We start from the raw sequence: 72,089 nt of genomic DNA, 5'->3' as shown, positions 1-72,089 counted from the left end.
CAGTGTTGTTTTTGAGACAAACATGTTTTTTGGAATTATGGCCAAAAAGTTCCACCTTGGTTTCCTCAGACCATAAGACGTTTTCCCACATGCTTTTGGGAGACTTCAGATGTGTTTTTGCAAAATGTAGCCTGGCTTAGGTGTTTTTCTTGGTAAGAAGAGACTTTCGTCTTGTCACTTGACATATGAAGAATACAGGAGATTGTTGTCACATGGACCACACAGCCAGGACTTGCCAGATATTCCTGCAGCTCCTTTAATGTTGCTGTAGGCCTCTTGGTCGCCTCCCAGACCAATTTTCTTCTCGTCTTTTCAGTTTTGGAGGGACGTCCAGTTCTTGGTGATGTCACTGTTGGGCCATATTTTCTCCACTTGATGATGACGGTCTTCACTGTGTTCCATGGTATATCTAATGCCTTGGAAATTCTTTTGTCCCCTTCTCCTGACTGATACCTTCTAACAATGAGATCCCTCTGATGCTTTGGAAGCTCTCTGTGGACCATGGCTTCTGCTGTGGGATGTGACTAAGAATAATTCAGGAAAGACCAACTAGAGCAGCTGAGCTTTATTTGGGGTTAATCAGAGGACCTTTACATGATGGCCGGTGTGTGCTGACTCCTATTTAACAGGATTCTGAATGTGATTGCTTAATTCTGAACACAGCTACATCCCCAGTTATAAGAGGGTGTGCACACTTATGCAACCAGATTATTATTATTATTTTTTTTGTTTTCTTCCCTCCACCTAAAAGATTCAATTTTTGAGTTGTACAGTTTATAGGTCACATTAAAGGAGGAAAAAGTTCTGAAATTATTTATCTTTGTCTAGTTTTTTTACAGCACAGAAACCTGACATTTTAAAAGGGGTGTGTAGACTTTTTATATCCACTGTATATATATTGGAACTACAAGGGGGCATTATGATACAGGGGGCACTGCAGGGGGCAGTAGAACTACAGGGGGAACTGCAGGAGGGGCTTTATAGATACTGGGGGCACCATGGTTATATTATTGCTACTGGGGGTACTGCAGGGGCATTATTATTGGGCACAATAGAGAGACATTGCTACTAATGGGGGCACTCGGGGTATTATCACTATTAGGAGGACTATTACTATTGGGGGACTATCTGTATGGCACTGTTATTTCTGACAGTGTAGTGTTTGTAGACTTGGGGGAGCACAGCATTGGGAGCAGCAGGATGACAGTGGCCTGTATAAATTTGGGGGCTGATCTGGTGTCTTCATAAATTTGCCTCAATAAATAAATGACCAAGTCTAATATTTGTGACTCATTTGTTTGATTTGGTTCTTTATCTACTGTTAGGACTTGTCTAACAGGTCAAATTTATGCAGAAATGTTGAAAATTCTGAAGGGGTCATAAACTTTAAAGCACCAGTGTATATGTGACCTTGTGATTGACTGCTAGCCACAAAGGGTTCTGCTTTCTGACAGAAAATAAAGACTAGTTATTGTTCAGCAGAAATTTATGTGACATTCCTGTCAGGGACAGCCCCCACACCCTGAAACGGACATACCAGTTTAATGCGCTGTGACACTGATGACAAGGACAATGTGGTGGGGCAGGGCGTGAACTTTAGGCCTCTTGCTACAGTAATAACTAAGCTCCATCCACAGTGAGTAAGCATGATCCTCTCCACTAAAGTCTATGAGGACTGAATTTGGTTGTTTGTGGTGGCTCACCTGATTATTGCATATGGAGTGGGTGCCCCAACCAATATAGACACACCCAGTCTATAGAATAAAGGATCAATATAAAGTATAGAGTGGTTGTGCATACCTCATTTGGAGGGGTTCATCTAACGTTTTTGTATAAAACAAATTCCTAGTGTAGAATAATAACATTTTTATTTTGAATATGCTAAAAACGGAAGTGTAACAGTGTCCAATGTGTGGGGAATTTCAGAGATATTCAACGGCGGGGACCAAGGTCAGGTGGACCATAAAGTATTGGGGTCTCCGTAATGGATATCTCGGATAGTCCTCAAGTGGCTGTATGGCCTCTCTGGTCCAGACATCACCACCTTACTATCAAGAATCCCACAATGCATATCTTCTATATCATCCTTCTTCGCCTTTCGCTTTCTAAAACGTAACATGGATAAAACAGAATTCATCATCTTTCCCCCATCTTGCTCAACCCCCCCAACAGACCTATCTATCATGATCAATAGCTGCACAGTCTCCCCGGTCAACCAAGTCCTCTGCCTTGGAGTGACCTTGGATTCTGCCCTCTCCTTCAGACCGCACATCCAAGCCCTTTCCACCACCTGCTGCCTCCAACTCAAAAACATCTCCCGCATCCGCGCTATCCTCAACTTTGAATCTGCGAAAATGCTTGTACATGCCCTCATTATCTCCCGCCTAGACTACTGCAACACTCTCCTCTGTGGCCTTCCATCTAGCACTCTCGCACCCCTCCAATCTATCCTCAACTCTGCTGCCTGACTAATCCACCTCTCACCCTGTTACTCCTCTGCCTCTCCCCTCTGCCAATCCCTTCACTGACTCCCCATTGCCCAGCGAATTCACTTCAAAGTACTAACAAATACATACAAGGCCGTCCATAACCTGTCCCCTCCCTACATCTCTGAGCTACTTTCCAGATACACCCCCACACGCACTCTCCGATCCTCACAAGACCTCCTTCTCTCCTCTCCTCTTATCGCCTCTTCCCACAATCGACTCCAGGATTTCTCCCATGCATCCCCCATACTCTGGAACTCGCTACCCCAACATATCAGACTCTCACCTACAGTGGAATCCTTCAAAAGAAACCTGAAAACCCACCTCTTCAGACAAGCCTACAACCAGTGACCCTGCTGCCTCTACACCGCCATGACCAGCTTCACCCGCACCTACTGCGTCCTTCTCCCATACCATGTAGATTGTAAGCCCTCATGGGCAGGGCCCTCTCTCCTTCTGTACCAGTTTGTAACTCGTCTTGTTTATGATTAGTGCACTTGTCTGTATTATATATGTGCATCGCTTATCATATGTACAGCGCTATGGAACGAATGGCGCTTTAATAATAAATAATAATAATAATAGCCCTCTGACAGTTCAAGAAAAATAAAATAAAAACATGTGTCAACACTCATCAGATAGATACAGACATTAGCCAGAATTCATCAATATAGTAATGATACAGCTGTCTATCTAAATCAGATGGAGTTCAATAGAAATCAATAATTCATCCACAATAGGACCAAAAAGAACAATAGGGAAAAATCAATAGTGAAAAATCTTTTCACTATTGTTCTTTTTGGTCCTATTGTGGATGAATTATTGATTTCTATTGAACTCCATCTGATTTAGATAGACAGCTGTATCATTACTATATTGATGAATTCTGGCTAATGTCTGTATCTATCTGATGAGTGTTGACACATGTTTTTATTTTATTTTTCTTGAACTGTCAGAGGGCTATACAGCCACTTGAGGACTATCCGAGATATCCATTACGGAGACCCCAATACTTTATGGTCCACCTGACATTGGTCCCCGCCGTTGAATATCTCTGAAATTCCCCACACATTGGACACTGTTACACTTCCGTTTTTAGCATATTCAAAATAAAACTGTTATTATTCTACACTAGGAATTTGTTTTATACAAAAACGTTAGATGAACCCCTCCAAATGAGGTATGCACAACCACTCTATACTTTATATTGATTCTCTATGAGGACTGAGCCAGGGACTCACATCGATTTGAAAATATGGGCTCTCCTCTGCCCTGTCCTCTCAACATCACTAATCTTCATCGCCAGCAAGTTCTAGGCTCTTCCTGGGCTGGACAAGTCCTCCATACCTCCCCTGAGGATGTCACCAAGGAGACTCTGATTTCATCAGACCATCACAGCACCACAAATGTGACAGCATTACAGGGCACCACGTCATCCAACCGACCTGCAAATATAAAAGCTTACATAAAGAGCAGCACAACATATGCATGTGTATATGCATGATACTAAGAATAAGCATGGAAAAGGACTATATCACTTACAGCAGCAGGAGACACATCAGTCCACAGACTGCAAATGAGGATATTCACCCTCTTACAAGTGGTGGGTCACAGGCTCAAGGGGACCAAACACCTGATTCCAGGACCAAGGGCATAACTAGAAAAGGCATTTTTGAATTGGCCCTACCCCTCTCTGGAGCAACCTCCCCACAACCCCCCCACCCACTTAGTAGTTATTCATTTTTTAATACTTCCACAAAGCAGTTATCCTTAGTTCATCCTTACAGTAGTGTTCCCCCTAAATGCCCCTGTAACGGCATACAAGGGAATGCTCCAAACTCCCGAACGGAACCTCACGAATAGCTGCTAGCAGACGAATAGAAAAAACACCCAAGCGGCTTACACTCCTAGCAATAAGTCTCTAACAGCATACAGTGAATCCCCCCAAGAACGAGACGAGGCTCCGTGTTGAGGGTAAAGCAGTGGTCACCCAGAGCTGTGTGTTTATTGTTCTTATATAACATTGTTACACACTAGTACCACCCACAGGGTTTTATAAAAACAACCAGTAACCCCGTACAATACAGTAAAACACTCCCACACAAAATCCTCCCCTCTGCCTGTGATACAATTACCTTACACAATGGGTTGATGTAATTTTCACAGGCAGGAGAATACATAGTTTTAAACAATGTCTTCTGTCCTGGAGGCAACCAAGGAGTAATTCAATTATCTTTCGGGACAAAGGGAAATCGCCAATACACACGTGGGGACAATAGGACAGACATTACTACTCAAATATACAATGTCCCAACCATTACAGTAAACATAGACATTTAACATATCCCCAGATGGCTTGGATCTGAGCGCTCAATATATCCAAACAGCGCTCAGATGCCACAAACACAGTCAAATCTCCATGGGGTTTAAGTTTAGCATGGGCTGATGAGAGGGCCCATAATCCTGGGGCAAGAGGCTGGCAACCAGGCTTCTCCACCACCCAGTGGCGAGGTTGGTTTCGCCACAGCCCCTCACAGTAAAACTCCTCCTAATATAAGTGAAGGCCCTCAGTGGTGTAAAACTCACCTAGCGGAGCACATCCCACTCTCCTCAACAGGCGCAATGCAGTGAGGTAACCACAGGCTGAGGGACGTTCCTCGGCCCGTGCTAATCATCGACAACAGAAATGTCATTGCATGACGCCTGCTGGAGAGGAATGAGGTCCGTGCCTTTATGGATGAAAGACATTGCCTAGGCCTCTCCAGGGCACACACTCCAAGCCTCTTAGTGGGATAAATCCATATTCAATGTTCAAGTCACCTGGTATGCATCCAGGGCAATGCGGTCCACTCTGTGAGGGGTCCTGGCTCGGGATCCCAGTAGAAAAAACAATGTAGAGAAATCCGCAGCACTCGATTTAATCAATGGTGTTTTATCAAGCTTGATAAAGGCCTTAGGGTCGAAACGTCGCTATGTATGCTGCCTAACTACTAAATAAAGCACCATTGATTCAATTGGATGAGTGCTGAGGATTTCTCTACATTGCTATCCCCAAAAAGAGGACATCACACCCTCAAAAGGGGGAAATCACACCCCGAAAAAGAGGACATCATACCCCCAAAGAGAGGAGGTATAAGAGGAGAGAACTATAACTCCCAGAATCTCCAGGGTGTTATGTACTACAAGAGGACATTACAGGAGGAGGTATAAACAAAGGGAACCAGGTCTTTATTATATGATAACGGAAAATGCAAATGTGATCGCACACTACATCCAGCACTCTGCCCTCCATGCTGGATGAGACATTGGTTTATATTTTGGCCAAAGCATAGTAAGCCACTCACCGCGTCAAGGCTGTCTCATGAGTGGTCCCTAACTCTTGTTCCTACCTGTTCATGGGCCATGACAGCCACATAAAATCCAGGGAATGCAGGTCAGCATGCAAGCCAAGTACACTTTGCTTGTAACCCCGTCCGGTGCCATTACAGCTTTCATCGGATCCAGGGATGCAAGTACCAACATGCATGCTGAACCCACCATATACTTCTCCTGGAGCCAAATGGCTAATGGTAGGTTCTATACAAGCAGACTCAGTTTTATACTGACCTGCATTCCCTGGATTTTATGTGGCTGTCATGGCCCATGAACAGGTAGGAACAAGAGTTAGGGACCACTCATGAGACAGCCTTGACGCGGTGAGTGGCTTACTATGCTTTGGCCAAAATATAAACCAATGTCTCATCCAGCATGGAGGGCAGAGTGCTGGATGTAGTGTGCGATCACATTTGCATTTTCCGTTTGTATATGTATTTCGCCATAGCGATCTGCACCTACATGCAGGTTGTGCTGACCCAACCCCTTATTTTTTTCTTTGTAGTATATATTGGAGGCGTGGCGATCTCCTTGGAGTCATTGCACACCTGACCAGTTAATCTGTCCTTGAGGCTGGTTTTAAAGTCAGTATAAAACTGAGTCTGCTTGTATAGAACCTACCATTAGCCATTTGGCTCCAGGAGAAGTATATGGTGGGTTCAGCATGCATGTTGGTACTTGCATCCCTGGATCCGATGAAAGCTGTAATGGCACCGGACGGGGTTACAAGCAAAGTGTACTTGGCTTGCATGCTGACCTGCATTCCCTGGATTTTATGTGGCTGTCATGGCCCATGAACAGGTAGGAACAAGAGTTAGGGACCACTCATGAGACAGCCTTGACGCGGTGAGTGGCTTTATTATATGATATCTGTAGACATTACAGGGAGGAGGTATAAGGGGGAAGGGTCTACAACTCCCACCATTCCCAGATCGCTATTATGCGATATCACATAATAACGGGTTGGACATGCCTACAGTTATAGTTCTCCTCTCATATATTTCCTCATGTAATGTCCTTTGATATCACATAATAGCCTAGACATGCTGGGAGTTGTAGTTCTCTTCTAATATCTCCTCCGATAGTGTCCTTTCCCGTGGGTTTCTTTTGAGGGTGTGATGTCCTCCTTTTGAAGGTGTGATGACCTCATTTTGGGGGGGTGACATTTTTCTTTAGAGAATGTGATGGCCTTCTTTTAGATGTATAATGTCCTCCTTTGGGGATGGGGGGATTATGTCCTCCTTGTGAGAATCTGATGTCCTTCTTTAGAGGGTCTGATGCCCTCCTTTTGGGGGAGCGATATCCTCCTTTTAAGGGTGTGATGACCCCTTTTTTTTAGAATGTGATGTCCTCTTTTGAGGGCATGATGTCCTTCTTTAGAGGGTGATATGTCTTCCTCTTCAGAATGTGATGTCCTCCTTTTGAGGGTGTGATGTCCTCCTATTTGGGGGTGTGCTATCCTCCTATTTGGGAGTGTAATGCACTCCTTTCAGGGTGGGTGATGTCCTCCATTTTAGGTCATCACACCCTCAAAAGGAGTACATCACATCCTCAAAAGGAGGGCATCATACCCACAAAAGGAGGCTATTACACCCCCAAACGGACACCACATCACCTAAAGGAGGACATTATACCCCCAAAAGAAGGACATCTCACCCCTAAAATGAGGACGTTATTCACTGTTAGGGCAAAACCCCCTACCTCTATGATTGTCAGGATTCCAATTGAAGTTTTATGAGCGCTCAGAGAGAGCTGACACAGACACGCTTGCTGAATCACTCTACTTTATTCCATAAAAAGCATACATTTTATAACAGTATAGCACACCACCAAAGGGGGTGGAGAGCGAAACTAATGATTTGATTGGTTATTCATAAAAGGTAATACTTCCACATCATCATAATAAAATTCTACTAAGTAAAAAGCTTCTGCTGAATCTTATCTCAAAGTTAGTACTCGTTAACAGCGCATTCCAAACTAACAAGGAGTATAACTCTCTCTTGTATGTCAGACTCTGATAAGGAAGCGAGGGGTCTCTTACCTTGGCCTTGCAGCTAGGAGCATTTTATTTATATACAGTCAGGTCCATAAATATTGGGACATGGACACAATTCTAACATTTTTGGCTCTATACACCACCACAATGGATTTGAAATGAAAAGAACAAGATGTGCTTTAACTGCAGACTCTCAGCTTTAATTTAAGGGCATTTACATCCAAATCAGGTGAACGGTGTAGGAATTACAACAGTTTGCATATGTGCTTCCCACTTGTTAAGGGACCAAAAGTAATGGGACAGGTGTGTGTTATTCCCTTTATTATCCCAATTACAATGAGCAGATAAAAGGTCTAGAGTTAATTTCAAGTCTACTATTTGCATTTGGAATCTGTTGCTGTCAACTCTCAAGATGAGATCCAAAGAGCTGTCACTATCAGTGAAGCAAGCCATCATTAGGCTGAAAAAACACAACAAATCCATCAGAGAGATAGCAAAAACATTAGGCGTGGCCAAAACAACTGTTTGGAACATTCTTAAAAAGAAGGAACGCACCGGTGAGCTCAGCAACACCAAAAGACCTGGAAGACCACGGAAAACAACTGTGGTGGATGACCGAAGAATTCTTTCCCTGGTGAAGAAAACACCCTTCACAACAGTTGGCCAGATCAAGAACACTCTCCAGGAGGTAGTGTATGTGTGTCAAAGTCAACAATCAAGAGAAGACTTCACCAGAGTGAATGCAGAGGGTTCACCACAAGATGTAAACCATTGGTGAGCCTCAAAAACAGGAAGGCCAGATTAGAGTTTGCCAAACGACATCTAAAAAAGCCTTCACAGTTCTGGAACAACATCCTATGTACAGATGAGACCAAGATCGACTTGTACCAGAGTGATGGGAAGAGAAGAGTATGGAGAAGGAAAGGAACTGCTCATGATCCTAAGCATACCACCTCATCAGTGAAGCATGGTGGTGGTAGTGTCATGGCGTGGGCATGTATGGGTGCACTGCCAACGGAACTGGTTCTCTTGTATTTATTGATGATGTGACTGCTGACAAAAGCAGCAGGATGAATTCTGAAGTGTTTCGGGCAATATTATCTGCTCATATTCAGCCAAATGCTTCAGAACTCATTGGACGGCGCTTTACAATGCAGATGGACAATGACCCAGAGCATACTGCAAAAGCAACCAAAGAGTTTTTTAAGGGAAAGAGGTGGAATGTTATGCAATGGCCAAGTCAATCACCTGACCTGAATCCGATTGAGCATGCATTTCACTTGCTGAAGACAAAACTGAAGGGAAAATGCCCCAAAAACAAGCAAGAACTGAAGACAGTTGCAGTAGAGGCCTGGCAGAGCATCACCAGGGATGAGACCCAGCGTCTGGGATGTCTATGCGTTCCAGACTTCAGGCTGTAATTGACTGCAGTTGGTTCCTAAATTTTTTTCCACATACAGTACAGACCAAAAGTTTGGACACACCTTCTCATTCAAAGAGTTTTCTTTATTTTCATGACTATGAAAACTGTAGATTCACACTGAAGGCATCAAAACTATGAATTAACACATGTGGAATTATATACATAACAAACAAGTGTGAAACAACTGAAAATATGTCATATTCTAGGTTCTTCAAAGTAGCCACCTTTTGCTTTGATTATTGCTTTGCACTCTCTTGGCATTCTCTTGATGAGCTTCAAGAGGTAGTCCTCTGAAATGGTTTTCACTTCACAGGTGTTCCCTGTCAGGTTTAATAAGTGGGTTTTCTTGCCTTATAAATGGGGTTGGGACCATCAGTTGCATTGAGGAGAAGTCAGGTGGATACACAGCTGATAGTCCTACTGAATAGACTGTTAGAATTGGTATTATGGCAAGAAAAAAGCAGCTAAGTAAAGAAAAACGAGTGGCCATCATTACTTTAAGAAATGAAGGTCAGTCAGTCAGCCGAAAAATTGGGAAAACTTTGAAAGGAAGGGCTATTTGACCATGAAGGAGAGTGATGGGGTGCTGCGCCAGATGACCTGGCCTCCACAGTCACCGGACCTGAACCCAATTGAGATGGTTTGGGGTGAGCTGGACCGCAGAGTGAAGGCAAAAGGGCCAACAAGTGCTAAGCATCTCTGGGAACTCCTTCAAGACTGTTGGAAGACCATTTCAGGGGACTACCTCTTGAAGCTCATCAAGAGAATGTCAAGAGTGTGCAAAGCAGTAATCAAAGCAAAAGGTGGCTACTTTGAAGAACCTAGAATATGACATATTTTCAGTTGTTTCACACTTGTTTGTTATGAATATAATTCCACATGTATTAATTCATAGTTTTGATGCCTTCATAGTCATTAAAATAAAGAAAACTCTTTGAATGAGAAGGTGTGTCCAAACTTTTGGTCTGTACTGTATGTACAAGATGGAGAACATGTTCATGCAAAATGGATTCTCATCCCTCACAACACCAAAAAGGAGGACATCACACGCCCAAAAGTACATCACATCCCCAAAAGGATAGTACACTTACCAAAATGAAGTAATACTGCTGCCGATTGCCCAATGAACGAACAAATGCTTGTTCATCGCGCAATGGTGATTTCTAAGCAGGCTTAAATCGTTGTTTGCCAGTGGCAGATTGTGCTATCTAATAGCGATCTGCTGCCAGCAAACCACTATACAATATGGGGATGAGTGATGACTAGAGTTGAGCAAACACCTGGATGTTCGGGTTCGAGAAGTTCGGCCGAACTTCCCGGAAATGTTCGGGTTCGGGATCCGAACTCGACCCGAACTTCACCCCGAACCCGAACCCCATTGAAGTCAATGGGGACCCGAACTTTTCGGCACTAAAAAGGCTGTAAAACAGCCCAGGAAAGGGCTAGAGGGCTGCAAAAGGCAGCAAAATGTAGGTAAATCCCCTGCAAACAAATGTGGATAGGGAAATGAATAAAAATAAAAATAAAATAAATAATAATTAACCAATATCAATTGGAGAGAGGTCCCATAGCAGAGAATCAGGCTTCATGTCATAGCAGAGAATCAGGCTTCATGTCACAAAACACTGGAACAGGCCACTGTCAGATATTTTTAGGCCCAGGCACTCAGACAGAGGAGAGAGGTTCCATAGCAGAGAATCAGGCTTCATGTCATAGCAGAGAATCAGGCTTCATGTCACCCAACACTGGTACAGGCCACGGTCAGATATTTTTAGGCCCGGCACTCAGACAGAGGAGAGAGGTTCCATAGCAGAGAATCAAGCTTCATGTCATAGCAGAGAATCAAGCTTCATGTCACCCAACACTGGAACAGGCCACTGTCAGATATTTTTAGGCCCTGGCACCCAGACAGAGGTCCCATAGCAGAGAATCAGGATTCATGTCATAGCAGAGAATCAGGCTTCATGTCACCTACCACTGGAACAGGCCATTGTCAGATATTTTTAGGCCCCGGCACCCAGACAGAGGAGAGAGGTCCCATAGCAGGGATTCAGGCTTCATGTCATAGCAGAGAATCAGGCTTCATGTCACCCACCACTGGAACAGACCATTGTCATTTATTTTTAGGCCCCGGCACCCAGACAGAGGAGAGAGGTCCCATAGCAGAGATTCAGGCTTCATGTCATAGCAGAGAATCATGCTTCATGTCACCCAACACTGGAACAGGCCACTGTCAGATATGTTTAGGCCCCGGCACCCAGACAGAGGAGAGAGGTCCCATAGCAGAGAATCAGGCTTCATGTCACCCAACACTGGAACAGGCCACTGTCAGATATGTTTAGGCCCCGACACCCAGACAGAGGAGAGAGGTCCCATAGCAGAGAATCAGGCTTCATGTCATAGCAGAGAATCATGCTTCATGTCACCCAACACTGGAACATGCCACTGTCAGATATTTTTAGGCCCCGGCACCCAGACAGAGGAGAGAGGTCCCATAGCAGAGATTCAGGCTTCATGTCATAGCAGAGAATTATGATTCATGTCACCCAACACTGGAACAGGCCACTGTCAGATATGTTTAGGCCCCGGCACCCAGATAGAGGAGAGAGGTCCCATAGCAGAGATTCAGGCTTCATGTCATAGCAGAGAATCAGGCTTCATGTCACCCACCACTGGAACAGGCCATTGTCAGATATTTTTAGGCCCCGACACCCAGACAGAGGAGAGAGGTCCCATAGAAGAGAATCAGGCTTCATGTCATAGCAGAGAATCATGCTTCATGTCACCCAACACTCGAACAGGCCACTGTCAGATATGTTTAGGCCCCGGCACCCAGACAGAGGAGAGAGGTCCCATAGCAGAGAATCAGGCTTCATGTCATAGCAGAGAATCAGGCTTCATGTCACCCAACACTGGAACAGGCCACTGTCAGATATTTTTAGGCCCCGGCACCCAGACAGAGGAGAGGTTCATTCAACTTTGGGTTGCCCCGCAATATAATGGTAAAATGAAAATAAAAAGAGGATTGAATGATTAAGTGCCCTGGAGTACAATAATATATGGTTAAGGGGAGGTAGTTATAAATGTCTAATCTGCACAAGGGATAGACAGGTCCTGTGGGATCCATGCCTGGTACATTTTTATGAACGTCTGCTTGTCCACATTGGCTGTAGACAGGCGGCTGCGTTTGTCTGCAACGATGCCCCCTGCCATGCTGAATACATGTTCAGACAAAACGCTGGCCGCCGGGCAGGCCAGCACCTCCAAGGCATAAAAGGCTAGCTCTGGCCACGTGGACAATTTGGAGACCCAGAAGTTGAATGGGGCCAAACCATCAGTCAGTACGTGGAGGGGTGTGCACACGTACTGTTCCACCATGTTAGTGAAATGTTGCCTCCTGCTAACACGTTCCGTATCAGGTGGTGGTGCAGTTAGCTGTGGCGTGTTGACAAAACTTTTCCACATCTCTGTCATGCTAACCCTGCCCTCAGAGGAGCTGGCCGTGACACAGCTACGTTGGCGACCTCTTGCTCCTCCTCTGCCTTCGCCTTGGGCTTCCACTGGTTCCCCTGTGACATTTGGGAATGCTCTCAGTAGCGCGTCTACCAACGTGCGCTTGTACTCGCGCATCTTCCTATCACGCTCCAGTGTAGGAAGTAAGGTGGGCACATTGTCTTTGTACCGGGGATCCAGCAGGGTGGCAACCCAGTAGTCCGCACACGTTAAAATGTGGGCAACTCTGCTGTCCTCTTCCTCCTGGGCCACCTCCTCTTCCATCATCGCCCTAAGTGTTTTCTCAAGGAGACATAGAAGTGGTATTGTAACGCTGATAACGGCGTCATCGCCACTGGCCATGTTGGTGGAGCACTCGAAACAGCGCAACAAGGCACACAGGTCTCGCATGGATGCCCAGTCATTGGTGGTGAAGTGGTGCTGTTCCGCAGTGCGACTGACCCGTGCGTGCTGCAGCTGAAACTCCACTATTGCCTGCTGCTGCTCGCACAGTCTGTCCAGCATGTGCAAGGTGGAGTTCCACCTGGTGGGCACGTCGCATATGAGGTGGTGAGCGAGAAGGCCGAAGTTACACTGTAGCGCAGACAGGCGAGCAGCGGCAGGATGTGAACGCCGGAAGCGCGCACAGACGGCCCGCACTTTATGCAGCAGCTCTGACATGTCGGGGTAGTTGTAAATGAACTTCTGCACCACCAAATTCAGCACATGCGCCAGGCAAGGGATGTGCGTCAAACCGGCTAGTCCCAGAGCTGCGACGAGATTTCGCCCATTATCGCACACCACCAGGCCGGCCTTGAGGCTCACCGGCAGCAACCACTCATCGTTCTGTTGTTCAATACCCCGCCACAACTCCTGTGCGGTGTGGGGCTTGTCCCCCAAACATATGAGTTTCAGAATGGCCTGCTGACGTTTACCCCTGGCTGTGCTGAAGTTGGTGGTGAAGGTGTGTGGCTGACTGGATGAGCAGGTGGAAGAAGAGGAGGAGGAAGCCGAGTAGGAGGAGGAGGCTACAGGAGGCAAAGAATGTTGCCCTGTGATCCTTGGCGGCGGAAGGACGTGCGCCAAACAGCTCTCCGCCTGGGGCCCAGCCGCCACTACATTTACCCAGTGTGCAGTTAGGGAGATATAGCGTCCCTGGCCGTGCTTACTGGTCCACGTATCTGTGGTTAGGTGGACCTTGCCACAGATGGCGTTCCGCAGTGCACACTTGATTTTATCGGATACTTGGTTGTGCAGGGAAGGCACGGCTCTCTTGGAGAAGTAGTGGCGGCTGGGAACAACATACTGTGGGACAGCAAGCGACATGAGCTGTTTGAAGCTGTCTGTGTCCACCAGCCTAAATGACAGCATTTCATAGGCCAGTAGTTTAGAAATGCGGAGGAAGAGGCCGAGGCAGCAGCAGAAGAGGTAGCAGGGGGAGCCTGAGTGAGTTCCTTGTTTTTAAGGTGTTTACTCCACTGCAGTTCATGCTTTGCATGCAGGTGCCTGGTCATGCAGGTTGTGCTAAGGTTCAGAACGTTAATGCCTCGCTTCAGGCTCTGATGGCACAGCGTGCAAACCACTCGGGTCTTGTCGTCAGCACATTGTTTGAAGAACTGCCACGCCAGGGAACTCCTTGAAGCTGCCTTTGGGGTGCTCGGTCCCAGATGGCGGTGGCCAGTAGCAGGCGGACTCTCTTGGCGGCGGGTGTTCTGCTTTTGCCCACTGCTCCCTCTTTTGCTATGCTGTTGGCTCGGTCTCACCACTGCCTCTTCCTCCGAACTCTGAAAGTCAGTGGCACGACCTTCATTCCATGTGGGGTCTAGGACCTCATCGTCCCCTGCATCGTCTTCCACCCAGTCTTCCTCCCTGACCTCCTGTTCAGTCTGCACACTGCAGAAAGACGCAGCAGTTGGCACCTGTGTTTCATCATCAGAGACGTGCTGAGGTGGTATTCCCATGTCCTTATCATCAGGAAACATAAGTGGTTGTGCGTCAGTGCATTCTATGTCTTTCACCGCTGGGGAAGGGCTAGGTGGATGCCCTTGGGAAACCCTGCCAGCAGAGTCTTCAAACAGCATAAGAGACTGCTGCATAAGTTGAGGCTCAGACAGTTTCCCTGATATGCATGGGGGTGATTTGACAGTCTGATGGGCTTGGTTTTCAGGCGCCATCTGTGCGCTTTCTGCAGAAGACTGGGTGGGAGATAATGTGAACGTGCTGGATCCAATGTCGGCCACCCAATTGACTATTGTCTGTAGCTGCTCAGGCCTTACCATCCTTAGAACGGCATTGGGCCCCACCAAATATCGCTGTAAATTCTGGCGTCTACTGGGACCTGAGGTAGTTGGTACACTAGGACGTGTGGCTGTGGCAGAACAGCCACGTCCTCTCCTAGCACCAGAGGGTCCACTAACACCACCACGACCATGTCCGCGTCCCTTACTAGATGTTTTCCTCATTGTTACCGTTCACCACAATAAGAAAAAAATTATTTGGCCCAATGTATTGAATTCAAATTCAGGCCATTTTTACAGGCACCTAACACTATCTGGCTATCTACTTAGGTACCGTATTACACTAATACAGGCACAGCAGTAACCACAGATTTAGCTGAATATAAATTGTAGGTCTAGTATTTAGGCCCTGGGTGACAGGTATACGTTTACGGACAGAATTAGACTTGGTGATGCACGGTAGCGTTTGAAGTTATTGAGAATGACCCTATCCGCACCTTCAATCTAATATACCCTTTTATGGATAGATTTAAACTTGGCCTGATACAGCAGAAACTACTGATTTAGGGAATTGCTAGGTTGGGAATTGTATTTCAACCCAGAACAAAAACTGTGCTTTGACGGACACTAAATAACTTGACCAGCCACAGCAGTAACTTATCTGTTTCCTTCTTATTTTTAGAGTTCTTAACCCCCCCATCCAATTCCTCCACTTTTTTCCTGATCTTATTCAAAGCCTCAGGGTTGTATCCCTTCTCCTCAAACCTCTTCTGAATCACCCTACTCTGCTCCCTGTAGTCCTCGACCTCAGTGCAATTGCGGCGAACACGTATAACTTGTCCCTTGGGAATGTTTTGTTTCCAAGGGGCATAATGGCAGCTCTGCATATCGATGTAACCGTTCACATCTGTTGGCTTGAAGTAAGTCTTTGTCTTCAGCTGACCTTCTTCTAAAAAAATTGTTAGATCCAAAAAGTTGATACTACTGGGGCTGATTTCACTTGTAAATCTTAAATTGTAAATGTTCTGATTTAAACTATTCATAAATCTTTCTAAGCCCCATCGTTCCCCTTCCCACAAAATCAGGCAGTCGTCGATAAAGCGCTTCCACAATATCAACGTGCCTCCTTCCTGGGCTTTTTTTAGAAGGGGATTAACTTTTCCCAGGCAGCCATGTACAAGTTAGTAAAACTTGGGGCGCATTTCACCCCCATCACCGTTCCGGTCAGCTGAAGATAAAAAGTGCCATCAAACCAAAAGTAGTTCTTACTAAGACAAAAATCCAGACAGTTCAAAATGAACTGAAAAAAACCCAGCAAGAAATTTTATCGAGAGGAGGGCAGACACATAAGATCAAAGGTGAAATGTCATGTGAGATGATGGGGGTTGTCTACATGCTGGAGTGCCCTTGTGGGCTCCAGTATGTGGGCAGAATCCTTTGCAAATTGAAGACCCGACTGCAGGAGCATATAGGGAATATAAGGAAGGGTAAAGAGGACCACAGTGTCCCACTGCACTTCAAGCTTGCGCATGGTAAAAATACGGGCTGGCTTGAGGTTTAGTGGTTTGGAAATGGTGGAGAGGAACTGGAGGGGAGGGGATCCTGTTGCCAACATCAACCGCAAGGAAGTTGGATGGATATATAGATTAGGGACTCTGAAACCAGCAGGGCTTAACGTGGAGTTCGATCTGAAGCCGTGTCTGGTGGATTGAAGAGAAAGTGCCAGGGGCTGTGTCGCTACCGCTGTGGATCCATGTAAGGTAGCAGCAGGGTTTTCTTCCGGTGCTACTTTATTGGGTGGAGCTGGAAGTTGGGGGTGGTGTATTGCCGCTGTCCTTGGATGCTCGTTGTTTATTGTGAATGAATCGAATATAGTGGGCTGTCATTGGCTCGGGAGAGTCATGTGTTTGGAGTGCCGATACGTGCCTTTTATATGAATGAAAATAGAGGGAGGGTAGTGCTTGTGTATTATATGCTCTGTTTAGTTGATGTAATATGTTATTTTATATTTGAACACCGTTAGCCTTAGTAGGCTTTGGGAACTATGTTTATTATCCTTATTGCTTGAACATCCAAAAGAACAAAGATAAATGTGTATTAATGGGCGGTCCCTGGGAGGGATCTTGGCTCAATATATACTGCACCTGTGAGGGAGGATACTATCGCCCCTGACGAAGCTGGACTGGCGAAACCCGGGTTGGGTGGACTCTTGATGAAAAGCAATTTGTTTCTATAACTGAGATTTTATGATCCTTTGTAAGTAGAATAAAACCTGCTGATTGCGATATTACCTGGTGGAACTTCACTATTTGTACTAATACTTCCTTCTAGGGTGCAGGTGTACGTGAGTGCACCAGCCTCTGGTAACCGATTGTTTGGCTACAAGGTGGAATAACCTGAGCATTGGAAAGAAGGGTCTGAGATTGGAACTCTACACTCAGAAGGCAGCGCGATCAACATTTTCTGGAAATTTTGACTGTGAAGCGATTTGTACCCACGTCGCTTGGTGGATCTGCAGCGCCGATAAGTAACCACAAAAATTGGAGACTGTTTTCTCTTTATATAGTACTTCATATACAAATGTGTTTATCTGTTCACATCTGGTGCTAAATTGATGCAGGTTATTTGGGATGTGGTGATCTGACTAGGGGTGGGACATTCTTTAGATGGGAACAAGAATAGGATTTAACAGAGATTTTCTTTTGTTCTTTGATCTCATTCGTACCAATTTTACTAAGTTAGGTTATAAAGGGGAGAAGATAGGTTGAGTGGCTTTCAGTGAAGGGCCTTATTCTAATAGTTTTCCCTCATCGGATTAGTGGTTGAGGGTCGTACCTTAGTGGGAATTGGGGGGGGGGGGGTGTAGGAAGGAGGAAACCACCCTATGTCAGAGATTGTTTTAGCCGCTGATGGGACAGTTTTTTTTTAAGTGTCAGGTCTTTGTTTAAACTCTATTTTAGTTTGGGATCTGAGGCCCGACAGGTTGGGGATGTGTGGGCAGGGTGGGGGATGGAAAATGTACAAAACAGATTTAGAATGGTGTGAATGGATGTGTGAATGTCTCCGTAGCGCCGCAGCAATCTACTTCAAGACATACAGTACAGACCAAAAGTTTGGACACACCTTCTCATTCAAAGAGTTTTCTTTATTTTCATGACTATGAAGGCATCAAAACTATGAATTAACACATGTGGAATAATATACATAACAAACAAGTGTGAAACAACTGAGAATATGTCATATTCTAGGTTCTTCAAAGTAGCCACCTTTTGCTTTGATTACTGCTTTGCACACTCTTGGCATTCTCTTGATGAGCTTCAAGATTTAGTCCCCTGAAATGGTCTTCCAACAGTCTTGAAGAAGTTCCCAGAGATCACTTGTTGGCCCTTTTGCCTTCACTCTGAGGTCCAGCTCACCCCAAACCATCTCGATTGGGTTCAGGTCCGGTGACTGTGGAGGCCAGGTCATCTGGCGCAGCACCCCATCACTCTCCTTCATGGTCAAATAGCCCTTACTTTCAAAGTTTTCCCAATTTTTCGGCTGACTGACTGACCTTCATTTCTTAAAGTAATGATGGCCACTCGTTTTTCTTTACTTAGCTGCTTTTTTCTTGCCATAATACAAATTCTAACAGTCTATTCAGTAGGACTATCAGCTGTGTATCCACCGGACTTCTCCTCAACGCAACTGATGGTCCCAACCCCATTTATAAGGCAAGAAATCCCACTTATTAAACCTGACAGGGCATACCTGTGAAGTGAAGACCATTTCAGGGGACTACCTCTTGAAGCTCATCAAGAGAATGCCAAGAGTGTGCAAAGCAGTAATCAAAGCAAAAGGTGGCTACTTTGAAGAACCTAGAATATGACATATTTTCAGTTGTTTCACCCTTGTTTGTTATGTATATAATTCCACATGTGTTAATTCATAGTTTTGATGCTTTCAGTGTGAATCTACAATTTTCATAGTCATGAAAATAAAGAAAACTCTTTGAATGAGAAGGTGTGTCCAAACTTTTGGTCTGTACTGTATATATTCTGGTTTTAATCTCATGGAATGCGAGCTTTTGTATTTAACTTATTTTAAACCCTATGACCCTGATCTGATTATTCTACATGAAACTCAGATCGCAAGGTACTGGGTGGGACAGACCTATCATGCGACGTACACGAGTAATGCAAGTAGAGTGTCCATCGTTGTCAGCAAGAGAACTCCATTACAGCTACAGATGGTTCTGACTGACCCCCACGGTAGATATGTGATTTTGCATTGTTTGATGCGGGGTAGTCCCCGGACTGTAGTGGGACTGTACATCCCACCCCCCTTTTGCAGGTCCCTAATAGGTGAGATCATGACTAAGGTGTCACAATTACCTCAATCTCCTTTTATTATATTGGGAGATTTTAAAGCAGTCCTGGATAATCAGCTAGATAGACTCAAACCGCCAGTTAGGCATAACCCATCTCTGAGCAACTGGGTAGCAGCACATAATTTATAGGAACTGTGGAGGTGGAGAAATCCTACCGTCAGGCAGTTATCATGTCACTCAGCTTCTAGTAATACTATGACACGTATTGACTTAGCATTTCGTAGTCCTGACCCCCTACTTATGGTGAGGGAAGCGAGCTATTTGCCGAGGGGGATTTCAGACCATGCAACGATGCAGGTGATCCTCTCCCAGCCATTAGAAGGACCAGCCAGAATATGGAGACTTAACCCTATGTGGCTACAGGTACTCCCGGTGGAGTCTAGTTGTAGAGAGGATTTAGAGGAGTATTGGAAGGTGAATTAGGGGTCATCTAATCCAATTACGGAATGGGAGGCATGCAAGGTGGTGATGAGGGGAGCCTGTATTTCAGCCATTGCCTCTCATAGAGCTGAATTGAGGATTACGAGAAATAGATTGGAGGCTGATTTGGTAGAAGCGGAAGAGGCATACATTGAGGATTCGAATGAGGACTGTCGGGAGAAATGGTTAACTCTTCAGAGGGACTATAGGCTTCATCTTACTGAATACACCCAAAAGTGACTCCTAGTATGATGACAGACTGTTTTTTCAGAGGGAGACAAATGTGGGAAAGCTCTTGCTTATTTAGCGAGGACTGAAGTCCCTCAAACGGTAGTGTCAAAGATTAGATTTGAATCGGGGATGGTGGTATCTAAGCCTGAAGAGCCCAATTTGTATCTTATTATAAAACGCTCTACACATCGAGCTATACTCCCACGACTGATAGGTTAAAGGCATATCTAGATCAGATTGAGGTTTCAAGACTGTCTGTGGGAGATAGGGAGATTCTAGACTCCCCAATATCCCCTGTTGAGATTCAGATAGCAATAGACTCTATGACTTCACACAAGGCCCGGGGCCCAGGTGGCTTCCCTGCAGAGTGGTATAAACTGCACGCTGAGGGTCTTAGTGCCCGGTTAAGCAAGTTGTTCAAATATGCCTTGGAGACTTCAGAGTTACCACCGTCCTTTTCTGAGGCTACAATTGTGGTCAGTCAAAAGGAGGGGAAGCCACCGGACCAATGTAGTTCATACAGACCCATTTCACTTATAAATTTACTGGCTACGGCTGACGGGGGTTATCCTATCTGTGGTGGGGACAGATCAATCTGGCTTTATGCCGGGGAAATCTACAGATATCAATCTTAGACGCCTTTATACTAATATACAGATCAAGCATGATAATATGAGCAATAGAGCTATAGCCTCATTAGATAATGAAAAGGCCTTCGACTCAGTAGAGTGAATCTTTCTATGGGAGGTCCTGGAGAGATTCAGGTTCCCAGGGAACTTCTTGCAGTGGTTGCGACTCCTATACCGGCAACCCACGGCCCGAGTCAGAGTTAACGGATACCTGTCAGAACCGTTCCCCCTACTTAGAGGTATAAGACAGGGATGTCCCCTATGCCCACTGATATTTGCATTGGTAATAGTACCTCTGTCATGTCTATTAAATAACTGTAACTGTATAGAAGGTTGGAACATCGCGGGGATAACTGAGAAGATATCCTTATACGCGGACGACATGTTGGTGTATCTGGGAGACACAGTTAGGTTGCTGGAGGCGCTTTTGGAGGTAGTAAATGAATATGGCAGTTTTTCTGGCCTGAGGGTTAATTGGGCCAAATCAGTGCTCTATTTGGTTGATGGAGAGGAGGTAACCTCGGTCCCCCCCATATCCAAACTATTGGTGGTTGATCAATTTAAATATCTAGGAATAATAGTGCATACAGATATACAGCAATTTATCCCACTCAACATCTTACCGACCGTGGAATACATTAACCAAAAACTGACGGCATGGGAGACTCTTCCTCTGTCCCTGGTACAGATGTAGCCTCGCTAGAATCGAGTGAGCGCATAGCGATATCGTGTTTCATTAGCTAAGGCTGCTTTCACATTTGCGTCAGGACGGATCTGGCACTAATACATTCCTATGGGGAAAAATGCCAGATCCGGCATTCAGGCAAGTCTTCAGTTTTTTTTCGCTGGAGATAAAACCGTAGCATGCTACGGTTGTCTCTTTTGCCTGATCAGTCAAAATGACTGAACTGAAGACATCCTGATGCATCCTGAACGGATTACTCTCCATTCAGAATGCATGGGGACATACCTGATCAGTTATTTTCCGGTATAGAGCCCCTGTGACGGAACTCTATGCCGGAAAAGAACAACGCAAGTGTGAAAGTACCCTAAGGAAGCGCGTAACAATAGTAGTGAGAAAAATTCTGAGTGCAATTGCGGTTTGTAAACAGCAGATGGCGCATGGAACTACAGTTTCATACAGTAGTATTTATACGTAATGAAGCTGTGATATGTGTGTGTAGTCATGATTCACAATCTGTGCAGAAAATAAAAAAATATTGTACAGTAGTAAGATCTTTGGGCAGTGTAATTGAGCTGTCAATGAGTTTCCATGCAGCAGGAGAGCCGCGTCTAATGCTCCAGTATAATATACAGTCACCAGTTTAAATTGTAGCACCAGAGGTCAGTGAAGTTTCCAAAAAGGAAGAATTCAATGTAGTTATGTGCAAAAATGAAAAGAAAAGCAGGGCACAGTATATGCTCTGCAATGCTTCTGTACTGCAGTGTATTATCTGCAAGTTTACACGGGTTAAAACGGGAAACGGCGTGTGCATTGGGGGCACGGCTTCACAAACTTACAAGCACAATTACTGCAATCTATGTATCTGTATCTATGTACATAGTATCTCATTTTCTACCATATAATCTATCTAGGTATATAATAGTATGTATATTGTATGTTATATGTATAAATAAATATACCGTTTTGCATGCTGCCCTTGTCCCGCACGTGTCATATCCTGGGTTTCAGTATAGCACTCAGTGTTGAAACATAATAATGATTAATCCGCACTTTCATCCCATGAGTACAGTATGTTGCTACATTTGCAGTAATCCATATACTGTATCTGTGCTAATCCATATATTTATCGCTAATATCAGCGCTTAGTCCATACAGTATGTGTCAATATGCAGATGGTTGTATGGGTACTGCAGAAAGATATAGGGTAACGCAACCACATGAAAGATACCAGGAATAAATAAAATTAATAAATAAAATAAAATAGTGTATTTCCTATAATAGTGGGAAATACACTATTTTATTTATTCATGGTATCTTTCATGTGGTCCGGACCTTAAAGAAAAATCTCCTCCGATTCGATCCAGGGCTGCTGCTTTGTCATCTTCAGGGCTGGAGCTATTGACCTTTGTGAGGTAGTGACGGGACTCATGGCTTCTAGGGGAGATTCATGGCAGGAGTTTCCATGTCTTCCCCGTCAGTCATCAGGTCTGAGGCAGCACCAGGTGCCACAATCAGTCTGGGATAAGAGCCCAGCCCAGACTGTCAGTCAGGGGAGATTCTTTGTGCAACAGAGTCCTGCTGAAGGCTGAGGGGCCACAGGGTTAGGTGATGGACTTTGGGGGACGCCTGTGGCACTAAGGTCACTAGGTCAGAGTCGGGAGGACTGCTGGATCCCAATCCCCCAAAGGGACTCGTACTTGTAAAGCCGGGAGGCTGGGGAACTGATGCAAGGTATGAACTTTAACCTGTAGTTAAGTCAGGGACTAGGTCATTGTTATGTTTAGTTAGAGCCCAGCCGGGCGAGTGTTTATTATTTTGTATAATTTTTTATGTGCCGCAGTAAAACACAGTGTTTGGACCTTAAACTTGGTGTCTGGCGAAGATATCTGTGAGAATGACCCCCGAAAGAGAGCTAATCCCCCACAAATGGTGTCGGATGCGGCAGGTGTCCTTGCTGAAAAGTAAAAAGCAACTCGGTTGCTAGGGGCAACGACAACTCAGGAGCCTGTTTATTCGTTGGAGCAGATGCTGCTGGCGTTAATCTGTGGTGCAAACTGTGCAGGATTTAATGGGCCAGAAGCCTGGTGAGAGAGAGTGACTTGTGAAAAAAAAAGTGCCTAAGTGGACTTGGTTGCTGAAATGTCTGTTACGTGACTTTCATGATGGAATATGCCAGACGGTGGCACCAAATGAAATGGCGAGAAAACCTGGCCAAGGAGCTGGGTTATGGCCCAAGTGAAATGGCGTGCTTTGATGTAGAGCGGGAGGCTTTGAGGGCGCAATTGCAGTGGGCCCGCGAGACAAATTCTCCAACGGTGAGTGAACCCTTTGCAAAAGTCCAAGGTGTCGGTGCTGCAGATAGAGTTCCGGAGACAAAGGTGTGTGCCGTTGCCAAGGGCAACCGTCGGGAAGACAAGATGGAGAACAATGCGGTTTTCCGGAGTTCCTATATTACCTGCGACTGTGCACAGAGTCCAAAAGGGTGCGACTGGAGTAACCGTCCAGGAAAAGTCGAGACTACAGGCAATGCTGTTTCCGGTGGCAATGGTTAGAGTAAGGAGACTGTCGGTGTTCGGGATACTAGGAACCAAGAGAAGGCTGGTGATCTTGGTAGAGATGTCCTGGGAATATTGTTGTCTCCCGAACCCTCGACGTCAGGTGGTAAGACTGTTCCTATTAATAGTTTTGTGGCAGTCCCAGTGACGGTGAGCCGGCCGCAGTGGAAACCGGCTGGGTCAGTGACTAAAAAATCACAGAGGCGAGAAACCATCTCGGAAGTGTATGACATTGGGAAAAAACGCAGGCTACTCCCTCGCAGGAACCTGCAGAGGAGGTTTCTTGGTCGCCCAAAGAGCCTGTGATCAAAGCTAGATTTGGGGTGGTGAAAGTCAGAGATCTCATGCTAGCCCGGGTAAGAGGTAGAATGATAGCCACCCGAGAGACTAATCGGGACAATTATGCGGATAAATACGGACTATCAGGTGGTTCTCACTGCGGGAGAGTCTCCGGTGAGAACTGGGACTTGTGAACCTGATGTTACAAATACGCTCATACATGAGGGAATGGTGGGCCGTAATTTTCCCTTATGCATGGAGGTTTTGAGTAATGGAGACACTTCTGCAGAGAGTGACAAAACTCCTGCAGAACCTGTACCTGTCCCTTTAAATGATAATGTGAAGGAGCTGCACATTGAGAACAAGGGTGCAGATAAGATGCAAAGTAAAAGTGTCAAGTTACTTGAACGGCATAATGATAATGTGGATTTTTGCAAAAGATGTGAACTTGATGTTAAGGTGCTCGTACATGAGGTGAAGTGGGGAAAAACTTCTGCAGCTAGTGGTGAAACTCCTGCTGAAGTGGTTTCCGGCCCTTTAAATGAAGTGAGCATTAGAAACAATGGTGCTGATAAAGTGCAAAATGAAAATGTGACATCTTGCGAAATAGGTAATGATAATGACATGCCTTTTCCGTTGCAGGATGTGGTCGAGGGAATAGCGCCGCCTGGAGGGAAAATTATAAAAAAGGCAGAAGGTTTGTTAAATGTTGAGAAATTACAGCTGGGTGAACCCAAGGGGGTGAACAGACAGGAAAGTGTGACAGTCCTAGAGGTGGATATGCAGTCTCTGCAATGTTCTTTGGTCAATAAGGTAATGTCCCAGGTAGGGATTAACTCATCAGTGCCCCTAGAGGTCAGCGTTAATAATGACACAAGCGGCATAGGTGACATATGTGCTGTGACCATTAGCAACTCCGGGAGGGAAGCTACCAGGTCGAAGTCTTGCGAAGTTGAGGTGGTTACTAGTAGCAACCAGATGACAGTTGTATCTGACATGACGAGAGTTAAGTGGGGAAAATTCAGCCTAGTGTCTGAGACCCATACCCAGGCCGTGGTAAATGACCTGACATGTCGGTACCGCTGCAAGCAGGAAGATGATTCCTCCCTCTCTATACCGTCCCTAGGTCTGATAAAGAGAAGACTAGCTGTCTTCACAGAGTCACCAAAGAAGGCTGCAGAGGGGTGAAGGGAGGAGACCCCGAAAGAAATGAGTGAGCTGAAGGGTCTACGGCCTGATATCAAGGTGAAGAGTAAAGGTGCCAAAGAAATACAGAAAACTGCGGTAGACACCGATAAAGTGCTTGAAAGGACTCTGAATGGAACCCCCACAGGGTCTCCAAAAAAGAATGGTGATACTCCTATATCTGCTGCCGCATAACCCAGCGAGGAGCAGTTGGACCAGGAGGCCCAAGAGCGGGGCCCTTCCAACAAACTGGTGGGAAAAACTAAGGAAAAACTCAAAAAGTTTGACCGGCCCCGGGCTGGAGAGAAATACATCTTGGCCCGATATGCCGAAGAACATGACCAAGCGAAGGCGGATGCTCGGGAAAAAGAGACCAAGGCCCTCTCCTTGGCTAGAGCCCTTGAAGACATGCAAAAGGAGTGAGATGAGTTTGAGAGGCTCAACAATCATCTCAGAGCAGAGATGGAGGATCTTATGAGCTCAAAGGATGACGTCGGGAAGAACGTCTATGAGTTGGAGAAGTCTAAGCAAGAGCCTGTTAGGAAGGTATCTGGAGATGGTGGCGCTGCGGTGTCAAACGAGGCAGAGAAGATGGAAGATCTTTCTGCTGAACCCGTTGATGGGGCTGATGTGGATGCAGAGGCCAAGAGACTCGTGGCAGTGGGTAACCAGGACCTGGTCCCGAAAGATGTCCTCTCCACCTGCCAAGCCGTCCAACTAGCCAGCAGCCTGCTGGGCAAGGAATGCGAGGAGATGGACGAACAGTATAGGAATCCTGTCTACTACTGTCGGTTGGCTCTCCTGAATTCCTATGGAAAGGAGAACCGTGTCCTAAGTGAGCCTCTGAAGAAAATGCTAGAAGTCTACGAGTGTGATGAAGTCCCTGTTGTCCCCAGTACCTCCTACCTCGAGGAGAAAGAGGAAAAGGATTTAGGAAGGCAAGTATATGATACTGGGTCCAAGAAAACCAAGGCTGAAGAGGTTAAGGCCGAGGAGTTGGAAGACGTGAAGTCCTTGGGTGCTATAGTGACCGAAGGAATGGCTACCAAAGTGGAAAGGACCACTAATGAAGCAGAGGTCTCTGAAACTGCCGCCAAAGCGGGAGAAACAACTGCTGGAAAGAAGGAAGATGTGAATCGGAGGCACGTAAAAGAAGTGAGCATGTATAAGCCTGCTCTTCTTAAGGAGCTCCGCACGGCAAAGGAGAAAGGGTCAGGACACAACCATGACTGGGACCTGTTTGGCCCAGAGTTGTAGCAGTCCAAGAAGGACGTGAGGAGCATGTGCAGAAGCTGGCTGATGAGATGCGCAAGAAAATCTCATTCGTTTTTTCGGCTCTGTAATAAACTCATGAGTGTGACAAACCAAGCGCTGTAGTCCTGGGTTTGGCAGAATAAGGGGAAGACTGTAGGCCAGGTTGATGTGCATTCACGAGCATCTGGATTTGATGCTAGTGTTCACCCCTACGGGCTTGAACAAAAGGGGGGGGGGTATGTGAGGTAGTGACGGGCCTCATGGCTGCTAGGGGAGATTCATGGCAGCAGTTTCCATGTCTTCCCCGTCAGTCATCAATTCTGAGGCAGCACCAGGTGCCACAATCAGTCTGGGATAAGAGCCCAGCCCAGACTGTCAGTCAGCGGAGATTCTTTGTGCAACAGAGTCCTGCTGGAGGCTCTGTAAGAGTGGTCTCAGCCGGGCTGGCTGAGGGGCCATGAGGCTAGGTGATAGCCTGGACTTTGTGGGACGCAGTGACGCCTGTGGTACTAGGGTCACTAGGTCAGAGTTGGGAGGACTGCTGGATCCCAATCCCCCAAAGGGACTCGTACTTGTACAGCCAGGAGGCTGGGGAACTGTTAGGCTGGGAAAGTCGGATCTGATGCAAGGTATGAACTGTAACTTGTAGTTAAGTCAGGGACTAGGTTATGTTATGTTTAGTTAGAGCCCAGCCATGCGAGTGTTTATTATTTTGTATAATTGTTTAGGTGCCGCAATAAAGCACAGTGTTTGTACCTTAAACTTGGTGTCTGGCGAACATATCTGTGAGAATGACCCAGAAAAGGAGCTAATCCCCCACACCTCATACAGTACTGTAGGCTTATCAGCTCAGCGCTACATATACAGTACATCAATGCTACCTTCTCGATCACCGTTTCAGAGGTAGAGCTGTGATGGAAGAAAATGGAGGAAATGGTTAATGTGCAGTATGACAGGAGGTCAGGGGGAAGCTCCAGAAGACCCAGGCAGATCTTTTTATAGCTGGAGGTGTGTTTTCATTGGTTCCACAAGTCACATGCCCTCCATTGGCCATTCACATTAATAAAACTAGGTTTCATTAAAAAAATACAGCATAGCCAACCAATGAGATAAATGTTCCCATGGTCATGAGAGCTAATCAGAGGGAAGTTCACAGGCAATTAAGGTTAATTGCCTTGTTAACAAGTATGGAACTTTGTTGTGACAACCTGTCATCATCACCAATGAACCTTAATTGCCTGTGAACTTCCCTCTGATTATGTAATAATTATGTAGTAAGTCAGTGATAATATCTGACACTGAAAAAGCTGGGTAATAACTCAGTGTAGATCGTGAGTTATTACCCAACTTTCCCAGTGTCAGATATCATCCTAGTGTAGATCGCGAATATTCTAATCGCGAATATTCTAATTGTGAATAATCTAATCATGAATTTTCAATGCAAAAGGCTACACTAATAAGCTTGTCATAAGACTAATATTCTAATATTCTTGTCAGAAGACTATAAAACCAATAGATGGCGCTATTGAGTTATGAACAGCGCCCTCTATTGGTTTCATAGTCTTCTGACAAGAATATTTGTCTGGTCATAAGACTGTGAAACCAATAGAGGGTACTGTTCATAACTAAATAGCGCCCTCTATTGGTTTCATAGTCTTTTGATAAGAATATTTGTCTTGTCATAAGACTGTGAAACCAATAGAGGGCGCTGTTCATAATTCAATAGCGCCCTCTATTGGTTTTATAGTCTTCCGGGGAAGAAGACAGGTCTACTGGCGAAACAGCGTTGGGTCAGGAGTTGGCCGAGAGATCGATACACCACTCAGGGTATGTCTATTTTTGTTCTTTCACCCAAACCTCATCTTTACTATCGCCTCCTTTGTACTTCGTTTGGGGCGTTGCTGCCATGAGGTTCTGTGGTATGCTCTTTTAGCTAGCATTCTTTTTCCCTGTTCTTTGGTGCACTGATCTCCCGGCCTCTCCTTGGGTCCTGCTCCTCATCTGTGTGTCCCGCCTTGTGCTGCCTTTTTTATTATGTATCTATGTACTGTCTATATATATTTATAATAAAGTTTTTGGGATTTTCATATACACGAAAGTCGGTTTCATTTTTTGGTGATTATTATGGCTCCTTGGGGGTCTGCTTTTTCGATATTTACTCTGTCCGGTTAATATTGGTTGACCATTGTCATAAGACTGTGAAACCAATAGAGGGCGCTGTTCATAACTCAATAGCACCATCTATTGGTTTTAATAGTCTTATGACAGCTGAAAAACAAGGCAGATTCTGCTCATTTGCATGTCTTTCCCATATACCCATGTTTATGCAAATGAGTTTTGTTCATGACAAAACTGTATAGAAAGGTTATTGAAAATTATGTTAGGATAATCTGAAAACTTTTTGTCGCCCTAATGATTTTGATCTAGGTGTGCAGGTCCACCCAAGCCATCCAACAGACGCAAAATAACTTTGAGGCTTACTGGTTCTCAGTTAGATGAAAGCTGGTTTGGAATGTCTCATAGTGCACAAGGCTGACATTATAAGGTATGCTGAATAAGCCTGTCATCTGTCTCATGGATAGATTAATGACTTGTACATACCTGGCTTTTGGCATACAGCCTTTGTGTGGTTGTCTATTGTATGTAGTATGTAATAGGAGTCTAAGACGCATCCAGCTATCCTCTTAATTCTGTTTCCAAACTATTTTGATGGGGTTTCCATCAATTTCTAGCCTTTTATTATGAACCAGATATTCTCTTCTCTCCTGAGCAGGGGGTGCCTGGTTGTCACCCATTGACTTCCATTATACTTGGGTGCTCGGCTGAGTACACGAAAAATACTTTGGTGCTCGCTCATCACTAACTGTGTCCACTGCGGACAGTTATATTACCTGCTCTACATCTTCTGTATAACGTTTGCACATCCTAAATAGCAGTGACATTCAGTTTCATTTATTTGCGCATACACTTACAAAACCTGCGCTACTGTACGTGTGACATACTTGTAAGCATATATAGCATTTAATATGTAGAAGGCGAGCAGTAAGGGACGGGGAAGTGGTCGTGATGCTCATGGTGCACGCAGAGGCTGTGGCCCTGGGCACGGTGAAACTGTGCCTGCTGCCAGAGCACAAGAAACACACTTATCCACAATACCTAGCTTCATGTCCCAGTTTTCAGGGCGGCGCAGGACAACGTTATTGAAGTCAGACCAGAGCGAGCAGGTGGTCGGTTGGATTGCAGCAGATAATGCTTCCAGTCGGTTAAGCACCACCCTGTCTTCCACAAAGTCCAGTCTCAGTAGCCAAGAGTCTGGTCAACAGAATCCTCACCCTGATCCTGCTTCCTCCCACCATGGAGAGTCTTGCCAAACAAGTGATCCCACACTTGGATATTCCGAGGAGCTCTTTTCATCGCCATTCCTTAATTTGGCCTCTCGCCAAGCCCGCTTGAAGAGGAACATGAGGAGATCATGTGCACCGATGCCCAAACTCTTGAGCATCCAGTCACAAGAAGATGACGGTGGGAATGGCAATTAGTGTCTCAAGAGGTTCATGATGAGGATGAGACATAGTTGTCAAAAAGTGAGGTTCTTTTTAGGTCAACAAGTCAGGAGGATGACCAGAGTGAGGAAGTGGAAGAGGAGGTGGTGGACGATGAAATCACTGACCCAACCTGGGAAGGTGGCAAGCCGAGCGAGGACAGCAGTACAGAGAGGGAGAGATCCGCAGCACCGCAACAGGCTGGAAGAGGCAGTGGGGTGGCAAAAGATAGAAGGCCCGCAACTGGTCCCCGGAGCACCCCCTTGCAGCAATCTCTCTTGACAAGGTGTAGGTGTTCCACAGTCTGGCGCTTTTTGGAGGAAAGTGCGGACGATAAAAAAATTGTCATTTGCAACCTGTGCCATGCCAAAATAAGCAGGGGTGTGAACACTAGCAACCTCACCACCACCAGAATCATCCGTCACATGGCATCAAAGCACACTAATGCGTGGGCCAAACGTCTGGGTCCACAATCAGTGTCTGCGGGTCACACCACTACTTCCTCTTCCCCTGTGTTGCGTGCTGGCCAATCCCCTGTCCAAGACGCAGGCCTGGATGCCTTCCACCCTGCACCTGGACCATCGCAAGCACCATCAGCTAGCACATCCACTTCTGTGTCCCAGCGCAGTGTACAGATGTCCATACCCCAGGCCTTAGAACGAAAGCGCAAATACCCAGCCACCCACCCACAGACCGTAGCACTAAATGCAGACATTTCCAAATTGCTGGCCCTGGAAATGTTGCCATTTAGGCATGTGGATACTGAGGCTATCCGCATCCTTATGGAGGCGGCAGTCCTTCGTTACTCAGTCCCCAAACGCCACTATATTTCCCAGTGTGCCGTCCCGGCCTTACACCAGCATGTGTCCCGTAACATCACCCGTGCCCTGACCAATGCAGTTATTGGGAAGGTCCAATTAAGGACTGTCACATGGACAAATGCTTGTGGCCAGCGACGCTACATTTCCCTGACGGCACACTGGGTGAACGTTGAGGAGGCCGGGAGCGAGTCGTACCCTGGGATGGCATAGGTGCAATGACGCCAAGGATTGCGGGCCCTACTTCCATCAGGATTTCCGCCACCACCTACAATAGTGGCTGCAGCCCCCCCTTCTGCTCCTCCACCTCCTCCTCCACTTCCGTCTCTGAATTCTCATCTAGCAGCACCAGTCAGCCATCAGTCAGTAGCTGGAAGCAGTGTAGCACTGCAGTGGGGAAACGTCAACAGGCTGTGCTGAAAATAATATGTTTAGGTGACAAAAAGCACACCACCGCAGAGCATTAGCAGGGTATAAGGGACCAGACTGAGCTGTGGCTCTCGCCACTCAACCTAGAACCAGGCATGGTTGTGTCTGATAATGGCCGTAACTTGGTGGCGGCTTTGGAGCTCGGCAACCTGACATACATCCCATGCCTAGCCCACGTGTTCAACTTAGTGGTTCAGCGGTTTCTCAAAACCTACCCCAATTTGTCTGAGCTACTGTGAAGGTGCGCCGCGTGTGTGCCCATTTCCAAAAGTCATCTGCAGCTGCCGCTGGTCTGGCAACGCTGCAGCAGCGCTTTCAATTGCCAGCTCACCGACTGTTGTGCGACGTGAGCACGCACTGGAAATCCACGTACCAAATGTTGGCCAGGCTTTGTGAGCAGCAGAGGGCAGTAGTGGAATACCAGCTGCAACATGGTCGTCACCTTTCCAGTCAGCTTCCGCTCTTCACAAGCGACGAGTAGGCATTGATGTCTGACCTCTGTGAGGTTTTACGCAACTTTGAGGAATAAACACAGATGATGAGCGGCCGCTATTATCAGCATAACCATCCCACTTCTGTGTCTACTAAAACACTCGATGCTCACAATAAAGGAGGACGCTTTGCATGTGGAAGAGGTGGAAATGGTAGAAGGCAGTACACAGGGTGATAGCCAGACCACCCTCCGTTCGTCTTCCCAGTGCGAATTGGATGATGAGGAGTTGGAGGAGCAGGTAGTACCCACAGCGGTTTAATTCCATCTGTTCAGCGTGGATGGTATAACAAAACAATAACAAAGACAGGTGCACTCTGCAGTCTCACTAAACCCTCAAACTGATTTTAAAATTGAGAGATTAGTCAACATGTCCTACGGTGTAGAACAGTTCTAAGCCCGGACACCACGCCAAGGTTTCTCAAGTAGCCCGGGACCTAACACTCTCCTACCTGAGCCGTATGGGCAACACCAGGAGCCAGTGGGCAAATTACAGGAGCATAAGGCCGACTCACAAACAGCTCACCATTTACGTCCAGCATGTAGCCATGCTTGCAATGGGAGGAGTGAGGAGTCTGCGAGTCCCACTCAAGACTGGCTGATATGTCCCAGGCCTCACAGGTGCACCTAAATGTGGCCTGTAGATGGAAAACAGGCACATTTAAATTGGAGTTTATACACCTCCAGCAATCTATATATACAAACTAAGAAGACAGGTTGGCATTAGCAGGAGGTGCTCAAACCCACATGCAGTTGTGCATATATATAGGGGAGCAAATCCTGCACTTGTGGCCCGTTGCTAATGGCAATCCCCAGCAAAATGCATACAATGGAGGATGCCCGCGGCGAACCACAAGTACCACAATAGACATCCTACACAAGGTAACAAGTGCGGATGTCATAATTAATATAACAATATAACAAAACAATAACAAAGACAGGTGCACTCTGCAGTCTCACTAAACCCTCAAACTGATTTTAAAATTGAGAGATTAGTCAACATGTCCTACGGTGTAGAACATGTCTAGGCCCGGACACCACGCCAAGGTTTCTCAAGTAGCCCGGGACCTAACACTCTCCTACCTGAGCCGTATGGGCAATACCAGGAGCCAGTGGGCAAATTACAGGAGCATAAGGCCGACTCACAAACAGCTCACCAGTTACCTCCAGCATGTAGCCATGCTTGCAATGGGAGGAGGGAGGAGTCTGCGAGTCCCACTCAAGACTGGCTGATATGTCCCAGGCCTCACAGGTGCACCTAAATGTGGCCTGTAGATGGAAAACAGGCACATTTAAATTGGAGTTTATACACCTCCAGGAATCTATATATACAAACTAAGAAGACAGGTTGGCATTAGCAGGAGGTGCTCAAACCCACATGCAGTTGTGCATATATATAGGGGAGCAAATCCTGCACTTGTGGCCCGTTGCTAATGACGATCCCCAGCAAAATGCATACAATGGAGGATGCCCGCGGCGAACCACAAGTACCACAATAGACCTCCTACACAAGGTAACAAGTGCGGATGTCATAATTAATATAACAATATAACAAAACAATAACAAAGACAGGTGCACTCTGCAGTCTCACTAAACCCTCAAACTGATTTTAAAATTGAGAGATTAGTCAACATGTCCTACGGTGTAGAACATGTCTAAGCCCGGACACCACGCCAAGGTTTCTCAAGTAGCCCGGGACCTAACACTCTCCTACCTGAGCCGTATGGGCAATACCAGGAGCCAGTGGGCAAATTACAGGAGCATAAGGCCGACTCACAAACAGCTCACCAGTTACCTCCAGCATGTAGCCATGCTTGCAATGGGAGGAGGGAGGAGTCTGCGAGTCCCACTCAAGACTGGCTGATATGTCCCAGGCCTCACAGGTGCACCTAAATGTGGCCTGTAGATGGAAAACAGGCACATTTAAATTGGAGTTTATACACCTCCAGGAATCTATATATACAAACTAAGAAGACAGGTTGGCATTAGCAGGAGGTGCTCAAACCCACATGCAGTTGTGCATATATATAGGGGAGCAAATCCTGCACTTGTGGCCCGTTGCTAATGACGATCCCCAGCAAAATGCATACAATGGAGGATGCCCGCGGCAAACCACAAGTACCACAATAGACATCCTACACAAGGTAACAAGTGCGGATGTCATAATTAATATAACAATATAACAAAACAATAACAAAGACAGGTGCACTCTGCAGTCTCACTAAACCCTCAAACTGATTTTAAAATTGAGAGATTAGTCAACATGTCCTACGGTGTAGAACATGTCTACCTCCTCTTCAGCCTTCTGTTCAGCGTAGATGGGCTGAAGAGGAGGAAGAGGATGAGGAGATTGAGAGTCATCCTCCTGATGAGGACAGCGAAGTCTTGTCTGTTGGGACTCTGGCACACACAGCTGACTTCATGTTAGGCTGCCTTTCCCACGCATTTTGGCCAACACCGATTACTGGTTGTTCACCCTTCTCGACCCCCTGCTACAAAGAGAACTTCTCATCTCTCATTCCTGTGGTGGAGAGGACTAGCAAAATGGTGCAATACCAGTAGGTCCTTGTGGAAAAATTGCTCCAAAAATTTCCAACTGACAACGCTGGCAGCAGAGTACGTAGTTCCTTGGGCAACCGAGGAGGGGAGAAGAGGGGAACATGCAGCAGTTCCAACAGAGGCAGGGCAACACTCTCCAAGGCCTGGGACAGTTTCATGACAACCCGCCAGCACCCTCACCCTGATGCGTGGCCTAGTGTCACAAGGAGAGAAAATTTTTGGAAGATGGTGAAGGAGTTATGTAGCAGACTGTGTCAGCGTCCTCAATGATCCCTCTGTGCCTTACAACTATTGGGTGTCCAAGCTGGACACGTGGCACGAACTGGCGCTCTATGTCTTGGAGGTGCTGGCCTGCCCTGCCACCAGCGTTTTGTCAGAGAGGGTATTTAGGTTGACTCTTAGAAAAATGAACAAGGCCTGGATTGCCCCTTAATTCTCTACTCCACCAGAGGAAAGCAGCTGAACATAAAGGCACTTTAAATGTGGCTTTTATGGTGTACTGAATACACTGTATTCCCATGCACCCCTTCCACCACAAAAAAGGGTATATCGTTCAATCTTCCTTTTCTCGTTCTCCTCCTCTTCCATCATATCAACATGCTTATTGGGCTGCCCTTGCTCCTAATGTTTTAGAGGGTCAGCTCAGCTGCAGGCCCTCAACCATAATTTTTTCGATGGTAAGCTCAGCAGCAGGCCCTCAACCATAATTTTTTCCATGGTCAGATCAGCAGCAGACCCTCACTCCTAATGTTTTAGAGGGTCACCAGCAGGCCCTTGCTCCTAATGTTTTTGAGGGTCAACAGCAGGCTATCAATTATAATTTTTCAAGGGTTTGTATGATGCTCTCCTTTATGTGTAATAAAGGGTGTATTGGAGTGCCGGTTCCTTGTAATTTTTGGCAGCCCTTTCACTTAGTGCATAGGCTTTATGAGTGTAGGAGTCCCACTACCTGAACAATTGAACCACAATGTGAATGAGGCCCTCCTTTATGTGATATACAGGTTGTTTTGGAGTGCCTCTTCCTTGTAATTTTTGGCAGCACTTTATATACAAGTAAATATACAGGAAAGAATGTTTCCTAACAATTTTTCCTCTAAAATCAATTTTCTCTTTGGTTTTGTGCGTATTATTGTCAGTCTGTAAAAGTGGCGTACTACTCGGACAACATCATTCCCAGCAGCGACCTGGGAGTCCAAAATGCATCCAAACATCCTCCCCATGCTGTTCCCGAACCATTTCAGTGGTTTTCCATCAATTTCTGACCTTTTCATGTGAACCAGACACCCTCCCCTCTTCAGAGCAGGGGGTGCCTGGTTTAATGCTCGGGTTCTCCCATTGACCACCATTGGGCTCGGGTGCTTGGTAGAGCACCTCAGCATCCTGAGGTTTTCTACTCGAGCACCCGAGTACTTTGGTGCTCGATCAACACTACTCCCTACCCCACTTCTAACTAACCCCCCGTGAACTTCCCCAGGCCTTACCCCTCTCACTAGACCGTCCCTGAGAAGACCTCCCAGTGGCCACTGTAGATTGTGGCGAAGATCCATCCTGGCTCACCGGCGTCGTAGGATCTGCAGGAACAGGACAGTTGCTTAGTGTCCTCGTGTAATCAGACCTCTCCTGTGTGTCCCAAGCTTCCTGGCTCCATTCGCCCGCCTCGATTGACCTGACTGCCGGAGACCCCCCTTCCCGCGATCCAGAAGGAGCAGAGCCCACAGCCATGTCCGTACTAGCGTCCGACCATCCATCCGCGCCCAGATAGCAGACCAGATCACCAGCGCCCAGATAGCAGACCTGTTGTGTATCTGCCTGCTTATTCCAGCCCTGTGCACTCCTCCCAGCAGCATTACCTCTGACAGCTGCTGGTTCCCCATCCAATCTCCCTGCACTAGTAGAGCTGATAATAGGCAGAGGGGGAGGAGCTTTGCCTGCCACACTAACTCCAGCTCCTGCCGGCAGCTGCCGACCCTCCCTACTGGAACTGGTGCCCCAGCCGCCTATGGAAGAACCGCTTCATAAGACTCCGTACCGCAATCCCGCTTCCGGGTAATCCCTGCTTTGAGGCTCGCCCCCTGCACTGGTTCTCGTGCAGAGCGGATGCCGCCGACTGAACTCCCCCTCCTTGCTAACCAGGAGAGCTGGGCCGGAGACACTCTCCCGCTGGTTCCCTACTCTGTTGCCTATTCCTCCAGCTGCGGCGAGAGCCTGACACTGCGCCTGCCACCCACTGAACCGGAGGATCCCTACTAGGGCTCCATATGCGACGCTGGACCCTGGGGGTTACCTCAGGACTCCAGCGCTCCGGGGGGACAGACCTCTGTGCATGATCCCGCACCGAAAAGTCCACCGGGGAACCTTCCGTTTCTTGTAGCGCCGCCTGTAGTGAGTGCTGCAGCCATTCCGCACCATGCTGCACAGCCGTCGCCCGCACTGCAGCCTTTAAGTTTTCCAGCCCGGACATGCTGCCAACTTCAAACCCTATTATTCAGCAAGTGGCTAAACTCCACCCACCCCTTACTTAAATACTGCACGCCAAAACTCTCCTGCCCCTCCCTCCCATTGACCAATCCCTGCCCTGCATCCCACTCAAGCTTATTTGACCCCTTAAGCCCCCCACTTCCTCCTAAGTCAAGCTGCATTCCGCTATGGCTGCACCCCGCTCCATCGCTCTTCGATGTGACACACCTTAGAAGATGCTGAGTCCTGCCTTAACACACTGGGGAAGATGTGAAGATACAAAGTCCTGCTTTTACACACTGAAGAAGATGTGTTGTCCTCCTGTGAAACACTGGGGAAACTGTGGAGTTCTGCTGTGATACACTGGGAAAGACTGTCAAGGACAGGACAGACGATTGGATCTGCTGTGGTTACTACGAGAAGGTGGACCGACTGTTACTACTGTTTGGGGGTACTGCTGTGACTACTGAGAAAGTGGGGGAGTGCCTGCTGTGACAACTTTGGGGGGATGAGGCTGCTGTGAGTCCTGGGGAGCTGGGGCCTCACTGTGAGAAGTGAAGAGTTTAGGGGAGAATTTTTATCTACTAGAGGAGGTGGGCTACATTCAGAATTTTGGTAGAGGGGCAATACATCAAGCGATGTCACATAAGGTAACCATTTCTCATCACGTTTAAATATGCTGTGATTTCTCATCCATCAGGTTGTGTGGAACTGGACCTATGCCATTAGGATCCAAACTATTGCAGTGGACTCCTAGACCTGACTTTTCCAGTCCTACTCATAGCAATGTTGTAGAATATTGTGGGGTGGGTCATAATGGTGGATGGTTCACACTGTTCTTTAATATCACATGTTGGATCAAACCTGTATTGAACTACATTGAATGCTGCAGCCACAGATCTAGGTGAAAGATCTAGGTCCAACCACCAGCTTGTAATTTTTTTATTTTTTTATTTTGGTTTTATTGTATTTTTTGTATGACATCAAGCAGTTATATGGGGGTGGGGGTTATATTTATTTTCTGTCATTGATTTGTAAAAGTTAATGGCACCATTTTCCCATTTTCCCTAATTGCTTTGACAACAATGCTATGACCACCCTTTTCACATCTTGGTTCCTCAGACTATATATAAGGGGGTTGAGCATTGGTGTTACTGCCGTGTAGAAGACAGAAGCCACCTTGTCTTGTATGGTAAAGACACTGGAAGAAGGACGAAAGTAGGTGAAAAATATGGTTCCATAGAAGATTGAGATGCATATGATGTGTGATGAGCAGGTACTGAAGGCTTTCTTTTTGCCATCTGCTGATTGTATGCGTGAAATTGAAAGGACAATTAAGAGGTACGACAATAGGATAGTCATCAATGGACCCATGCCCATGGCACTGACAATGTAGACAGTGACCTTGTCACAAGTAGATGTATCCGAGCAGGACAGTCTGAAGAGCAGAGGAGCATCACAGTAGAAATGGTTGATCAGGTTTGACCCACAGAATTGAAGAGAGAACGCACAGCTGGTCTGTACTGAAGATTGTAAGAAGCCAATGGAGAACGAAAGAAGAACAAGATATAGACATTTCTTCTTTGTCATTATGGTCATATAATGGAGAGGGTGGCAGATGGCAACATAGCGGTCATAGGACATGATGGAGAGGATAAGGGAGTCTATGGAGGCCAGAGAGGCATAGAAGAAGAACTGAAGAGCACAACCTTCAAAGGATATATTCTTCTTCAAGGATTTAAGGTCAGAAAGCATCTTAGGAGTTATGGTAGAAGAATAGAAGATGTCCACCAGAGAGAGGTAACTCAGGAAGTAGTACATTGGGATCTGGAGGGTTGATGTGGTCCTGACAATAGCTACCAAGCCTAAATTTGCCACTATGGTGACAAGGTAGATGACCATGAACAATGTGAAGAGAAAATTTTCCAGCCTCTTGTCCTTGGTCAGCCCGGAAAATACAAACTCGGCCACTTGTGTCTTGTTGGAGACATCTATGATGACATAAACATTATGATATAGAAAATAGAACTAGAGGCCAAAAAAAAAAAAACCTAGGATGCAAAAGTAACTTGTGAATATGTTTTTACAATTGTGTTATCAATGATTATTGTGCAGCTTGTGCCTAAGTATGCTCTAAAAAAAGGGGAATTTGTCAGATAAGGGTTGGGTCCTTCAATGAAAGGTCCTGATCACATGACATGATAAAAGGGGAGGGGTCTATCTTTGAATACCACAATCAAAAGGTCTAAAAGTGTATTCCCATCTTGAGATTAATAGCATATGAAAAGGACATGACATAAATGCTTGATAGATGAAGGTCCCACTTCTGGGACTCTATTCTATCTAATGAATGGGGTCCTGTCTTGAGGCTACTGTGATAGTAGAGGCAGCTGCTCGTGTCCCACTTCTATGGGAGTTCAGAAAATGGCTGAACGCACTTACTCAGAACTAAACAGAAAATGGTAGTGTATGTACCTCAAAATAATACCATTAAAAACTCTAGTTCACTCCATAAGAACAAGCTACCTGGGTGAAAAAATAAAATAAAAATCTATAGGCATCAGAATATGGCAGTGGCACAAAGTATTTTTAATATCTTTAAATAGTAAAACATATTAAAAATTATATAGATTTGGTATCTCTGTAATGGTTCAACAAACGCCCAATGTAAATACAATCCACAGTTTGTGATGATCACTCCAAACAACTATGATTTAGGGCCTGTGTAAGGTCCGAAAAGCATCAGAGTCATGATATGTAAATGTATAAACACCTACTGTAAGAACAGTGGTGAAATTGCATCTTGTTACCATTCTACAACGAAAACATTTTTTAAAAAGATTTTCTCGGTACATGTTATGGTAGATTCAACGGAGCCATTAAAAAATACAACTCGCCCTGCAGAAAACAAGCCCTTATAATGTGCCTGGGAGTGGAAAACTAAAAGGTTATAGCTCTTCAGAGGTGGGGATGAAAAAAGAAAAATGGCTATATAGTGTACCTACACTGGAGTTACACCTCCGGGAGTATTGCTATCTGTAGAGTACTTATACAGAGGTGGTGGTATCTCTGTTGCCTCCAGCGTTCTTCTCTCCTCCCATTCAGTCAGACTTCCTCTTCCAACTTGTTTTAGCACCAAATGCGTGAAGAACGACCCATCGACACCGGGAATTAGAGGGGCAGGGGCTGTGGAACTGTGTCTGACCCTACTGCTTTTTATGGAAAGAGAGTAGGAGACTGTCCCTGATGTGAAGAGGAGGAAGGAGTCAAGTGCCTTAACACTTAATGGGCAGATCAGCAGAGGGGCAGCTAAATATAAAGGAAAGTCTAGACGTGGTGGTGGCATACCCATTTAGTTGGTTTGTGCACCCCCACTTCAATTTGAGGGCCCAGACGCCGGTTGGCTCACCTACATTAGCTGCTCCCCTGCCTCCAACACTCTGACAGGTGTGATAGCCTTGCCTTCTGTACTTCTCTTGTGGGTGACCCTTCTGACACCCTTCACTGGAACTGCTTGTCACCCCCCCTGCTGACGCCCACTTTAGGACTGTACTAGGACCCCACATAAAAGTCAGGCAGACAACACATGTCAAACACATCGCTCCTGTTTCTTTTCATCTGGTGGGAGACAGCCCCTTATATCAGTTTTCCTAGCACCCACCACCTACTGGGGGCTACAGTACACTCTCTGCCTACTAAGAGGCCCAGCATCTACCTGCGGAAAACAGCCATACTTACATCATCGTTACTAAGCTTCTTTTGTTAAAAGGTACAGGGACTATGTAATAAAAACACTACTCAACCGTTTTCCATTAACCCCTTCCCCTCTGAGATACCCTGATGAAAAGGAAAGAAAGTGCTATACAAGTAGACAACATATCAACACTAGAAACACCAATATAGTCAGTTTCTTCAACTATATAGAATCTATGTAGGGAGAATTCAACCATCATTTTGTTAGTACTTTTGTTGAAGTTCTCTTGGGTTATTTATCATGGAGGACTCATTTATTTTAGTCCTTATTTTCTCTGTGTTCCCCAGCCTTATGTGTTTCACATCCCCTTGTAGAATCATGTGATATTAGAACAAATATAACGGGAAATTTCCACCCTTACCTTTATTATCATTGATGTTTTTCATGACTTTTTTAATACTAGCAGTCAGGACTTCCAGCTTATTGCCTCACACACAACATATGAAGGTCATCACAATGTGTAGTATAGGGTCTGGAGCTCCACTTTTGAAATGAAGTTTGATAAATTCTCTTTTCCGTGTCTTCATTTTACATTCAGTGACTTTTCAGACATTTAAATGTCATCATCTGTCTAAAACCAATGTCAGAAAATCTCAGTGGAAAAAGTTATTGGTGATGTTTTTGAATAGTAAATTCAACATGACAGATACTCCCTCACGTAATCTAAAGTCACACACTTTATACAAACACACACTTAACAATGAAACACACGAACGCTCACAAACTTGCGTTGTTTGGCTGCTTGTATAAATGGAGCTCTTAAACCAGTCTGCTTTTTCCCCCCTCTGGATTCATATAAGAACATTAGAATGACCTTGGGCAGGATGAAGAAGACTTCCAGCGATGACTGAGAGCAGGTTTACCACAACTCATGCTTTGTTTGCCTCATATCTGTATGACTGCAGTCCACGTTAATTTACAGCTCTTTATATTCATCCCGACTTCCCTTGGAGAATTATTTTTCCTCACAGATCTCAATGCTGAATATTACATTCAAGAAACAGTCCTTTGTGGATTCATACCTACAGGGAATTATAAAACCTTAGAACACAAGGAATTGACAACATCCTTGTAATGAAAACTGAGAATCTTTTTTACTCTTAAGTAGAAAAAAAAATCCCACGATAGAAACATAGAAACATAGAATGTGTCGGCAGATAAGAACCATTTGGCCCATCTAGTCTGCCCAATATACTGAATACTATGGATAGCCCCCGGCCCTATCTTATATGAAGGATGGCCTTATGCCTATCCCATGCATGCTTAAACTCCTCCACTGTATTTGCAGCTACCACTTCTGCAGGAAGGCTATTCCATGCATCCACTACTCTCTCAGTAAAGTAATACTTCCTGATATTACTTTTAAACCTTTGCCCCTCTAATTTAAGTTTTTATTCCTCTAAATATTCTCTCCTCTTTTACCTTGTTGATTCCCTTTATGTATTTAGCAGTTTCTCTCATCTCCCCTCTGTCTCGTCTTTCTTCCAAGCTATACATGTTAAGGTCCTTTAACCTTTCCTGGTAAGTTTTATCCTGCAATCCATGGACCAGTTTAGTAGCTCTTCTCTGAACTCTCTCCAAAGTATCAATATCCTTCTGGAGATATGGTCTCCAGTACTGGGCACAATACTCCAAATGAGGTCTCACTAGTGCTCTGTAGAGCGGCATGAGCGCCTCCCTCTTTCTACTGGTAATGCCTCTCCCTATACACCCCAGCATTCTGCTAGCATCTCCTGCTGCTCTATGACATGGTCTGCCTACCTTTAAGTCTTCTGAAATAATGATCCCTAAATCCCTTTCCTCAGATACTGAGGTTTGGACTGTATCACTGATTGTATATTCTGCTCTTGGGTTTTTACGCCCCAGGTGCATTATCTTGCACTTATCAACATAAAATTTTAGTTGCCAGCTTTTTGACCATTCCTCTAGTTTTCCTAAATCCTTTTCCATTTGGTGTATCCCTCCAGGAACATCAACCCTGTTATAAATCTTTGTGTCATCAGAAAAAAGACACACCTTACCATCCAGGAAGATTGAAGTCTCCCATAATGATAACTTCCCCTTTCAATGTCATTTTAGCTATTTCCTCAAGTAGTAGATCAACAATGTTTTATTCCTCATTATGGGTCTTTATCAAGTATTCCGAAGACCATAACATTTTAATTACCCGATCAACGGAGACGTCCATACCTTGTTTTATGAGTTGTATATTTTTAGGGTGGAAAATATATTGTACTGAATAATTTTTGGGAACAATGGAAAAAAACTGCAATTCTGCAATTTTATTTTAGGATGTCGGTTAATGGTATTATTCACTATGTGGTAGAAATATAGGAGCAATGTTCATGGACCTGGGGGCTATTGATAGACCTCCATCTGCCATGACATCCTATCGTCACTCAATTATCGCAGTCAAGTGCTTACAAAGGGACCCCTATCCCTCCGTAAAACCACTCTGATGTCGCAATTGATTATGATTGTGGTATTTCAAAAGTTTAAATGCTCAGATCAGAATGATCTCACACCATGGATCTTAGAACAGGGCATTTGCTACATCATACAGCCAGCACCTGCAGTGATGCCATGGATGCATGTAGTGCCTTTGAATCCAGAGAAAAAACAAAAACAGCAGTCTGGTTTGAAGCTATTTGGGAGTAGCACTATACAAGTGAGTTTGTAAGCATTCACGTGTCTGATTTCCAGTGTGTGTTTGTATTGTGTGTGACTTTAGATTACGTGATTTAAGATTCTGGGACTTTAGGAGGGGACTACAGTAAGTCAGTTGCTTTTCATTGAACTGTATTATTGCATTTTTGCTTGCTCTTTTCTTGTGTATTCCCCATTAGTATGAGTTCCATTATTGACAGTGCCATCCAGTGCACATCTTGTCTAATGTCTGCAGTCCTGGAACAGCCGTGTAAGGTGCATATCTTTGTTCAAAATGTGAGCAAATTGCCTACACATCGTGTATATAAGCGAGCAACTTTCGACACTGAGAAAAGTTGGCAATTTGTAAAAAAGTTTGCTGCTTACTAGGCAGGCGCTCTATGGAGTAGATGTGGGGGACGGTGGTAGCATGGAGGCTCAGGAAAGTGAGGTAGTTAGCTGGGTAACAAAAAGCAGGGTAGATGGAAGAGTGCCAGGGAGGCTAGCCCGGATCTGACACAAGATTGTCATATGAGGGGGATGTCAGCACTGCTGCAGTCGGACCCTTCCTCTGACAGTCAGGGGTATGTCAGCTCCAGTAAGTAGGGGATCAGGAGAGCAGGGCAGGCCAGACAGGTGCTGGTAGTGGGAGACTCCATTATTAGGGGAACAGATAGGACGATCTGTCACAAAGACCAGGATCGTCAAACGGTGTGTTGTCTTCCTGACGCTCGAGTTCGACCTATCACAGATTGGGATGACAGATTACTGGGAGGAACTGGAGAAGATCCAGCAGTCATGGTCCATATCAGAACCAATGACAAAGTTAGAGGTAGGTGGATCATCTTTAAAAATTATTTTAGGGATTTAGGTCCCAAGCTCAAGGCAAGGACTTCAAAGTGAGTGTTTTCTGAAATACTACCTGTACCACGAGCCACACAAGAAAGGCAGTGGGAAATAAGGGAATTTAACAAGTGGCTCAAGAACTGGTGTAGAAAGGAGGGGTTTGGGTTCCTGGAGAACTGGGCCGACTTTTGTTGGCTACAGGCTCTATCGTAAAGATGGGCTGCACCTCGATCGGGAAGGGGAAGCTGTGTTGGGGGAGAAGATGGCTAGAAGGTTGAAGGAGTGTTTAAACTAGGGACTGGGGAGGGCAATTATGTTATAGGAGGGGAAGATCGTGGAGAAAACTGCCCGAGGCGAAAACTGAAACGTCGCACGCACACACCCCCTCCAATATACCTCTTACATCCAGTGACGTATCCTCTGATGTAGTTCTCTTTCTTTATCTTCTACATTCAGACCAGACTGCCATGATGATTTCTTTCAGCCATCTCTTGTTTCCCTAGAGTTTGACAGACATCTTATTTTCCTACTTTTCCAACCTCCTGCCCACCTTCTGAACACCCCATCCTGCCACCCCCAATACTGTGCCCACTGTGCTTCCCAATAATATACTGCAGAAACAGATATTAGGGCACAGTGCCCTAAGAAATAACTGTGCCCAGCAAATAGTGTCCCTGAAACTTATAGCATCGTAAACATAATGGCCTTCAAAAATTATTGTGCTAAGCTGATACTGTGCCAAGGTGCCTCCAAATTTAATAGTCCTCCCAAAAGTTCCACCAATAATAATAATTCTCTGTCAGAATGCACTATGTGTTAGCAGTGTACCCAATAGTTATAATATCAAACACAGAATGCATCAGCCAAACCACGACCGCAGATCCTCAGCAGTCCTCAGACCAACAATCGAAGAAAGGTAACGGTAGCATCTCCAGTTCTTTACTTTATTAATCGTACTTCACAGAATGTGAACACAAAAAGCCAGACAGCAACGTTTCAGCTACATGGTAGCCTTTATCAAGCTAAATAACAAGTGATATTCACAACTATAATATAGTGTATATAGCCCCTCCCTTTTTTGATGGGGAGCCAATCAAACGGGTGTCACAGCCCCCACTTTGTAAAAATCACCAATCCATAGTGAACCACCATAAAATACCATATCAATCACAGTTTTGTATAATTAAAAAAATGTGTTTACCTTATCAGAAGCGATGGCATTCAGTGGTATACATTAGTGATGGACGAACATCAGCCAGGACGATCAAATGTTCGCGAACGGCGCGTTTGCGGCGGGCCCCATTCACTTTAATGGCAGGCGAACCTGACAATTCTTCAAGTCATATTTGCAGCCACTAAATACTTACTAGAAGTGCCCAATAAGTCCCACAACATGGACAGTGACATACTTGAATATTCGTATTCTTGAATATTTCGCGATTGCGAAAAATCTGCAATGTAAAAATCGACTAATGCGAAGTGGGTCAAAAACAAATACATAACACTATAGAATATAGTGCAATATATTCGTTTTTTAGAATAGAACAGTCATTGTCCCACAAGCAATTTAAGCAGGGAGGAATCATAACTTCAGATGGAAAAAAATGATGAATATTCGAAAAAACGAATATATAGCACTATTTAGAATATACAGTAGTGCTATATATTCATTTTAAGAATATTCGTCTTTTTTTCAATCTGAAAATATGATTCCTCCCTTCTTCTTGCCTGTGGGCCAATTTGTCATTGGCCCACAAGCAACTTATTCAAGAGGGAATCATGACTTAAGGGAAAAAAAAAGACAAATGTTCTAAAAAAACAAATATATAGCACTATATTGAATATACAGTAGTGCTATATATTGGCTATATCGAATATTCGTCATTTTCTAACATCTGAAAACATGATTCCTTCCTGCTTAAAGGATAACTGTCACATTTAGACCCTAATTTCAATTTTCATATATGTAGTTACTAATAACATGATATTCCAGAATCAGTTACTATTAGACTGACTTACCCCATATTTAATAAGATTCAGCCCTTAGCAACCAGTCTGCATAAAACTGCAATTTCACTATTCAGTTAAGATGGCCGCCACTGCCCTCAACCTGAGGCTAATCCCGCCCGCCCTCACTAGCCAGTAACGATAGCCCCCCCAAAAGTGTCAGTAACCAGAGCCCTCCCCCTAAAGGGTTAATCTCCTGCAGCACAAAGGGGTCCTCTTACCACATGTTGCTTTCATTGATACACTGAGCAGACGGCAGATCTCCCTTCCCTGCTCTGCGCTGCTTCCACTCTGCCTTCTCCAGCTCTGCTGAGTGAGGGAGCGTCTGCCAAGCGCAGGGACAGGGAGAAGTGCACACAGCCCAGGCACTGTTATCAGCTGCTGGGGTGGACCTGGCTTTAATCATTTACCTACAGTCCCTGGCTGTCTGTAATCTGACCTTGCAGGCTGCGTGCTTCTGTGTCCTCCGTCCTTCAACAGATAGACGGACCATGCCTAGCAACCCTATTTTAAGCACAGGTAAAAGTAGGCAGTACAGGGAACAAAAATGTGGAATTAAGGGGTAATTGAATACATAGTGAAAAGTTGAAATAGGGCCACCAAGGTGATATTAATCACCACAATCCAATACTCCAAAAAAAAATAATACGACAGTTATACTTTAAGTTGCTTGTGGGCCAATGACACAAGCAAGAAGCAGGGAGAATTCATATTTTCAGATGTAAAAAAATGACGAATATTCGATATAGAAAATATATAGTACTATATTTGAAATATTCGCAAATTCTCGAAGTTGCGATATTCAAGATAAATATTCGTAATTCGAATATTCGCGCTCAACACTACGTACCACCCCTGCGGAACGGCCTGCCTCTTCCTCTGCCTGTCATTTTCAAAATGACCCTGTGCCAAAGTCCCTAGAAAAGAGCAGTATTTTGTGGAAGCAAGGGTATCGCAGGCATCAATCAGTAGTTGGTGGAAGCTGGTATATCAAACCCCTTAATCAGTATTTTGTGGAAGCAAGTATATAGAGCCTCTTAATCTATAATTGATTGAAGCAGGTATATTGCACCCCTCAATCTGTAATTTTGTGGTAGCAGGTATATCAAATCTCTTAATCAGTATTTTTTGGAAGCAGGTGTATCGCAGGCCTCAATCAATATTTGGTTGAAGCAGGTATATCAATCACCTTAATCAGTATTTTGTGGAAGCAGGTATATCACAGGCCTCAATCAGCATTTGGAGGAAGCAGGTATATCAAACCCCTTAATCAGTATTTGTGGAAGCAGGTATATTGCAGCCCTCAATCAGTATTTTGTGGAAGCAGGTATATAAAACCCCTTAATCAGTATTTTGTGGAAGCAGGTATATCGCACCCCTCAATCAGTATTTTGTGGAAGCCGGTATATAGAACCCCTTGATCAATATTTGGTGGAAGCTGGAATATCAATCCCCTTAATCAGTATTTTGTGGAAGCAGCAGGCTACTGCTCTCAGTGATGTAAATCCCGGAGAAAAATGGCAACCAGTGATATTAGATTGCTGAGTTTGTGGTAGCTGGAAGCTAATTTAAGGCTACATTCACACGTCCGTATTTTTCTACATCCCGATTTTCGGTCCGTTGTTCCTGAAAATGTTTCCGTATGTCATCCGTTTTTTGCGGATCCGCAAAAAACGGAAACAGGTGAAAACTCAAATCCGACAGTATATTCTAACACAGAGGCGTTCCCATGGTGATGGGGACGCTTCTAGTTAGAATATACTGAGAACGGTGTCCATGACTGCCCCCTGCTGCCTGGCAGCACCCGATCTCTTACAGGGGGCTGTGATCCGCACAATTATTGTGCGAATCATAGCCCCCTGTGAGAGATCAGGTGCTGCCAGGCAGGAGGGGGCAGACCCCCCTCCCTCCCCAGTATTAAATGTGCCCAGTGCGGTCTCACCTCCCCCCCCCCCATCATTGGTGGCAGCGGAGAGTACCGATCGGAGTCCCAGTTTAAATCGCTGGGGCTCCGATCGGTTACCATGGCAGCAAAGACGCTATTGCAGTCTTGGCTGCCATGGTTACTTAGCAATAAATACAAGCATTATACTTACCTGCGACTGCGAGCTGCGATGTCTGACCGGCCGGGAGCTCCTCCTACTTGTAAGTGAAAGGTCTGTGCGGCGCATTGCTTTTAGCACAGACCTGTCACTTACCAGTAGGAGGAGCTCCCGGCCGGACACACATCGCAGCTCGCAGTCGCAGGTAAGTATAATGCTTGTATTTATTGCTAAGTAACCATGGCAGCCAAGACTGCAATAGCGTCTTGGCTGCCATGGTAACCGATCGGAGCCCCAGCGATTTAAACTGGGACTCCGATCGGTACTCTCCGCTGCCACCAATGATGGGGGGGGGGGAGAGGTGAGACCGCACTGGGCACATTTATTATTACTGGGAATCCGCACTGGCCACCAATGATGGGGGGGGAGGGGAGAGGTGAGACCGCACTGGGCACATTTATTAATACTGGGAATCCGCACTGGCCACCGATGATGGGGGGGGGGAGAGGTGAGACCGCACTGGGCACATTTATTATTACTGGGAATCCGCACTGGCCACCAATGATGGGGGGGGGGGGGAGGTGAGACCGCACTGGGCACATTTATTAATACTGGGAATCCGCACTGGCCACCGATGATGGGGGGGGAGAGGTGAGGCCGCACTGGGCACATTTAATACTGGGGAGGGAGGGGGGTCTGCCCCCTGCTGCCTGGCAGCCCCTGATCTCTTATAGGGGGCTATGATATGCACAATTAACCCCTCAGGCGCAGCACCTGAGGGGTTAATTGTGCAGATCACAGCCCCCTGTAAGAGATCGGGTGCTGCCAGGCAGCAGGGGGCAGTCATGTACACCGTTCTCAGTATATTCTAACTAGAAGCGTCCCCATCACCATGGGAACGCCTCTGTGTTAGAATATACTGTCGGATCTGAGTTTTTCACGAAGTGAAAAATCAGATCTGTAGAAAACTTACTGGGAATCCGCACTGCCACACTGGCCACCAATGAATATAGAGGGAGGGGGGCCGCACTGGTCACATTTAATACTGGGGAGGAAGCCTAATTTCCAGGAACGGAATCCGCATAAAACGGATGGCATACGTAATGACATACAAATGTCTTCCGTTTTTTGCGGATCCATTGACTTTGTATTGGTCCAGGATCCGATTTTTCAGGACAAGAATAGGACATGTTTTATATTTAAACGGACATGCGGAACGGAACAACGGAAACGGACAGCACACATTGTGCTGTCCGATTTTAGCCAGGACCCATTGAAAATGAATGGGTCCAGATCTGGTCCTGATCTGTTCCTGAAAAAACGGAACAGATCAGGAAAGAAAAAACGGACGTGTGAATGGACCCTAAAAGACACACTGTCAGTGTGTGTGTGGTGTTGGTCTGCAGAGGACTTGGGAGCATTCCTCTCCACAGTGTTCCAGAGAAGGAAAGAGGCAAGACTCTGCACAAAGGTGACTCCTGTATTTTTGCCTGTTTACAAATTGAACTGTTATATGACACATGAGGGCTGAAGATAAGAGCTTTATGTGACTGTACTTTGATGGGTTGAAGCCAAGCCATGCTGTTGGAACAAATTTTGTTGTGTGATTTTTTTCCCCAATAAAACCCTTATTTTGCATCCAGTCCAGCCGACCATTTGTAAAGCTAACCTCCACAATATTTATATATATATATATATATATATATATATATATATATATATATATATATATATATCAAGCAAATGACGAGGCAGCACTTCCAGCTTTAAGTGAACGGGTGAGGACCCCAACCTTTATTCCAAGCGACGTTTCGGCCTGCTCAATGAGGCCTTTATCAAGCTACATAACAGTGCATATGACAAGGTATATATACCCACAATTCAATACAAATCAATTACAATCAGTGATAAAGCATGTCTCCAATCTAGTCACATGATCTTTAACCTTATCCTCACATGACATAAGTGCATGATAAACATTATAAACCTACTCATGTTTTGTCTTGCCCCTGCAATCTCTTATATGTAGGGGAAACCATTTGTGAGGTCAAGACCAGAATGAAATATCACAGGTATTCGATCCGTCAAAAGAGGAGAGATCTCCCTGTGCCGAAGCACTTTGTTGAGGCTGGGCACGGAGAGAGGGACCTCAAATTTAGGGTGATAGATCACATTCCCCCACTCAAACGGGGAGGTAACAGGGAAAGATTACTTAAACAACGTGAGATCATGTGGATACACAGGTTACATACATTGAAGCCTGATGGCCTCAATGCGGAATGTAGATGGGAACTATGTGGGTGATAAATGTGTGAAGCGCTCGCTAACGTGGGGGTCCTTGACCATTTGATCTGGTGTATGAGATATGTAACAGTGCTAGCGTTCTTGTGAATACAACCAATGTATATTGATACATATTTTCATTCATTCTAGATCACTTTGGATGAGCTTGATGAACCTTTGTCTATGTACTGGATAGAGCCGCCCAATGACCTTGAACACATGAACGTGAAAGTGACCATTGTGTGGAGGCTTGCAGGACTGCGACTGATGACCTGGATTGGTTGCATGATGCACATTATGTCTATTGATGTATGACAGTGGTTGAATTTGTATAGATGGTGTGTGTTATTTCACTAGCCACACACCTGGGAGCTGGTGGAGTCATATACACATCATTGTTACTTGTGTAGGTAGATGGGAGGGGTGTGTCCCATTGTAACCACACACAATGTAGGTATAACGGTGGTGGCCATTGGGGACGATGCAATCGCTCTGGCTTACAGGCTGAGTTTGATTGCCTTCCCCTTGGGTCATTTCCATGTGCCCAGAGTTGCCTGTTATTTAGATTGTGTGCACATGTATGCTTCCTGGCGTCAGTGCGATCGTCCGCATGTCTTAACACTGTTTACATCACTATGGTTACTGAACACGCCCCCGGATGCGATGCGTCTGACGCCGAGCCACATGCCCTGGGCTCCCTCCCCTCGCAGCTGTTGCTCCTACGGTGCGTTCCATTGGATTACGCTGCGGTCCATGGAGCCATCATGTGGGTGCGCGGCGGCGTCGGGGGCGTGGCCAGTGGCGTCTGGCTCGGCGCATGCGCACCGCTAACGAGGGGACGCCAATTCCGGCCGGTTCTAAGTGTCTATGTGTGGTGAGCTCCTTCCTGTTGTTTTTAATTTGTGATATGGTACAGCCGTACCAATAACTGATGATTTTAACCCTCTATGCACCTAACACTTTTGCACAGCGTTCACTTTGTGTAGTCACGTACTAAATAGATGCATATTCTATTTAATTTAAATGGAGGTACAGAAATATCTATATACATTGTTTTTAATAGTATTATGATCACTTTTGTAACTTTTGTAAGCTCTAAACATGAGTAGGTTTATAATGTTTATCATGCACTTATGTCATGTGAGGATAAGGTTAAAGATCATGTGACTAGATTGGAGACATGCTTTATCACTGATTGTAATTGATTTGTATTGAATTGTGGGTATATATACCTTGTCATATGCACTGTTATGTAGCTTGATAAAGGCCTCATTGAGCAGGTCGAAACGTCGCTTGGAATAAAGGTTGGGGTCCTCACCCGTTCACTTAAAGCTGAAAGTGCTGCCTCGTCATTTGCTAAGTATATACCGTGGAGGAAGAGCCAACTATTTGTGTATTATATATATATAAAACAAAAAAGTAGATGAGCAGCACACACACTTCTCTTTCAATCGGTGCAACTCCTTGGAGCAGACCACGGACTTGATCCAATTTAAATATGTATAGAAGAAACCAAGGCAGCACACAGGTATCCGTGTTTATTCCCCCATGTTAAGACAACGTTTCAGCTCTCTCTATGGAGCCTTTGTCAAGCCATAACATTCAGTGCAAACACAGGTGCTTATGTAGCAGACAAAATTACTGTGCAATTTACATGATTATAATCCAATTAGTACACAAAATCATGACAAAAAGTGAATAATGATTAGACAAATTCATAATATATATACAATAATCAAGCCTTAAACATGATCAATACCTGTGTCCAAATTGTGATCTATAGAAAATCCAGAAACTAAATAGATATGGTATAAAAACATAGTGATTACTCATTGATTACAGGTGACCATAATTGTATAATTTAAAAAAAAACTATGGATATCTCACATACTGTGGAAGAAAGCAGGATTCACTCGGCGTCCGGAACTTAGAGATGCGCATGCGCGGGACACAATTTGTACCGCGAGACTTTCTGTAATGAGCAGAGACCGGCGGCCCACAACCAAGATGGCCGCACGGCAAAAGAGGCGCAACAAGCATGCTCACTCCCACACATGGGCGGACACGGATCAGTCGGCACCAACATCATGTGAACAGTCACATGATGCACACACATCAATACGTCACGGGCTTGTCTTAATCTCACATTCTGGCTTACATTATCGTACAAAAGAGGGGGTCCAGCGGTTTTTATCAAAACGGTAGGAAAACCCACTCTCAAATTTCACCACCTCATCCCCATAATATTAAAAATTAATGCCCTCCACGTTTGTGCATCCGAAGCATTCATACACATGCCTCCTATGCCCGCAGCCTCCAACTGGAAACCAACCGGAGGCGACAAGCATTAGAGGCAACTGTAGACAGAGATGTCACCGTGAGGAGACTCTATATCACAGTCGCCCCATTAGGAGAACACGCGTTCTTGTCCATTCTACACATGTGTCCCGTCCCTGTCCCCCGTCCAGCCACATAATTGTCTGGAAGAGTCACGCTCCAGATCGCCACTGCTGCCCAGCCCCATCCATAGTATCGGCCCCCAGATATCTGCGCATAAATCATACATACTTAACACAAATATATATCAATGGTGTCAACTATTTAATGCCGGTAGGTCCTGCAATCTTCCAGTATTCACAGAGATGATCCAATTGTAGAGTGTGACTTCGCGTTCATCTACAAAAAGTATATAGAGAGACAATATTAATAATCAACTTGTAGTATAGCGATTGCACTTGTAGACAACCTCACACAAGAGACAAGTAGAATTTCTCAGAACCCCACATATATTTCACAACATGGGATGGTACAGGGTCACCTACACTAATGACAAACATACAAAAAGGGGAGCAATAAGACAAAACTAAGAGAGTCAAACCACCCTAAAATCTACATTGAGCCCCATTGGTTTCAGAGTCTTGAGCTCAAAAATCCAATAGAGCTCCCTTCTTTTAAGACGTATCTTCCTGTCCCCACCCAGTCTGGGTAAGGGCACTTGTTCAAGTATCCTAAACTTTAAATCCCGTTCTACATGTCCTACTTCTGTAAAATGCTTGGGTACAGGTAAATCCAGCCTCTTTTTTCTTATGGTTAGAGTTGAGCGAACACCTGGATGTTCGGGTTCGAGAAGTTCGGCCGAACTTCCCGGAAATGTTCGGGTTCGGGATCCGAACCCGACCCGAACTTCGTCCCGAACCCGAACCCCATTGAAGTCAATGGGGACCCGAACTTTTGGGCACTAAAAAGGCTGTAAAACAGCCCAGGAAAGAGCTAGAGGGCTGCAAAAGGCAGCAACATGTAGGTAAATCCCCTGCAAACAAATGTGGATAGTGAAATGAATTAAAATTAAAATAAAAAAATAAAAAAATGAACCAATATCAATTGGACAGAGGTCCCATAGCAGAGAATCAGGCTTCACGTCACCCACCACTGGAACAGGCCACTGTCACATATTTAGGCCCCGGCACCCAGACAGAGGAGAGAGGTCCCGTAACAGAGAATCTGGCCTTATGTCAGCGCAGAATCAGTCTTCATGTCATAGCAGAGAATCAGGCTTCACGTCACCCACCACTGGAACAGGCCACTGTCACACATTTAGGCCCAGGCACCCAGGCAGAGGAGAGAGGTCCCGTAACAGAGAATCTGGCCTTATGTCAGCACAGAATCAGTCTTCATGTCATAGCAGAGAATCAGGCTTCACGTCACCCACCACTGGAACAGGCCACTGTCACACATTTAGGCCCCGGCACCCAGACAGAGGAGAGGTTCATTCAACTTTGGGTTGCCCCGCAATATAATGGTAAAATGAAAATAAAAATAGTATTGAATGAGGAAGTGCCCTGGAGTACAATAATATATGGTTAAGGGGAGGTAGTTAATATCTAATCTGCACAAGGGATGGACAGGTTCTGTGGGATCCATGCCTGGTTCATTTTTATGAACGTCCGCTTGTCCACATTGGCTGTAGACAGGCGGCTGCGTTTGTCTGTAATGACGCCCCCTGCCGTGCTGAATACAGGTTCAGACAAAACGCTGGCCGCCGGGCAGGCCAGCACCTCCAAGGCATAAAAGGCTAGCTCTGGCCACGTGGACAATTTGGAGACCCAGAAGTTGAATGGGGCCGAACCATCAGTCAGTACGTGGAGGGGTGTGCACAGGTACTGTTCCACCATGTTAGTGAAATGTTGCCTCCTGCTAACACGTTCCGTATCAGGTGGTGGTGCAGTTAGCTGTGGCATGGTGACAAAACTTTTCCACATCTCTGCCATGCTAACCCTGCCCTCAGAGGAGCTGGCCGTGACACAGCTGCATTGGCGACCTCTTGCTCCTCCGCTGCCTTTGCCTTGGGCTTCCACTGGTTCCCCTGTGACATTTGGGAATGCTCTCAGTAGCGTGTCTACCAACGTGCGCTTGTACTCGCGCATCTTCCTATCACGCTCCAGTGCAGGAAGTAAGGTGGGCACATTATCTTTGTACCGGGGATCCAGCAGGGTGGCAACCCAGTAGTCCGCACACGTTAAAATGTGGGCAACTCTGCTGTCGTTGCGCAGGCACTGCAGCATGTAGTCGCTCATGTATGCCAGGCTGCCCAGAGGTAAGGACAAGCTGTCCTCTGTGGGAGGCGTATCGTCATCGTTCTGTGTTTCCCCCCAGCGACGCACCAGTGATGGGCCCGAGCTGCTTTGGGTGCCACCCCGCTGTGAACATGCTTCATCCTCATCCTCCTCCACCTCCTCCTCATCCTCGTGCTCCTGATCCTCCTCATCCTCCAGTAGTGGGCCCTGTCTGGCCACATTTGTACCTGGCCTCTGCTGTTGCAAAAAACCTCCCTCTGAGTCACTTCGAAGAGACTGGCCTAAAAGTGCTAAAAATGACCCCTCTTCCTCCTCTTCCTCCTGAGCCACTGTCACAACCAGACAGTTGAGAAGCTCTGACAGGAGCTTTCCAGATCCTCCTCCTTGAGTTTCTTTGTTTTGGTTAAGTTCCTCATCTCGTTAGTCTATCTCAGCTGTCATGCAGTGGGACTGATTGCTGCCCTTTAAGTTCCTTCCCAGAATGCAGTAGTGTGCGGCTTATACAACTTCCTGGAGTGTGTGTGCATGCTGTTCCTAGTTCCCAGTCCACAGTCCCCAGTCGTCTGCAAGATAAGTTCTGTTTATGTATTTATGATTTTCTGTTTTCTGGATCCAGGTGACCCTGACTCCCTCCGTGTCTGTGTAGGGAGCCGGTGGTCGTGTCCCCTCACTATTGTAGGGTCTTCAGGTGTAAGATAGTCGAGGTACGTGGATATGCGCCCATCCACCTTTGGGGTGGTCTCATAGGCTGAGCAATAAGGGAGAGCGGCAGGTCTCATGCAGGGGTCTCCCTTTTGTTCCTTAGTTGTGGATCCAGTGAGTCATTGTTTATATTGTATTGTCTTGTTTCCTGTACACCATCTGTGACATTATAAGCCGCCCAAAACCGTCTCAAGCATGGATCCGGTTTCACTTTTGGCTGAGCGCTTCCAGGGTCTTTCATTGGAGGTAGCTGATCTCCGTAAGACTTTTTCTCAGTTTCAAGTGACCGGTTCAGCTTGCGTTCATGGAGTTTGTTCTGAGCCTAAGATCTCGCTCCCGGATACATTCTCCGGGGGTAGTGAGTATTTTGTGCGTTTTAGAGAGGCTTGCAAACTCCATTTTCGCCTTCTTCCCCATTCCTCTGGTGATGAAGAACGGAGGGTGGGGATCATTATATCGCTGCTCAGGGGTAACGCTCAATCCTGGGCCTTTTCGCTGCCGGAGGGGGCACGGCCCCTCCGTTCAGTGGATGAATTCTTTTTAGCCCTGGGTCAGATATATGATGATCCGGATCGTATTGCTCTGGCTGAGTCTAGACTACGTCTGTTATGCCAGGGTAAACAATCCGCAGAGATATACTGCTCAGAATTTCGGAGATGGGCAGCTGATACTGGTTGGAATGATGCCTCACTCCGAAGTCAATTTTGCCATGGTCTTTCAGAGAGATTGAAAGATGCATTTGCCTTTCATGAGAGACCTACCTCCTTGGATTCTGCTATGTCTCAGGCCGTTCGTATTGACAGGCGTCTTAGAGAGAGAGGAGAGATCTCTCCTTCCTGTCATACTCAGTCCCGGGACAGTGCAGCAGTCTATTTCTGTGCGCAGGGGTCTCAGTCGCTGTCAGCCCCTTCTGAGCAGGAGCCCATGCAGCTGGGGTTGATTGCCTCTGACAATAGAAGATTCAGCCCGCATGGGAGGGTTTGTTTTTGTTGTGGAGGTATTAATCATTTGGCAAATGTTTGTCCCTCTAGGAGATTCATGCAGTTTTCTGGGAGTAATAAAGAAACAAAAAGGAAAAAATCTTTTAAAAATGTTCCGTCTGTTACTATTGGCAGGGTTGAGGCGGAAATTGAAGGTTTTCCGTTTGCTTGTAGTTCCCGTTTTGTCCTGCCTGCTAGGGTGGCGCTAGAGAGCAAAAGCATTTTTTGTGAGATTTTTGTGGATAGTGGAGCAGCTGTCAATCTCATTGATAATCAATTTGCAATAACTCATGGTTTCCAGGTATGCACTTTGGGAAAGGACATTCCTGTTTTTTCTATTGATTCCGCTCCACTTTCTCAGAAATCATTAAAGGGCATAGTTCACAATATCCGTTTAATTGTGAGTGATGCTCATGTTGAGGATGTGTCATGTTTCGTCCTTAGCGGTTTGCCTACTCCTCTAGTGTTGGGGCTACCCTGGCTCACTAAACATAACCCCACCATTGATTGGCAAGCGAGGCAAATAAATGGTTGGAGTGAATTTTGCAGAGAGAATTGCCTCATGACATCTGTTTCTGAGGTTTCTACTAAGACTGTACCACCTTTCCTCTCTGAATTTTCGGATGTCTTCTCTGAGAGTGGAGTTCAGGATTTGCCTCCGCACAGGGAGTATGATTGCCCTATTAATCTCATCCCAGGCGCCAAGCTGCCTAAATCTCGTTTATACATTCTTTCCCAACCTGAGAGGGTCGCTATGCGTGCTTATATCTCTGAGAGTCTGAGAAAAGGACACATACGACCCTCGAAGTCACCTGTTGCCACTGGTTTTTTCTTTGTTAAGAAAAAAGATGGTTCTTTAAGACCTTGTCTGGATTTCAGGGAGCTGAACAGTATCACTATTCGTGACCCTTATCCGCTTCCTCTGATCCCGGACCTGTTTAACCAGGTTGTTGGGGCTAAAGTCTTTTCCAAATTAGACCTAAGAGGGGCATACAACCTGGTCAGGGTCAGAGAAGGAGACAAATGGAAGACGGCTTTCAATACCCCTGAGGGCCATTTTGAGAATTTGGTTATGCCTTTTGGTTTGATGAATGCCCCAGCCGTTTTTCAGCATTTCGTGAACAGCATTTTTTATCATTTAATGGGAAAATTTGTATTAGTGTATTTGGAAGACATTTAGATTTTTTCTCCTGATTTCAAGACTCATAAGGAACATTTACGTCAGGTCTTGCTCATCCTGCGGGAGAATAAATTATACGCGAAACTGGAAAAATGTGTGTTTGCGGTTCCAGAAATTCAATTTCTGGGGTTTCTTCTCTCCGCTTCTGGTTTTCGCATGGACCCCGAGAAGGTCCGCGCTGTGCTTGAGTGGGAGCTTCCTGAGAATCAGAAGGCGCTGATGCGTTTTTTGGGCTTTGCCAATTATTACAGGAAATTTATTTTGAATTATTCCTCTGTTGTTAAACCACTCACTGATATGACCAGAAAGGGGGTAGATTTTTCTTCCTGGTCGGTAGAGGCGCGTAAGGCCTTTTCTAATATCAAGGAGAGTTTTGCTTCCGCTCCCATCCTGGTACAACCTGATATTTCGTTACCCTTCATAGTTGAGATTGATGCTTCTGAGGTAGGGGTGGGTGCGGTCTTGTCTCAGGGTTCCTCTCCTGCCAAATGGCAACCGTGTGCCTTTTTCTCAAAGAAACTCTCCTCCGCAGAGAGAAATTATGATGTGGGAGATAGGGAATTGTTGGCCATCAAGTTGGCTTTTGAAGAATGGCGCCATTGGCTAGAGGGAGCCAGACACCCTATTACTGTGTTTACTGACTATAAAAATCTGGCCTACTTGGAGTCAGCCAAGCGTCTGAACCCGAGACAGGCCAGATGGTCTTTGTTCTTTTCAAGGTTTAATTTTGTTGTCACGTTCCGCCCTGGGGTTAAGAATGTGAAGGCAAATGCCCTGTCACATTGTTTTCCGGGAGGTGGGAATTTTGAAGACCCCGGTCCCATTTTGGCTGAAGGTGTGATGGTCTCTGCTCTTTTTCCTGAATTGGAGGCAGAGGTGCAGGCAGCCCAGTCAGAGGCTCCTGATCTTTGTCCTCCTGGGAGGTTGTTTGTGCCTCTCGCTTTGAGACACAAGATTTTTAAGGAACACCACGATACGGTCCTTGCTGGGCACCCGGGGGCAAGAGCCACACTGGATCTCATCGCTCTGAGATTCTGGTGGCCTGCGCTTCGTAAGTCGGTTGAGGGTTTTGTGGCAGCTTGCGAGACTTGCGCTCGTGCCAAAGTCCCTCATTCACGGCCATCAGGTCCTCTCCTTCCCTTACCCATTCCTTCCCGTCCTTGGACACATCTGTCCATGAACTTCATAACGGACTTGCCTCGTTCCTCGGGGAAGACTGTGATTCTGGTGGTGGTGGACCGTTTTAGCAAAATGGTGCATTTCATCCCTTTTCCTGGTTTGCCCAATGCTAAGACGCTGGCGCAGGCATTTATTGACCACATTGTCAAATTGCATGGTATCCCTTCAGACATAGTCTCTGATAGGGGCACGCAGTTTGTTTCCAGATTCTGGAAGGCTTTCTGTTCTCGCTTGGGGGTTCGGTTGTCATTCTCTTCTGCTTTCCACCCGCAGTCGAATGGCCAGACAGAGCGTGTCAATCAGAATCTGGAGACATATCTGCGCTGTTTTGTGGTGGAGAATCAGGAGGATTGGTGTTCTTTTTTGTCCCTTGCTGAGTTTGCTTTAAATAACCGTCGTCAGGAGTCCTCTGATAAGTCACCATTTTTTGGTGCATATGGGTTTCATCCGCAGTTTGGGACTTTCTCGGGAGAGGGGTCTTCTAGTTTACCTGATGAGGACAGATTCTCCTCGTCTTTGTCATCTATTTGGCAAAAGATTCAGGATAATCTAAAGAGCATGAGTGAGAGATATAAGCGTGTGGCAGATAATAGACGTGTGCCTGGTCCGGACCTGAATGTTGGTGATCTGGTGTGGTTGTCTACCAAGAATATCAAATTGAAGGTTCCCTCCTGGAAGTTGGGCCATAGGTTTATTGGGCCTTACAAGATCCTGTCTGTCATCAATCCTGTTGCCTACTGTCTTGATCTTCCTCAGACTTGGAAGATCCATAATGTTTTTCATAAGTCCTTATTGAAACCTTATGTTCAACCTATTGTACCCTCGCCTTTGCCTCCTCCTCCGATTATGGTTGATGGAAATCTTGAATTTCAGGTCTCTAGGATTGTGGATTCTCGTCTTGTCCGCGGTTCCCTCCAGTACCTCGTTCATTGGGAGGGTAATGGTCCTGAGGAGAGGATGTGGGTCCCAGTGACGGACATTAAGGCCACTCGTCTCATCAGGGCTTTCCATAGGTCCCATCCTGAGAAGGTGGGCCCTGAGTGTCCGGAGTCCACTCGTAGAGGGAGGGGTACTGTCACAACCAGACAGTTGAGAAGCTCTGACAGGAGCTTTCCAGATCCTCCTCCTTGAGTTTCTTTGTTTTGGTTAAGTTCCTCATCTCGTTAGTCTATCTCAGCTGTCATGCAGTGGGACTGATTGCTGCCCTTTAAGTTCCTTCCCAGAATGCAGTAGTGTGCGGCTTATACAACTTCCTGGAGTGTGTGTGCATGCTGTTCCTAGTTCCCAGTCCACAGTCCCCAGTCCCCAGTCGTCTGCAAGATAAGTTCTGTTTATGTATTTATGATTTTCTGTTTTCTGGATCCAGGTGACCCTGACTCCCTCCGTGTCTGTGTAGGGAGCCGGTGGTCGTGTCCCCTCACTATTGTAGGGTCTTCAGGTGTAAGATAGTCGAGGTACGTGGATATGCGCCCATCCACCTTTGGGGTGGTCGCATAGGCTGAGCAATAAGGGAGAGCGGCAGGTCTCATGCAGGGGTCTCCCTTTTGTTCCTTAGTTGTGGATCCAGTGAGTCATTGTTTATATTGTATTGTCTTGTTTCCTGTACACCATCCGTGACAGCCACCTCCTCTTCCATCATCGCTCTAAGTGTTTTCTCAAGGAGACATAGAAGTGGTATTGTAACGCTGATAACGGCGTCATCGCCACTGGCCATGTTGGTGGAGTACTCGAAACAACGCAACAGGGCACACAGGTCTCGCATGGAGGCCCAGTCATTGGTGGTGAAGTGTGTCTGATCCGCAGTGCGACTGACCCGTGCGTGCTGCAGCTGAAACTCCACTATGGCCTGCTGCTGCTCGCACAGTCTGTCCAGCATATGCAAGGTGGAGTTCCACCTGGTGGGTACGTCGCATATGAGGCGGTGAGCGGGAAGACCGAAGTTACGCTGTAGCGCAGACAGGCGAGCAGCGGCAGGGTGTGAACGCCGGAAGCGTGAACAGACGGCCCGCACTTTATGCAGCAGCTCTGACATGTCGGGGTAGTTGCGAATGAACTTCTGCACCACCAAATTCAGCACATGCGCCAGGCAAGGGATGTGCGTCAAACCGGCTAGTCCCAGAGCTGCAACGAGATTTCGCCCATTATCGCACACCACCAGGCCGGGCTTGAGGCTCACCGGCAGCAACCACTCGTCAGTCTGTTGTTCTATACCCCGCCACAACTTCTGTGCGGTGTGGGGCCTGTCCCCCAAACATATGAGTTTCAGAATGGCCTGCTGACGTTTACCCCATACTGTGCTGAAGTTGGTGGTGAAGGTGTGTGGCTGACTGGATGAGCAGGTGGAAGAAGAGGAGGAGGAAGCTGAGTAGGAGGAGGAGGAGACAGGAGGCAAAGAATGTTGCCCTGCGATCCTTGGCGGCGGAAGGACGTGCGCCAAACAGCTCTCCGCCTGGGGCCCAGCCGCCACTACATTTACCCAGTGTGCAGTTAGGGAGATATAGCGTCCCTGGCCGTGCTTACTGGTCCACGTATCTGTGGTTAGGTGGACCTTGCCACAGATGGCGTTGAGCAGTGCACACTTGATTTTATCGGACACTTGTTTGTGCAGGGAAGGCACGGCTCTCTTGGAGAGGTAGTAGCGGCTGGGAACAACATACTGTGGGACAGCAAGTGACATGAGCTGTTTGAAGATGTGTGTGTCCACCAGCCTAAATGACAGCATTTCATAGGCCAGTAGTTTAGAAATGCTGGCATTCAGGGCCAGGGATCGAGGGTGGCTAGGTGGGAATTTACGCTTTCTCTCAAATGTTTGTGAGATGGAGAGCTGAACGCTGCCGTGTGAGATGGTTGAGATGCTTGGTGACGCAGGTGGTGGTGTTGGTGGTACATCCCATGTTTGCTGGGCGGCAGGTGCCAACGTTCCTCCAGAGGCAGAGGAAGAGGCCGAGGCGGCGGCAGCAGCAGAAGAGGCCGAGGCGGCAGCAGCAGAAGAGGTAGCAGGGGGAGCCTGAGTGACTTCCTTGTTTTTAAGGTGTTTACTCCACTGCAGTTCATGCTTTGCATGCAGGTGCCTGGTCATGCAGGTTGTGCTAAGGTTCAGAACGTTAATGCCTCGCTTCAGGCTCTGATGGAACAGCGTGCAAACCACTCGGGTCTTGTCGTCAGCACATTGTTTGAAGAAGTGCCATGCCAGGGAACTCCTTGAAGCTGCCTTTGGGGTGCTCGGTCCCAGATGGCGGCGGTCAGTAGCAGGCGGAGTCTCTTGGCGGCGGGTGTTCTGATTTTGCCCACTGCTCCCTCTTTTGCTAAGCTGTTGGCTCGGTCTCACCACTGCCTCTTCCTCCGAACTGTGAAAGTCAGTGGCACGACCTTCATTCCATGTGGGGTCTAGGACCTCATCGTCCCCTGCATCGTCTTCCACCCAGTCTTGATCCCTGACCTCCTGTTCAGTCTGCGCACTGCAGAAAGACGCAGCAGTTGGCACCTGTGTTTCGTCGTCATCAGAAACGTGCTGAGGTGGTATTCCCATGTCCTCATCATCAGGAAAAATAAGTGGTTGTGCGTTAGTGCATTCTATCTCTTCCACCCCTGGGGAAGGGCTAGGTGGATGCCCTTGGGAAACCCTGGCAGCAGAGTCTTCAAACAGCATAAGAGACTGCTGCATAACTTGAGGCTCAGACAGTTTCCCTGATATGCATGGGGGTGATGTGACAGACTGATGGGCTTGGTTTTCATGCGCCATCTGTGCGCTTTCTGCAGAAGACTGGGTGGGAGATAATGTGAACGTGCTGGATCCACTGTCGGCCACCCAATTGACTAATGCCTGTACCTGCTCAGGCCTTACCATCCTTAGAACGGCATTGGGCCCCACCAAATATCGCTGTAAATTCTGCTGGCTACTGGGACCTGAGGTAGTTGGTTCACTAGGACGTGTGGCTGTGGCAGAACGGCCACGTCCTCTCCCAGCACCAGAGGGTCCACTAACACCATCATGACCATGTCCACGTCCGCGTCCCTTATTAGATGTTTTCCTCATTGTTCCCGTTCACCACAATTTTGAGAATGGCAAATTTGGGAATAGTTTTTCAACCCAGAACAAAAAATGTGCTTTTACGGTCACTACAAATAACTTGACCAGCTAAAACAGTACAGATTTGGTTGAATAGAAATGTGAGGCCTGTTTTTTTTGCGCTGTGTGACAGGTATAGGTTTAATCACAGAATTAGACTTCTATCTGCACGGTAGCGTGTGTCTTAGGTTTTTCTGAATGACACTATCAGCACCTTCAATGTAAGATATCCTTTTTGGGATAGATTTCAAGTAGGCCTCATATAGCAGAAACTAGTTTTTTTGAGAATGGCAAATTTGGGAATAGTTTTTCAACCCAGAACAAAAACTGTGCTTTTACGGACACTACAAATAACTTGACCAGCTAAAACAGTACAGATTTGGTTGAATAGAAATGTGAGGCCTGTTTTTTTTTTGCGCTGTGTGACAGGTATAGGTTTAATCACAGAATTAGACTTCTATCTGCACGGTAGCGTGTGTCTTAGGTTTTTCTGAATGACACTATCAGCACCTTCAATGTAAGATATCCTTTTTGGGATAGATTTCAAGTAGGCCTCATATAGCAGAAACTAGTTATTTTGAGAATGGCAAATTTGGGAATAGTTTTTCAACCCAGAACAAAAAATGTGCTTTTACGGTCACTACAAATAACTTGACCAGCTAAAACAGTACAGATTTGGTTGAATAGAAATGTGAGGCCTGTTTTTTTTTTGCGCTGTGTGACAGGTATAGGTTTAATCACAGAATTAGACTTCTATCTGCACGGTAGCGTGTGTCTTAGGTTTTTCTGAATGACACTATCAGCACCTTCAATGTAAGATATCCTTTTTGGGAAAGATTTTAAGTAGGCCTCATATAGCAGAAACTAGTTATTTTGAGAATGGCAAATTTGGGAATAGTTTTTCAACCCAGAACAAAAAGTGTGCTTTTACGGTCACTACAAATAACTTGACCAGCTAAAACAGTACAGATTTGGTTGAATAGAAATGTGAGGCCTGTTTTTTTTTGCGCTGTGTGACAGGTATAGGTTTAATCACAGAATCAGACTTCTATCTGCACGGTAGCGTGTGTCTTAGGTTTTTCTGAATGACACTATCAGCACCTTCAATGTAAGATATCCTTTTTGGGATAGATTTCAAGTAGGCCTCATATAGCAGAAACTAGTTATTTTGAGAATGGCAAATTTGGGAATAGTTTTTCAACCCAGAACAAAAACTGTGCTTTTACGGTCACTACAAATAACTTGACCAGCTAAAACAGTACAAATTTGGTTGAATAGAAATGTCAGGTCTATTTTTTAGGCGCTGGGTGACAGGCTCAACTTGCCCCTGATGTAGTATATGGCCAAAAAATAACCACACTATTGATGGTTAAATGCACTTGGGTGACACAGGCTCAGCCTGCACCAGATGTAGTATATGGCCAAAAAATAACCAGACTGTTGATGGTTAAATGCACTTCGGTGACACAGGCTCAGCCTGCAGCTGATGTAGTATATGGCCAAAAAATAACCAGACTGTTGATGGTTAAATGCACTTCAGTGACACAGGCTCAGCCTGCAGCTGATGTAGTATATGGCCAAAAAATAACCAGACTGTTGATGGTTAAATGCACTTCGGTGACACAGGCTCAGCCTGCAGCTGATGTAGGATATAGCACAAAATAACCACACTATTGATGGTTAAATGCACTTGGTGGCAGCTTGTGCTGTCGCACCACAAGCCACAAAATGGCCGCCGATCACCCCAGAAAAAAGTGATCTAAAAACGCTCTGGGCAGCCTAAAAAAAGTGAGCAAGTCGATATTAGCACTTCAATGATCCACAGCTGCAGATCGATCACAGAATGAAGTCTTTTGGAGGAGTTAATCTGCCTAATCTCGCCCTAACGTCGCAGCAGCAACCTCTCCCTATGCTTGAATCAGCAGAGTGACGTGCAGCGCTACGTGACCCAAGCTTATATAGAGGCTGGGTCACATTCTGCACTGGCCAATCACAGCCATGCCAATAGTAGGCAAGGCTGTGATGGCCTCTTGGGGCAAGTAGTATGACGCTTGTTGATTGGCTGCTTTGCAGCCTTTCAAAAAGCGCCAAGAAAGCGCCGAACACCGAACCCGAACCCGGACTTTTACGAAAATGTTCGGGTTCGGGTCCGTGTCACGGACACCCCAAAATTCGGTACGAACCCGAACTATACAGTTCGGGTTCGCTCATCCCTACTTATGGTATATCTATGCTAGTTTAGCCTTGTTTTGACATCCCTAGTTGTTTCCCCAACATACCATAGTCCACAGGGACAAGATAATAAATAAATTGCATATGTTGAATCACATGCCAAATATTGCCTAATTCGAACTGTCTTCCCAGAGGCTGGATTCACAAATGAATCACCCCTAAGCATATAGGGGCAGTTCACACAATTGCAGCACGGATAGCAGCCCTTGCGAGTAGAACCAAAATACGTGCTGCAATCGACCCTCGCAGACCCAACATCAGACCTGACTAGTTTATCTCCTAAATTTCGGCTTCTCTGAAAGGAGCAAAGAGGAGGAGCTTTAAATTCTTCTATATTGTCGAAACCACTAGCTAAAATCGACCAGTGTTTCCTGACAACAGAAGAAACTTGAGGGCTACTGATGCAATAATCCGTCACCAACGGTATCCTTTGTGTAGACTCTTTGGATCTCACAGGGTCTCCATCTCTCATCCTAACTTGGGTTTTATGAATACTCTCTGAGACAAGTTTTTTGGGGTAACCCCTAGCTCAAAATTTTCCAGCCATATCAAATAAACGTTGGTCCCTCACTGGGCCCTCACCGACTATCCTAGCCACCCGCAGCATCTGACTTAGGGGAAGAGACTCAATCATCGGTCTCGGGTGGTGACTCTCATATCTGACAAGAGTGTTCTTATCCGTAGGTTTCACAAAGAGGTCAGTGACCAGAGTATCACCCTGAATCACCACCTCTGTGTCCAAAAATTGTAATTTCTCATAAGAGTACATCAGGGTAAATTTGACACTAGGGTCAATCCCATTCAAAAATGAGTGGAAGGCCATGAGGTCCTCTGTGGCGCCCACCCATACCAAAAAAAACATCATTTATGTATCGCCACCACCCCAGCACATGGCTGAAGTGGCGGCACCCATAGATGTAGGAGTCTTCCAAATGCGTCATGTATATATTTGCATAAGTGGGCACCACATTGGACCCCATCGCGGTCCCCCTTAACTGTACGTAGTAATCATCCCGAAATAGGAAGTAATTCCTGCATAAAATAAACCTCAGTAAGCCAAGTAGGAACATTCTGCATTCCTCTGTGTAACTCGTTCGGAGAAAACATAGTTCCACTGCATGGAGGCCTAATTCATGCTCGATTGACGTGTATAAACTACACACGTCAAACGAAGCAAGAATGGCTCCATCTGGGACCCTCAGATCTTTGATCTTCATCAAAAAATTATGTGTGTCTCTGATATAGGATCTAGCGGATACCGCAAAAGGCCGCAAGATCCTATCCAGAAAAATAGCCGGGTTACAAAACAGAGACCCCCTGCCGGATACAATGGGCCGGCCCGGGGGAGCCCGCAAATTCTTGTGTATTTTTGGAAGAGTATATAATGGAGTTATCGGTTTTTCACAAAATAGATAACTACACAACTTCTCATCTATGATGCCACCAGATTTGGCCTGTGCTAGCATATCTCTGAGTTCCCTCAGTAGGCTAAATTTTGGGTCATTAGAGACCCGCTGATATACATTTGTATCTGCCAGTTGTGCTAAAATTTCTTGCACGTAATGATCTGTGTCCATTACCACAACCCCACCACCTTTGTCAGCAGACTTGATGGTGAGGCTGTGGTGAATGCATAATATGTGGGAAACTACTACTGATGTTTTATTCATAATATATTTAAATATATTATAATAATTATAATATAATATATGTTCTAAATATATATATATATATATGCAGTGTACTCAAGTTGTGCGTAGTAGGTGTTTCTGAGTGTAGTAGTGCAATATACACTAACCTGGTACAGCTGACTCTCTGCAAGGGCAGGTATAGGTAGGAATAGTTCGTGACGCCAGTGCCAAGTAAACGGTGGCACGCCGTTTGCGGATGCAGGAATAAATTGAGGAAACGTGGTGTTAAAACAGAACTTCAACTTTAGTAGGTTGCAGGCAGAGACAATATTGGAAACGCAGTTCCTCAGCATACAGTCGATTTTGCAATTCGGTCGATGCAGGCAATTCAGTACAGCAGGGTAATTACAGAGTGTAAAACACAGGATTCGCAGCACAGGAGCTAGCACTCTAATTCTGTCTGATCCTGGAATATAGCAATTCTTCACCAAGGCCCATTAACCTAAGTCTGGCTTTATATCCTTGATTATGGCTTTCATAAGTACCTCCTCTGTTTCTCTCAGTACCTCTGGCTTTCCTGATCTTTGCCTCTGTCTCTCTCAGCTTCTGGAAACTTCCTCAGGCTCTAGAAACTTCTGAGCTGTGGTCTAGACTGCTTCTGCACTCCACACTAGATCAGGTTACACTGACTTTCCCTTCCTTGTCTGGCCCTTATATAAACTAGGGCTCCCTAGCTCCCTCTAATGCCTGGAAGCCGGAATGACACCCCTAGCAGGCCTCTGCATGCAAGTTTCAGTGACAGGGAAATACACACATTACATTACATTTTATAAAACTGACATACAACAACTTTCCATAATTAAGGAGGGACGACAGCACACCAAGTGACCTTTGGTAGTAACGGGTATTACAACTCCCGTATACTACATACCCCACTGCTTTAAGCTGAGTACGACCTCGTACTCCATCATGGGTCTCCCAACTGGAATCTCTACCTGAAATAGAAAATAGAGACATGCAGGCATACATACATGTCATTCATCTGCATTTACGTTTACATCAGGTCCAATTGGCAAAGGTGCAGGGCAGTGACAAGGGGCGTCGTTCTCTTCTCTCAGGATAATGAATGGAACGAGGGCGCTGACCTGGCACAGCGGAACATTATAACCAGGATAGTCCATGACAATGAATAAGTCCATGATAAAACAGTAGAAAACGGTATAAAAGTTCTTGGAGGCTCAAATAACAAACATGAGTCCGTACCCAGGTTATTTCCATATTAAATCACAGAGGCTCTCATGCGGTGGAGTCCATCTCTGGGCACAATACTTTTAAAAGAGTAAGAATCTCAGAGGCTCAGGTATCTTTTGAGTCTGTCTCCGGGCACGGTTCCTTAGTAACAGGTTGCACAATAAAATGGACAGCAAAGACAAGCGCTGTAATACCCCTGATCAACCTGAAAAGGGGGTGAAGGGTAAAAGGTGCAACAAAGAAACAGGCACAACTTGGTGTGGGGTAACAAAAGCAGGCAGGAGGTCCTGGAAACAAACGTGGCCTTGCTGACTTTTATGATTTCAGTGGTCAACACCTACCACTGGGCCGTGGACAAACTGGCAGCTGCAACAAAGGGCCAGCAACATAGGACTCCTGTCCTGGAAGGGTTAACATCACCTTCTGAAGAAATAAATCAAGGGCCTAGCAGGCTGATCACAGTGGCATATTGTAGCTACTTGGCTCTGCAGGGAGGTATCTTCTGTAGTATTCTTCCACAGGAGGATGGGCCCACATGACTGTATCAGGGGGTAGCTGCAGGGTAAAGGGGCCCCTAATAGGTATTGGCCCCATAGGCCTAGGGGTGAACCCTCTGGTGGGCCGTGCCGGCCCTGGCATGATCACTGCAGGGTGTGACATACTTGGTACCGCCGCAGCAAGCGGTCCGGTGCTCTGGGTGCAGCAATTCACAGCAATCGCGGGTCCGGTCTGGGGCACTGACGGAGCGGTGACAACAGAAGGCGGTCGGCGGGTGGTGACAGGCACCCTTACCTCATCCTTCCTCGGCGGCGTCTGGATCCTGGCGGTGTAGGTCTTACGCAACTCCCGCAACTTCTCCTCCAGCCGGACGATCTGCTCACCAATACTCTCGGTGTCGGAGTCGCTGTTCTCTGCTGGCGCCGCCGGCGCAGGTACAGTCACCGCTGATGCAGACTCGGCCTCTTCAGGTTCTGGACTTGCCTCAGGTCTCCGTCCCATCCGGATGTTCTGGAAGGTAGCACTCAATCCTCTTTGCTGCTCCAGCTCAGATAGTGTCTTCTCCCGACGTGGCAGCTCGGGGGAAGGGTAGGGGCTCACCCATTTCTCCAACATGGTTGGCTGCCAGAAGACGTTCGGCCCAATGAAGGAGCTCCGCTCCTGGAAGGCGTGATGGGCCGGCTCTGGAGAGCGTTCCGGTTCTCGCTCGCAGCCAGAGTAGTCTTCTCCTTCGTCTGCCTCCCAATCCTCAGGTCCTCGCTTCGGACGGGTCACAGCAGTCGCATAGGGGCCTCGCAGGCTCTCGGCAGGGGTGTACTCCACTTCCTCTCCCTCGCGGAGGCTGTGCTGGTACGAAGGGAGGTAGTCTCTCTTGACAGACCTGCGATTCACATAGAGGTCTCTGCCAGTAAGATAGTCCTGAATAAACCCGTAGCCACGGGATTTGTCAAACGACAGCACCACTCCCTTTCTCCTTTCCAGGCGGGGTTGGGTGTGCGTATGTCTTTCATGTATGGTCTTGGTTAGCTCCTCATACACGATCTTAGTCTTAGTATTCCGCTTGATAGCGGCCTCTCGGATCTCCGCCATCAGGGAAGACCATTTAAACGATGGCTGAAAAAAGTCCCTCCATGAGCCATAGTAGGGCTCGGGTTCCTTCTCCCTGGTGCGGCAGGCGGGTTGCTCCGGTCCCGGAGCGTAGGCCGGTGGAGCCTCCTCTGGCTCTACACCGGTGTCGGTCATTTTTCCAATCATAGGTGCGGACGCTGCAGCAACACTCTGCTCACAATCCAACATGCTCGATCCTACTGAGGAGAGCGATAGGGACGCGTCAATTAAAGTAGTCAGCTCCTCCCATTGCACTGGGAGGCCGCCCCCCAGGTATCTCAATATAGGGAAGGCGGTGTCCATGCTGGCAGACATGCAAATGTCCAGATAAGCCGTGGCGCCTGTCCTTGACCTTCTTCCCGCCTTTTCCTCAGAAAGGCGCCAATTTTTCCCGCCTTTTCGGGATGAAGGTGACGCAGCAGTAAATTCAGCCAGCTCAGCGGCCATCTTTAGGTACAAACGCTGTCTGTTCACTGACAGCAAGCAGGAATGTTTAAAGTCCACAAAACCACAATCCAATGCGGCGATTTTCTTCCTCTGTGCAGCGCAATACTGTACAGCGCTTTTTAGAAGTTTTTGACACACTTTGGGTATGATTTTTAATCCACAAAGTCCACTTTCATTAAACAGGAAAATTGTCACTTTGGTCACAGGGCACTTGTATAAGGCACAAAGTACACGCTTCTTGCACTATAAAGCGTGCGAATCCTGTTCGTGACGCCAAAAGAGAAGTGCAGTGTACTCAAGTTGTGCGTAGTAGGTGTTTCTGAGTGTAGTAGTGCAATATACACTAACCTGGTACAGCTGACTCTCTGCAAGGGCAGGTATAGGTAGGAATAGTTCGTGACGCCAGTGCCAAGTAAACGGTGGCACGCCGTTTGCGGATGCAGGAATAAATTGAGGAAACGTGGTGTTAAAACAGAACTTCAACTTTAGTAGGTTGCAGGCAGAGACAATATTGGAAACGCAGTTCCTCAGCATACAGTCGATTTTGCAATTCGGTCGATGCAGGCAATTCAGTACAGCAGGGTAATTACAGAGTGTAAAACACAGGATTCGCAGCACAGGAGCTAGCACTCTAATTCTGTCTGATCCTGGAATATAGCAATTCTTCACCAAGGCCCATTAACCTAAGTCTGGCTTTATATCCTTGATTATGGCTTTCATAAGTACCTCCTCTGTTTCTCTCAGTACCTCTGGCTTTCCTGATCTTTGCCTCTGTCTCTCTCAGCTTCTGGAAACTTCCTCAGGCTCTAGAAACTTCTGAGCTGTGGTCTAGACTGCTTCTGCACTCCACACTAGATCAGGTTACACTGACTTTCCCTTCCTTGTCTGGCCCTTATATAAACTAGGGCTCCCTAGCTCCCTCTAATGCCTGGAAGCCGGAATGACACCCCTAGCAGGCCTCTGCATGCAAGTTTCAGTGACAGGGAAATACACACATTACATTACATTTTATAAAACTGACATACAACAACTTTCCATAATTAAGGAGGGACGACAGCACACCAAGTGACCTTTGGTAGTAACGGGTATTACAACTCCCGTATACTACATATATATATATATATATAATATATGTAAATATATTATGTCTAAAAACTTCTATATATGTTTAAAGGGTTTCTGTCACCCCACTAAACCGTTTTTTTTTTGTTTACTAATAATCCCTATACTGCGAGCTCTGCATACATAAGTTAAATAATAATTTTGGTTCAGTAGAATTTGATAAAAAGCTATTTTTATAATATGTAAATTACCTTGCTACCAGCAAGTAGGGCGGCTACTTGCTGGTAGCAGCCGCATTCTCCGATTCTCAGATTGAAGATAGGTACGGCCGCGGCGCAGGCGCCAGATATTGAATGAAAACAGGCAGGGCCAGCAGAGAACGATTACGTTCCCTGGCCCTGTCAATCACAATGCGGAGGGGGCATCATTAGGATCGGAGGATGCGGCTGCTACCAGCAAGTAGCCGCCCTACTTGCTGGTAGCAAGGTAATTTACATATTATAAAAATAGCTTTTTATCAAATTCTACTGAACCAAAATTATTATTTAACTTATGTATGCAGAGCTCGCAGTATAGGGATTATTAGTAAACAAAACAAAAAAAATAAACGGTTTAGTGGGCTGACAGAAGCCCTTTAAATAAAATGTAGCCTCTATTTCTGAAGGGATTCGAACTCGCAACCTTCCACATT

General features: G+C 46.1%; 1 protein-coding gene across 1 annotated transcript; it reads right to left on the bottom strand.

Moving 5' to 3' along the window:
* Window positions 1–37,949: 37,949 nt before the first annotated feature.
* LOC120990431 (olfactory receptor 1019-like) lies at window positions 37,950–66,171 on the bottom strand. The gene is made up of 2 exons (XM_040419265.1): window positions 65,985–66,171; window positions 37,950–38,899 (listed from the first exon to the last, which is right to left on the bottom strand). The coding sequence occupies exons 1-2, from the start codon at window positions 66,169–66,171 to the stop codon at window positions 37,950–37,952; spliced, it is 1,137 nt and encodes a 378-aa protein (XP_040275199.1).
* Window positions 66,172–72,089: the final 5,918 nt, after the last annotated feature.

This window comes from Bufo bufo, chromosome 1 (genome assembly GCF_905171765.1).
Source record: "Bufo bufo chromosome 1, aBufBuf1.1, whole genome shotgun sequence".
Classification (NCBI taxonomy): Eukaryota; Metazoa; Chordata; class Amphibia; order Anura; family Bufonidae; genus Bufo; species Bufo bufo.
The sequence above is the reverse complement of the archived record's forward strand: the minus strand, read 5'-3'. Positions and strand labels throughout refer to the sequence as shown.

Excerpts from the sequence above, each read along its gene's own strand:
- LOC120990431 (XM_040419265.1), bottom strand. The coding sequence starts at position 66,171 with ATGTACTCTTATGAGAAATTACAATTTTTGGACACAGAGGTGGTGATT. Across the intron at positions 38,900-65,984 it reads GCGGGTGGCTAGGATAGTCG|ATGTCTCCAACAAGACACAA; the intron begins GTGAGGGCCCAG and ends ATGTCATCATAG.